Below are 72,089 nucleotides of genomic sequence, written 5' to 3'. Positions count from 1 at the left end.
CATCCCTCAGCCCTGAGTCCTCATCTCCCAGTCCTCACCTACCCTGCTTTTCAATTGTGTGATGATGCCCCCTTTTCAATTATGTGATGATATTTCGGTTTGTTTTCATCCCACAACCCAGGGGAGATGTTGGGTCTAGTGAAAAGGCCTGGTAAGGCCTTAAACCTGGATCTCAGGAATGAGCAGACCTTGCTGCTTTTCAGAGCATGAACTCTCAGTGGGAAGCTGCCCCTACACCTGGGACATATAAATACACCACCATTGGCAGCATAGATTTGTCTCTCCTCTCTGAAGGGAAGTGGGGCTGTGTAGCTGCCCTCCAGTGAAACAAACCTGAGCAGTTTTTGGCCAACTTGTGAGGTAAACAATGGAATCACTTCCCCTGCTTTTTTGGGCACTTTGTGTTGTATAAGTAAAAAAAGCAGTCTTTTTCTGAAAAAAAACTATGTGGAATTTAAGGGGCTCCAATTCCCAAAACTATCTAGAAAAAGAATAATGAAGTTGGAAGACTCACATATATGGATTTTAAATCTTTTCCCACAGCTACCATAATCAAAATGGCATAGTACAGGCATTGGGACAGACATATAGACCAATGGATTTGAATTTGAGAGTTCAGAAATAAACCCTCACATCTATGGCCAGTTGATTTTGAAAATGGTGCCAAGTCCACTCAATTGGTAAAGAATAATCTCTTCAACAGATGGTGCTAGGACAACTGCTTGTTAATATGCAAAGAATGGAGGTTGATCCTTACCTCACACCATATGCAAAATTGAACTCAAAATAGACCAAATAACTAAATATAAGAAGCAAACTATAAAATTCCCTGAAGAAAATATAGGGAAGCTTCTTCATCACCTTGTGTTAGGTAATGGTTTCTTAAACTTTTTCACCAAAAGTATAAGCAATAAAAGAAAAATAAATGGTACTTCTTCAAAATTAAATTTTTTTGTGCATCATAGGTCCTTATACTGAAATTAAAGGAAAACCTACAGAAAGGATGAAAATATTTGGAAAACACATATCCAATTAAGGTTTAATATCCAGAATATATAAAGAAATCCTACAACTCCCCAACAAAATGACAGACAGCCAAATTAAAAGAATTAAGCAAAGTACTTCAATAGATATTTCTCCGAAGTAGATACAGCAGTGAAAGCATCAAACATTGCCCATGCTCCAACAGTGTTGTAGAAGGTAAAGATGGGCTGATAAAATCCTGTAATCAAGACTTAAGGGAGACTAAATGTGACATGAATGGACCTGATCACAGGAGGCTACTGACTGACAAAATCATGTTGGCAGATGAAGTAAAGACCAAGTTTAACAAGTTACACTTCAGTGGAGGACAAAGAATTACTGAGGATTAGAAATTTCCATCCTACAACAAATCTTTGTGCTTCCCTTCACCTTAATTTACAATACCATTGTGGAGAAAAAATGGAAATAGAATACTGTAGGTCTGAACATTTAACTAAAGAGAGTAATAAAAAACAAGATGTAATTGTATAACCTGAAGTGAGGAGTTCAATTTTTCTACTGATTAGCAGTTATAGTGACTTGAGTGCTGTGTTAATTTTAATCAGGCATACATTTTAGATACATTTTTATGGATTTGAGTTATTGAAATTAACTGTGTAGATACTCTAGTATCAGAATATTATCAGAAAATAAATGTACAACAATGGATGAATGGCTAAATTAATTTACACATATACATACAATGAAATGTTATGCAATAATTGAAACCATGTTTTAAAAAAAGGTATTTTTTAACAAATCATGCTAGAATAATTGGACACATCTATGCAAACAACTGAACCTCAAAATTCACCTCGTACTGCATATGAAAATTAAGTCAAAATGCATCATATACCTAAAAGTACTGGGGAAGATTTGAGCACCACTATCAACCTAACCTAAAAGACAGTTTCAAAATGCTGTACTTCAAAACAGCAGGATACACATTATTTTCATGTACTCATGGAGTATTCAGCAAGATAGATCATGTGGCCAACCATAAAACAAATATTACATTTTTAAAGACTGAAATCTTACAAGTTATATTCTGTGACCACAAGACAACTAAATTAGAAGATAGTAACAATAAAATACCTAAAATGTACCCTAAATATTTGGAAATCAAACATCACACATTTATGTCTTTATGTGTCAGTAACTCCGTGGATCAAAGAAGTCACAAGAAAAATATAAAATATTTTGAACTAAATAATAATGAAAACATGATGTATCAAAATTTATGCAACTATAAACAGTGCAACAGAAGAATTCAAATGCCTATATTTGAAAAGAAGATGTAAAGTAAACAAACTTTGTTTTAAACATAAAAAGCCAGGAAAAGAAAAAAAAATTAAAGCCAAAGTAAATAAAAAGAAAAGTGTAATCAGAATCAATAAAATAGAATGTATACAAGTAATGCAGGCAAATTAACAAAGTTCCAAGTTGGTTTCTTAGAAATATCAACTACAGTGATCAACTCCCAGCAAGACTGAAAAAAGAGACAAAAATTATTTCAAGAATGATAGAGGTGAAATAACTGCAGATCCAATGGAAAGGAAACTGCAGGAACATTATGAAAACCTTTATGACAGCAAAAGTAAAAATTTACATGGCATGGAAAAATCCTTGAAAACCAAAATAAAGATGGCATAAGACAAAATAGAAAATATGACACCAAAACCAAAAACTATCCAGGAAGAAAACACAGGTTATATCTAAAATAAATAATATAAGTGAATAAGTTACAAAGCAAAGGCTATTGACGGTAAGGAAATGAAAGGTAGTGAAGTATGTACATCCTTGGCACCGGATAAATAAAAACCAATGGTGTCAGGGAAAGATGTGAAAAATTACTCTGGCGTTAATTTTAAAATGTTAAAATAGACAGTTTATTTTACTTAATCCCCTTAGTTCTCACTGTAGGATTTTCAATAAAATATGTCTGGACTAGGCAGTTCACTTTATTTTTTTAGTTCAATTTTATTCAGATAGTTTCATATACCATACCGTCATCCACAGTGTACAATCAATTGTTCCCAGTACCATTTTGCAGTTTTGCTTTCATCACCACAATCAATTTTTGAAAATTTTCCTTTTTTATTTTAAAATTACTTCATTTATCAAGTAAAAAAAAACTTTTCCAAATAAAACAAAGAAAAGCAATGGGGAAAACAAATATCCTGAAATAACTTCATTCCTTCCTATATATTCTTCTTAATGAACATTTCCATTACCATACACACAAAAGAATAAAAATAAAAGTTGAAGTAAAAAAGAACACCCAGCAGTCTGGACTCCTGAAGACAATTATATAATAATGTAGATTACAAGGGGTGATAGTGTGATTGTGAAGACCTTGTGGATCACACCCCCTTTATCTAGTGTATGGATGAGTAGAAAAATGGGGATAAAAACTAAAGGACAAATGGGGTGGGATGGGGGGATGATTTGGGTGTTCTTTTTTCACTTTTATTTTTTATTCTTGTTCTGGTTCTTTCTGATGTAAGGAAAATGTTCAGAGATGGATTGTGGTGATGAACGCATAACTATGTTATCATACTGTGGACAGTGGATTGTATACCATGGATGATTGTATGGTGTGTGAATGTATTTCAATAAAACTGAATTTAATTAAAAAAAAAAAAAGAACACCCAAAACATCCCATACCCACATTCGTCCCTATTATTCATTTACTTTTTGTCCCCATTGTTTTATTCTCCTATCCATACACTATATAAAGGGAGTGACAGCCACCAAGTTTTCACAATCATGTGGTCGCACAGTGCAAGCTATATAGTTATATAATCATTTTCAAGAATAAAGGCTACTGGGTTGTAGTTCAACAGTTTCAAGTATTTCATTCTAACTATTCCAATGCACTAAGAACTAAAAAGGGATATCTATATAACACATAAGGGTAACCTTCAAAATGAACTCTCAAATCAATTTGAGATCTCTCAGCCTCTGAAGCTTTATTTTGTTTCATTTCTCCTACCCTTTTGGTCCAAGAAGGCTTTCTCAATCCCACAATGCCAGGGCCAAGCTCATCCATGAGTCATCTCCCAAATTGCCAGGGAGATTTACACCCTGGGAGTCATGTCCCTTGTAGCAGAGAGATGGCATTGAGTTTACCTGCCAAGTTGGCTTAGAGAGAGAGGCCACTTCACAGCAACAAAATAGGCTTTCTGGGGGTGACGCCTAAGTAACATTTTAAGTAAGCTTAGCCTCCCCTTTGTGATAACAAACTTCATAAGGGCAAGTTCCAAGAGGGTAAGGCCTTCTAAATTGTTAGCCACCAATGCTTGTGAGAATATCATTAATTCCTCAGGTGGGGAAATCTAATATTTCTATGTTTCCCCCCAGTCCCTCAAGGGGGCTTTGCAAATACACTTTTATTCTCTGCCTAAATTACTCTGGAATGTATTGGGGCTTCATACAATCCTGTAAAATCCAAAAAGCTTTCCCTCCCTATTCAACATTCCATGTAATTAAGTTGTTTGAATAAATTGATCATACAAGTTAAATTTTATAGTGGGTTACAAAAAATATAGATTTTGCACCTAATAAACATCTCTTCCTTTGGTCTCACACTGAAGTTGAAGTTTCAAAAACATAATCAATATTGTCCTTTTTCCTTTAGTCTGATTTACTTTAGTCCTAACCAAGTCCATTTTGTTCATATCTCTAATTGAAGTCTGATCTCTTTTTTCAGGCTCTTTAACATTTGCTGTATGTGGTAATGCTGACATTCATAGCTGCTGGACTCTTGCTCTGAGTCTTAGGTGTCACCCAGATACTCAAAGTTCCAGGGACTGACCAGGTTAAAGACATAGAGCTCAGCATCTCAGAATTTAGAAATAACCTTTACAAATCAGGACTGGATGTAACTGCTGTAAGAGCTTACAATCTAGGAACTTTACATTAAGACTTCCCCTGATAACCTATGCTCTTAAACTCAATTCTAAGGTTTTTAGAGTTAGTCCATGTTAGTGAGGCATTATAATGTTTTTCTTTCCATTTCTCGTTTATTTCACTCAACATACTGTCCTCAATGTCCATTCACCTCACAACTTCACTACTTTTGGAAGCTCAGTATTCTGTTGTATGTATATACCAAAGTTCACCATTCTGTTCATTAGCTGATGTACCCTTATGCCACCTCCAGCCACTGAAAATTGTAAATAATGGCACCATAAAACTCACCATGCAACTGTCCATTCATGTCCCTATTTTCAGTTCTTCCAAGTATGCACCCAATAACAGTTGCGGAACCATACGGCAACCCCATTCTTAGCTTCCTGTGGAACCACCACACTGCTCTCTACATGGGATGCACCCTTCTACTACCCCATGAATGGTGATTAGGTACATTGATTGTATTTTTTCCCAATACCACACCATATTTAACACTTTGCATATTTGACATTCATTTGTTCTTTCTTATGTAAAAATATGTTTGTACATTTTATCACAATCATTCACCACAATAGGTTTTACTAAGTAATACAGTCCAAGTATTTATCTTCTATCTTTCCTTCTGGTGGCCCACATGCCCCTAAGCTTCCTCTTTCAACCATACTCACAGCCATCTTTGTTCAGTGTGCTTACATTATTGTGATACCATCACCCAATATTGTGCTCCAAACCTCTCTTTCCTGTCTTTTTCTATCTGTCTTTAGTGCTACTTTTGGTATTTCCTGTAGAGCAGGTAACTTGTTCACAAACTCTCTCAGTTTCTGTTTATCTGAGATGTTTGTGACGGTTAGGTTCATGTGTCAACTTGGCCAGGTGATGGTACCCAGGTGCCTGGTCAAGCAAGCACTTGCCTAACCATTAGTGCAAGGATCTTTTTGGCTGGTTAATAAACAAGAATGCTGTTTTATTAAATCATCAGTCAATTGGCTGCAACTGTGACTGACTACATCAAAGGAGGGTGTGTCTTCCACAGTGAGAGAATTCAATCAGCTGGATTTAATCCAATCAGTTGAAGAATTTCAAGCAAGACGGATAGAGGACCTTCACTTCTTCTTCAGCTGTGCAGTGAAGCATTTCCTAAGGAGTTCATCAAAGTTGCCAGTTCATTGCCTGAGGAGTTCATCAAACACATTCATCAGAGTTGCCAGTTTGCTGCCTAAGGAACTCATCAAACATCTTCATTGGACTTGCCAGTCTGCTGCCTGCCCTACAGAATTTGGTCTCATGCATACCCACAGTTGCATGAAACACTTTTATAAATCTTATATTTATAGATATCTCTTGTTGATTCTGTTTCCCTAGAGAACCCTAACTAATACACTCACCCTCACTTTTGAAGGACAGTTTTGCCAGATATAGAATTCTTGGTTGGCAGATTTTCTCTTTCAGTATCTTAAATATATCATACCACTTCCTTCTTGCCTGCGTGATTTCTACTGAGAAATCCACACAGAGTATTTTCAAGCTTCCCCTTTATGTGATGTATCACTTTTCTCTTGCTGATTTTGGAATTCTCTATTTGTCTTCAATATTTGATAATCTGATTATTAAGTGTCTTGGCATAGGTCTATTTGGATCTATTCTGTTTGGGGTATGCTGTGCTTCTTGGATGTGTAATTTTACGTCTTTCGTATGAGATAGAAAATTTTCAGTGATCATATCCTCCATTATTGTTTCTGCCCCTTTTCTCTCCTCTTCTCCTTCTGGGACACCCATGACATGTACATTCATGTGCTTCATGTTGTCATTCGTTTCCCTGTGACACTACTCATATTTTTCCATTCTTTCTCTTTGTGTTCTTTTCTGTGTAGGATTTCAAATGTCCTATCAACCAGGTCCTGAATCTCTTCTTCTGCCTCTTCAAATCTGCTGTTGTATGTCTCCAATTTGTTTTCCATCTCATGTAGTTTGCCTTTCATTCCCATAAGTTCTGCCAATTGTTTTATCAAACTTTTGAGTTCTTCCTTCTGTTCACCCAATGTCTTCTTTATATCCTTCATCTCTTTTCACATATCTTCCCTCAACTCATTGATTTGATTTTTGAATTGATTTATGATATTTATTTGGTTAATAATTAGTTGTTTCAATTTCAGTATCTCAATTGAAGTGTAAGTTTGTTCCTTTGACTTGGCCATATCTTCATTTTTCCTAGTGTGATTTGTAACTTTTGTTGTCTAGGGATCTGGTTTCCTGGATTATCCCAATCAGATTTTCTGAGACCAGATGGGCCCAGGTCTCAGGAGGAGGCTGTATTCAGTATCAGGTTTCCCTGAGTTTGAGACCCAGCAGGTTGTGAGGCTTTCCTGTGAGGTCTGTAGACTCTGTGTTTTCCTTATACTGCCTAGCAGGTGGTGCTTGTCAGCCTGCAGCTCCCCAGTGGCATAAAGAAGTGCATCCCTTTCAATTGTCAGCCATCTCTGTCCTGGCCAGGGGCCAAGGGTGTCAGAAGCCAAGCTTAATTTGTTTCTGTTTTCTTTTCTCAGGCTATGGGGTCTGAATTCTATGAGGAAAGACAGCCACTTGGGCTGGACCCTGCACCCCTTTTCACAGGGAAGATACATCCTTTTCATATCCCTATGAAAACGGGTATTCTCCTACACTTGAATTCCTCATTTTTCTCTGATTCCACTAACTCCACCCTTGCCTGGGGCAGTGCTGACAATCAAAAATGCTTGAGGCTTTCTCTAATAAGCTACTTAGAATGAGAGAAAAAAAGGGAAAAGAGAGAAAGCCCCTTTTCAGAGCCAGTCCCCAGTCCCCCAGTTTCACCAGTTTACCAGTGTTGGTAGCTGGTTCTCTCTGCCCCTTTTCCTGGGAAACAGCCATTTTCCAATATTCTGACCCCTGCTATCTCCAGAATTCCCTGTTTTTAATTATTTATGTAATTATTTTTCCATCAGCCCTGTCTCATCTCTGCCAGGGGGAAACTCATGTTCCTTTCCTGTTTGCTCTGAGTTTATCTGTGCTTGTAGCTTGTATTCTGTAGTCCAAAATTGTTAATTAAAACCTCAACTGTAGCTTGGTTGAGTTACTTTTCCTCACTCCAGGTAACCTGCTTCTTTTTCCCACAGGGAATATTTCATCTCAGCCTGCCATGCCAGTGGTGGAGGGGCACCAGCTACACAGTTTTGGGAGCTTTACTTGCAGTTCAGCTCTTCCACCCATTCCAGGCAAGTGTATGATGTGTGTTCAGTCATGGATGTCCCCCAACTGTTGTTCCAGGCAGTTTATTAGTTTTTACTGGCTTTTCACTAGTGGCTCTAGAGGACTAACTAAACTCCACACCTCTCTATGCTGCCATCTTTCCCTGCCTCTATCTCATTTCTTTTTTTTTTTTAATTTTTGTTGGGATTTTTCAGATACCATACAATTATCCAAAGATCCAAAGCGTACAATCATTTGCCCCTGGTACCCTCATACAGCTGTGCATTCATCACCGCACTTAATTTTTGTTCAATTTTTAGAAATTTTCATTACTCCAGACAAGAAATAAAGTGAAAGATGAAGAAAAAGAAAAAAAAAAAGGAAAGGAAACTCAAATCCTCCCATATCCCTAACCAACCCCCCTCAATTGTTGACTTGTAGTGTTGGTATAGTACATTTGTTACTGTTTATGAAAGAATGTTGAAATACTACTAACTACAGTATATAGTTTGCAGTAGGTATATATTTCTTCCCTATATGTCCCTCTATTATTAACTTCTAGTTGTATTGTCATACATTTGTTCTGGTTCATGGTAGAGTTTTCTAATATTTGTACAGTTAATCATGGACATTGTCCACCATAGGATTCAGTTTTATACATTCCCATCTTTTGACCTCCAACTTTCCTTCTGATGACATATATGACTCTGAGCTTCCCCTTTCCACCTCATTCATGCACCATTCAGCACTGTTAGTTATTCTCACATCTTGCTACCGACACGTCTGTTCATTTCCAAACATCTAAGTTCATCCTAGTTGAACATTCTGCTCATACTAAGCAACTGCTCTCTATTCTTAAGCCTCATCGTATATCTTGGTACCTTATTTTTCATGTCTATAAGTTTACATATTATAATTAGTTCTTATCAGTGAGACCCTGCAATAATTGTCCTTATGTGTCTGGCTTATTTCACTCAGTATATTGCCCTTGAGGTTTTGTCATCAACCCATTTTTTAAGATGGTTTTTTCACACACCATACATTCCATCCTAAGTAAACAATTGATGGTTCTCTGTATGGTCACATATTTATGTGTTCACCACCTTCAGCACTATGTATATAAGGGCATCTATGTTTCTTCCACAAGGCAGGAGGGAGAGTCAGAGAAGGTAGAAAGGCAAAAGAAAGCGGAAAAAAATGACAGCTAGGAAGAAGGAAAAGAAAAAGTAACTTTAAATCAAAGTAGAGTAAAGAATCAGACAACACCACCAATGTCAAGTGTCTAACATGTCTCCCCTATCCCCCCTCTTATCTGCATTTACCTTGGCATATCACCTTTGTTAAACTAAAGGAAACATAATACAATCATTCTGTTAGTTACAGTCTCTAGTTTACATTGATTGCATCCCTTCCCCAATGCCTCCCCATTTTTAGCACCTTGCAAGGTTGACATTTGCTTGTTCTCCCTCATAAAAGAACATATTTGTTCATTTCATCACAATTGTTGAACACTCTAAATTTCACCAAGTTACACAGTCCCATTCTTTATCTTTCCTCCTTTCTTCTGGTATCTCACATTGCTCCCAACCTTCCTCTCTCAACCTTATTCATAGTTATCTTTGTTCAGTGTACTTACATTGCTGTGCTACTATCTTCCAAAATTGTGTTCCAAACCATGCACCCCTGTCTTCTCCTATCACTCTGTCGTGCTCCCTTTAGTATTTCCTGTAAGGTGGATGTCTTGTTCACAAAGTCTCTCATTGTCTGTTTGTCAGAAAATATTTTGAGCTCTCCCTCATATTTGAAGGACAGCTTTGCTGGATATAGGATTCTTGGTAGGCAGTTTTCTCTTTCATTATCTTAAATATATCACACCACTTCCTTCTTGCCTCCATGGTTTCTGCTGAGAGATCCACACATAGTCTTATTAAGCTTCCTTTGTATGTGATGGATTGCTTTTCTCTTGCTGCTTTCAGGATTCTCTCTTTGTCTTTGACATTTGATAATCTGATTAAGTGTCTTGGCATAGACCTGTTCAGATCTATTCTGTTTGGAGTATGCTGTGTTTCTTGGATCTGTAATTTTATGTCTTTCATAAGAGATGGGAAATTTACATTGATTATTTCCTCTATTATTGCCTCTGCCCCCTTTCTGTTCTCTTCTCCTTCTGGGACACCAATGATACATATATTCTTGTACTTTGTTTCATCTTTAAGTTCTTGGAGATGTTGCTCTTATTTTTTCATTCTTTTCTCCATCTGCTCCTTTGCGTGTAGGGTTTCAGGTGTTTTATTCTCCAGTTCTTGAGTGTTTTCTTCTGCCTCTTGAGAACTGTTGTTTTATGTTTCCATTGTGTCTTTTGTCTCGTGTTGTGCCTTTTATTTCCATAGATTCTACTACTTGTTTTTTTGAACTTTCAATTTCTGCCTTATGTATGCCCAGTGTTTTCTTTACAACCTCTTTCTCTTTTGCAAAATATTCTCTAAACTTTTTAAATTGATTTAGCATTAGTTGTTTAAATTCCTGTATCTCAGTTGAAGTGTACATTTGTTCCTTTGACTGGGCCATATCTTTGTTTTTCTTAGTGTAGATTGTAGTTTTCTCTTCTCTAGGCATCTGACCTCCTAGGCCACCCCAATCACGTTTTCCCAGACAAGAAGAGGCTCACAGAAGGAGGAAATATTCAGTATTTGGTTTCTCTGATTGTTTTTCTTAGACAATTGAGAGACCTGTGATTTTCTGCCTGGCAGGTGCACCTGTCAGCCTGTCACTGGCAGGTGTAAGAGGGTATGGTCTGTGGCTCTCCTCCCCCAGGCTTTGCGGTCTGTTTCTGGAAAGGTGGGCAGTAGAGCTGGGCCCCTCCGTTTCCTCTTGGGAAGCTATTCCCCCTCCAGTGAGGTCATTTGTATATCAGTAAGTTCTTTGTTTCTCTGACTCTGCTGATCAAAGTGTTTTGATTTTAAAATGGCTGAGGCTGTCTTTACTGCAAAGTGCTGTGGGCTGAAAATGGCTGAGGTTTTCTCCACAGAGAGAGAAAAGGACAGAAAAGCTCCCAGGTTCACCCATCAGCCAGAGATAGCACCTGATCCTGTGGGCTCCCTGTCCTGAGACAGATATGCCCCCTGACTCTCCCAAGGTCAGTTGTCACCAAAAGCCTCTGTCTGCTTGTTGAGGATTCACTGTCTGTGTTGAGCAGTTAACATTAAAACCCCAGTTGGAGCTGGCCTAAGAGAGTGCTGTTCCCTAGCACCATGAGACTTCCATGAGGGAGGGGCTCTCGGCTCTCAGCTCTCAGCATGGATCTGCAGTTATACTTACAGATTTTATGCCGTGATCTTGGGCATTGCTCCCAATTCAGGTTGGTGGATGAGGAGTGGACAGTCATGTTTGTCTCCCTGCAGTTATTCCAGGCTATTTACTAGTTTTTTGGTCATTTATGTATTGTTCCGGGGGGGCTAACAGTCTTCCACTCCTCTTTATGCTGCCATCTTAGCTCCTTTCACTTTCTCTTTACTCCTCTGAATTTCAGTAAACTGTGTAAATGTCCACATGACAGTAAAACCAAATTTGCATTTATTCATTTAAATTTGGTGAGAGATATCTCATATTTTTATGATTTTGTTCTTAACAAAAAGTTGAAAATTACTGTTTATTTTCAATTCATCATTAGGTGCTGAGGACTACAATGCAAGGGCTCTTTGGAGGATTTTCATTTACTGATGTCAGTCAAAAGCATTTCAAAATAGAAATCAATAAAATATGTGGGGAAAGTATGTGAAAATGAAATTTGGCAAAATAAAAATTCTCACTGTCTCAGTAAAATTTATGAAAACTTTCAGAAACATGAACTATATTGCCAAATAGGAGATTTGATATTTTTATTACTGGAGTATAATATAAAATATGAATGTGAAATAAATAACTGAGAAAATATGCCAAAGAGGAAACAATTGTCGTAAGACAAGAAGCTAAACCAGGAATTCCAAACACCAAAGTTCTCTTATACAGAGACTTTGAGATATTGTATGTTTCATCAAACAATCTTATATTCCTGTTCTCTGAAATCTGGTTGAGAGAAGTCATATTTTGAATTGGACCTGTGACTCCATTACTGTTTTTAATGTCAGCAATGACCATTGCTTTTCAGACTTTGCTTATTTGACCTCTCTGACATCTAACTATGGTGATTTCTTGATACTTTTCTCATTTATCTTTGAATTATCAATGCCATAGCATTTCCTGGTTCTCTTATTATGCATCCTCTCCTTCTTATTTATCATAGATCATTATAAGTGGTCAACTGGGGCTTGCAATAAAGGATAGATGGTTAGAGACCCAGGAGAGAGTGCTGACAAAGTGTCCAGGTTCAAAGAGCAAAAGGGTAGGGGAAGAGAAAGGGAGAATTGCAAGAGTGATCAACTCCCAGGAAAGTTAAACTTGTTTAATGTAAACACGTTTAAAAATTTTAAATTTAAACAAAATTAAAATTATATTTGCTTCCAAAATAAATGTTCAAATTAAGTTTCACTCCACTTTTGTTAGAAATATTTACAATTTCATGTAACTTTTGATTCACCTTTATGTGTTCTACAAATCATTCTTTTTGTTAAAACCTGATGCTTCTCTGTAGTGACTTCCTTAAAGACAAGGAAAAAATAGAGAAACTTTGCTGTCATATCATGTTTAAAGTACAATTGAGAATACCAATTTCAATGGTACCCACTAAGAGTGATTAGGGAAAAGAGAGTCCAGTTGCCTACAACAGGAAACAGAAAAAAGAAATGACTGCAGTTTGGGCCATTGGTAATGGGGACCCAGAGAATTCTTGTGTCAAAAGAATTTTCAAGAGACTTTTTCCAATATTTGCAAGAAATTCCCTATCCCCTGCCCATATGGTTCCCAACTGCCATTTGTAGCATTTCTCAGTCTCAGTGCCTTGAATCACACATGTATATTAATCTAGTATGAAGTATGTCATAAATTATTTGACACTAACAGTAAAATAATTGAATTATTACTTATATCAATATACAAAATAAAAAATGCAAACAATTTGACTTTCAAATAAATTAAGCAGTTTCCAGGTTACCTCTATAATAATGTTATTCTCACTAACTTGCATTCTGATATTCTTCCATGAATGGAAAAGAAACAAGTAGAGTCATGGCTGGCTAGCAAGTCAGGAGTTTTGCATTATCCCTGTGTACCCATAGTAGGATGTTTTTAATATTTATGGATATCTGTCTTGCCTCTCATACCAGACAAGATTTTGGGAAACCATAAACTACAGAGTTTTCTCTATGCCTTATTTGTCAACTTTTGACCTCTGTTATTTGGTGGGAGCCTATTAGTCAGGCCTGACTTTTGAAAGTAATCATGTAAAGAAAACCAAAGCAATCTGCTTATTAATACATTTAGAAAGACAGACACATAGACTCATGCAATGAAGGAGTCACATAATTAAGGGAATATATCACTTTATTCTGAAATAATGTTTAAAATAAAACAAATATAATATGTATGCTTAAGACATAGAACATTTATCAAATTCTCAGATTTTTTTTACCTATTAAACTCACTGTTTATGCCTAAAATCCTTTCCAAATGACCTGGACAGTCTCCTGAAGAATTCCTTCCTGTGCACATATAGCAATGTATATATGCCTCCATTGGTTCTGAAATCCTTAATCTGTGTCTTTAATGAAAATATGATTTATCCTACTTCCAAGATTTTAGAAAAAGTATTATTACAGTTTTGAGATTTTGCATTATTACAAGTCTATCTTTTTATTTTCTTCAGTTATAGTGTGTAATAATGTAAACTGGGTGATAAATAATTGGAGGAACTATAAAAAATATCCAAGGAACAAAAATCTTTAGTTGGTAAAATGACTACTTTGAGTTTCATAGAAAAGCCCCACATTTACAAAAACTAAAAAAAAAAAAAAAAAAATTAAAAAACAGAATGGATGCTATGAACAATTCATTATATAATTATAGATGGATAGCAAATATATTATAAAAATAAAGTATGAATTACTTTATAAGTATATATGTAGCTGCAGTAAAAAAATAAAAGTTCTACTTACTTACAATGGGTTTGCACCCACAAGAATGGATTAAATTTAAAATCATGTTTTTTCTCAGGTACATCACTCCAAACAATCATATTCTTTTATAATTTGAAAAATCCCTTCATTTTTTCCAGAAAATATATAACATTTTCAATTATCCTCCTCTTTTTCTGCAATGCGATAGGTGGAGATGCATGTAAAACAATGGATGTTTGTCAAAATTTTGAAAAATCCTGCCCTCTTCCTCTTCCTTCTCCTTCTTTACCAGCAATCCTTGAATAGAAGTCTGTGTACCACCACTTGTTATGATGTTAGTCATAGTCAGTTAAGATAAACAATTAGAAAGATATGTCAGAAGTTGTATGTGGGATTTTTTCTAAAATGAATATAATATTATTTTCCTTGAAGGAAAGTAATATAAATATAGAATAGAAAAATATGACTATCAGAAAAATATGAATGGAGTTCATATAAACTTCAGTATCACCACACAGATACAACCACCATTATATTCTGGTGTGTGAATTTCCAGAATTTATTCTTTAAACATACACACAATAACAACACCAAGTAGATCATACTATATATATATATACACACACTATGTTTTAACCAGTTTTGATCACTTGATGATATATTGTGGACATCTATTGATGAAAAAATTTGTTGATATCATTTTAATGATATTTTAATGTGTAGGTAGTCCTACTAGATGATTGCTCCATCATTTATTTAAACAATCCTCTTTTGATGATCATTTTGATTGGCTCCAGATGTCAATACAAGTAATGTGTTACAAACTTTTTATCTATATCACCTTTCTTAAAATGAAACCTTGTACAGAATCCCAATATTCAATACACATAATCATTGAGATGCTGTACTTGTAGCAAGATATGGAACCCTGAGCTCCACTTACTCAAACTATTCCTCCATTCAGCTGCATCCCATGGGTAATGGCTCTGGAAGGGGCTTCGTGGAACCACACAGAGACTGTGAAGCCCTGGAGCATCAAGAGTCTTTTAAACCACAGTTACAAACCAGGCCATACTCACTCTCTTTGTGCATATATCTATATACACTTGCCTAACTGTTTTCATGAGATAAAATGCCTAAATTAAACTTGCTGCATTGATGAATATTCAGTTTACATTTTGATAAAATTTTCCATATGGCTTCTAAAATGGTGTACCAATTTCCAATTTCAATTAATTCATGACATAACTTGCATTTCTTTGGTTATTTTTGAGGTTGAAAATCTATTCTTATTTATATTGGACATTTGCACCTAGCATATAGTAGATAACCACTAAATTTTTATGGAATGAATTAATTGGTAGATTGTCCTCTGTTAATTGCTCCACTCATTATAATACTGGCCCTTTCATCCTCTTTTATTTAAATATAAAAATTGTTTTTTGTAGCAAGGATATTAATCCCTCTCTAGCTTAAACTTGCATTTTTTTCCATTTTTCTGATTGACTTAACATTATGGTTCCAAGGAGTTCAAGGAGAATAAAAAATAAGAAAACACTCCACAGTCACACCTCATCCACTGTCATGGCATGGCAAGCAGAAAATCATTGGTGATGGCTGAATGCAGTAAAAATATGATCATCAATGAGTTTAACAGTGGTTATGGTGAGAACAGCTTAAGAGGAATTAGAAAATATAGGTATTTGGTAAAAAAAAAAAAGAAAATCAATTGACATGGGACCATAAGGTAATACAAAGAAAGGGATAAAAAATGTCTTTGTATTTCTTTGTTCCCTAAATGGATTCCTGTGTAAATCTGGAAGCCAAAGAGAAGGGGAAAGGAGGCCCATTGAGAGACTTAATATGTCATGGGGGGGGGTATAATGAAAGCACGATTCTTCAGAAATCAATAAAAGATGGGGTCTGAGTATGAAGGATATGATAGAGATAAAGTTTTTCCAACTTTTTCCTTCTCTTGCTATTATCCTTTATTAATAATTGGTTGCAGTTCATAGAGTCTTTACATACAACCAAACAGTATAGGGAGAAATTATGAGGCAAGTCCACTGACTACTTTGTAGGCCTATGCTAACTTCTAAAGACAAGAGAATATTCTACATATTTCCAAAAACTCAAAGGATTTACTTTCAATTTCACCTTTTCTAACTCTGGAGAAATATTAATAAAATTCTCCAGGTTAATGAATTGGAAGAATCAAGAAAATCAGCACCGGCCTGTAGATTTAGAGCACTGGAAAATTCTAGATTTATTTTCATAAATGGCACATTTTTTGGAAAGCTGAAATAGAAAATAAAGTAGGTCAAAGAATTAAAATTGGAAATAGGCTTAATCTAATTAATTACTACTTTATTATAGATTGTAAGTACTTGATTTGAATATCTCATCTATGACAATGGCTAGTGTAAGAAAAGGAGGTTAATAAAATGATTTTTGAATTTATCATCATTGTTTTCTTGACATTTCAAATGTTACTGAAACATTTATTCTTTGCTGCTCTTACAGAGTCACAATAGATTATGCCTATGAGAACTTTCAGGGGGAATACATCCTTGTTCAAAAATCTTCAGGAAGCCCCATAAACTAGAGGTTTAAGTGATGCTGAATTACAAACCTGAAGAAAGTTAGAGATGAAAGATGATGTACAGTGGAGGTTTTCTTTTAATTTCTTTCAGCTTTCAACATAATCACAGGTTCTAAGACTGTCTAAACAGTTTCCTAAATGATAATATTTCTTTAATTGTATAATCATTTTAGTTTATCCTGTCTCAATGAGATAAAGCCCAATTGCCATAGAATATTATCCCCTACTCCATTCAATAAACTCTATGAACACTACTCCAGGAAATAAATGAATGAGATTATAGTTCTAGATCACAGTAGTTCACTATTGACATTTAGATTTAGCTATTACTTTATAGCAGACAAAAACCTGAGCCTGTAATAATCTACGAACAGTGGAAAGTTTATATTGAGGTGAAGATAGATATTTTAAGCTTCAGAAAGGATTTTTGTTTTGCTGAAGGAAACAAAAATTAGTTATAATTTTCACCAGGACAAATTGATCAAGTAGGTAAATCATAGTGGAAAGATTGTCATAAAAACAGACACCAGGTATCTTACACTCTTTCAACCTTAAAATCATATCTATTTATATAGATTACAGTCTTCCACAGTGAATCCACATGAGATTGGGAAAAACAACTTGTGAAATGGAGCAAAAGCCTTGCTCTAGTAGGCAGTTAATAGATGTGAAACACCAAAGAATTAGTATGCCCATTTTAAAAGGGAATTCAGAAAAAAACTTAAACATAAACAAGAATGTTATTTAAAACACAGTTATTTTCCAAGGATAATATTAATACTATATGAAAAAGAACACATGTGTGGTACAAATATAGCTCAAATAAATACACAATTTCTCATTGTAAATTGTTTCTCTCATAGGCCATGTAATAAATTATCAAAATTTGCTTGAGTAATTGAGTACTACATGAAATTAAATGTAATAAATTTGGGTAAATAGACAAAAACTTACAAATATCACAAACAACTGCTGATAGACAATAATTATGAAGAGTGAATTAGCTAAAAGTAAACAACATTTAAATAAAATCTCACTTTCTTTGTAACAGAATCTTATCTGCTACCAAGAGTTGTACTTTGGGAGTGGGAAATACTTGGTAAGGTGAATGAAATGCCCAGGAGATATTTTTGAGGAGCTATGGATAGTGTGGATAAGCTCTATTCTAAGAGTGGATGGAATTGCTAACTAGTAGCTGTTAGTTTTTTCTCATTCAGTTTTATTGAGATATATTCACATACCATACGATCATCCACAATGTACAATCAACTGTTCACAGTACCATTTTATAGTTGTGCATTCATCACCACAATCTATTTTTGAACATTTTCTTTACACCAGAAAGAATCAGAATCAGAAAAAAATAAATAAAAACAAAAAAGAACACCCAAATCAACCCCCATCCCACCCTATTTTTCATTTAGGTTTTGTCCCCATTTTTCTACTCATCCATCCATACACTGGATAAAGGGAGTGTGATCCATAGGGTTTTCACAACCACACTGTCACCCATTGTAAGCTACACTGTTATACCATCCTTTTCAAGAGTCAAGGCTACTGGGTTGGAGTTTGGTAGTTTCAGGTATTTACTTCTAGCTAGTACAGTATATTAAAACCTAAAAAGTGTTATCTATATAGTATGAAGGAATGTCCAACAGAGTGACCTCTTGACTCCATTTGAAAACTCTCAGCCACTGAAGCTTTATTTCATTTCATTTTGCATCCCCCTTTTGGTCAAGAAGATGTTCTCAATCCCATGATGCCAGGTCCAGTTTCATCCCCAGGAGTCATATCCTGCATAAGCAGGGAGACTTATATCCCTGGGAGTCAGGTACCACATAGGGGGGAAGGCAGTTAGATCACCCACTAAGGTGGCTTAGTTTCAGAGAGAGGGCCACATCTGAGCAAAAAAGGGGCACGCAGGGGGAGACTCTTAGGCACAATTATAAACAGGCTTAGCCTCTCCTTGCAGCAACAAGCTTCATAGGGACCAGCCCCAAAACAGAGGGCTCAGCACATTAAGCCATCAGTACTAAATATTTGTGAGAACATCAGCAAAAATCCAGGTGAGGAAGTCCAACACCCCTGCATTCTCTCCCAGCTCTTCAGGGGGACCATGAATATATATTTTTATTCTCCACCCAAATTACTTTAAGGTGTGTTGCTATTTCATTCTAATCTATACAGACCTACCATAGCTCACTTCCTATTCAAAGTTCCACATAATTGTAGCATTTGAATAAACTGAATGTAGAAGTTATATTGTTTAGAAAATATAGATCCTACACCAAATAAACAACTCTTCCCTTGGTCTCACATGGGAGTTGAAGTTTGAACATAGTCAGTTTCAACATTTGCCCTTTGATCTGATTTGCTCTAGTCTTAACCAGATCTGCTTCATTCATACCTCTAATAGAAGTCTGGGGTCTATTTCAGCTTTTTTTTTCTTTAACAGTTGCTGTATGTGTTAATACTGATATTCATATCTGCTCAGCTCTAGCTCTGAGTTTCAGGTGTCACACAGATACCCAATGTTCCAGACATCAATCAGGTTATACATTATGGAATGAAGATCTCAGAATTGGAGATAGACATTACAGCTCAGGAATACATTTGACTGCTGTAAGAGCTTACAATCTAGGGACCATTACAGTAATCATTTCCCTGTTAGGCTGTGCTCTAAGATTCAATTCTGAGTTTACACATTGTAGTTAGTCCATATTGGTGAGGCATTATAGTGCTTGTCTTGGTTTCTGGCATACTTCACTCAACATGCTGTCTACAGGATCCATTCACATCATTGTGTGTCTCCTCATAGTTGCTCAATATTCCATTGTATGCATACATCACAGTTCACCATTCTGTTCCTCAGTGTACCCTTAGGCCACCTCCAGCACTGCAAATCATAAATACTGTGTCCATAAACACCAGTGTGTAAATGCCCATTCATCTCTCTGCTCTTGGATCTTCCATATACGTACCCCATAATGAGGTTGTAGGACCTATGGCCCCACATACTTAGCTTCGGGTGGAGCCACCACAGCGACCTCCAGAAAGGCTACACCACTGTGCTTCCTCATGAACAGGAAATAGGCACACCCCTCTCTCCATGTTTTCTCCAGCACTTTTACCTCTATTTATATTTTTCCTACAACCTTATAGATATATTCACATAACATACAACCATCCACAGTGTACAATCAGTTGTTCCTGGCATCATCACATTGTTGTACATTTATCACCACATTCAGCACTTGAACATATGGATTATTATGAGAAAGTGCTTTCAGCAAGTAATAAAAAAGATAATAAAAAGAAAAATAAATATGTCATGCAATACAGTATAATAATAAGGACAAAAAACAATACCACTACCAATAATCCCATATCCCTCTCTCATATCCCCCTCTCATACACATTTAATTTTGGTATATTACCTTTGTTAAATTTAGTGGAAGCATATTGGAAAGTTACTGCTGATAATAGACTCCAGTTTGCTTTGATTATGTTTTTTCCCCAAATACCATCCCTTCTTCAACACTCTGCACTGTTGACATTCATTTGATCTCCCACATGTGAGAATATTTCTGTATTTGTACATTTAACAACAGTCATTGGTCACTCCACTTTTTGCCAAGGTATACAGTCTCAGTCTTCATCATCTATATTTACCTCTGGTGTCATACATTCCCCTATCCCACCTCTTTCAGCTTTACTCACAGACACCTTTGATCCATGTACTTACAGTATTGTGCTACCACTACACACTATTATGCTATCTGTTTCTGGATGTATAAAATCAATCCTGTGGAACATTTCTGTAGTCCTCAAGCATCAAATGCCTGATCTGTAACCTCTTTCTATCTCCTGATAGCCTGCATTATCAGTTTCAACTCTCAAAGTTTGCTCATTAATGTTATTTCATATCAGTGAGACCACAGAGTATTTGTCCTTTTGTTTCTGGCTAACTTATCTCAACATAATATCCTCAAGGTTCATCCATGTTATTATATGTACCATGTCTTTGTTCTGTCTTACAGCTGCATAATGTTCCATCATGTTTGTACACCACAGTTGGTTTATCCACTCATCCACTGATGGACATTTGGGCTGCATCCATCTCTTGGCAATTGTGAATAACGCTGCAATAAACATCAGTTTACAAATGTCCATTTGTGTCTTAGCTTTCAGTTCCTTTGAGGATAAACCAGCAATGGAATAGCTGGGTCATAAGGAAAATGTATATTTAGCTACCTGAGGAACTACCACACTGTCTTCCAGAGTGGCTGCACCATTCTATATTCCCACCAGCAATGAATAAGTGTGCCTCTTTCTCCACATCCTCTCCAGCACAGGTAAATTTCTGTTTTGTGAATAATGGCTATTCTGGTAGGTGTGAGATGGTATCTCATTGTGGTTTTGATTTCCATTTCCCTAATAGTGAAGTTGAGCATTTTTTTGTATATTTTTGATCCATTTGTATTTCCTCTTCAGAAAAGTGTCTGTCCATGTCTTTTGCCCATTTTTTAATTGGGTTGTCTTTCTGTTGTTGAGTTGTAGGATTGCTGTATATATTTGAGATATTAAACCCTTATCTGATATGTGGCTTCCAAATTTGTCTCCCATTGTGTAGGATGCCTTTTTACTATTCTAACAAAGTCCTTTGTTGTACAAAGGGGTTTGAGTTTGAGGAGATCCCATTTGTCTATTTGTTCTTTGGTTGCTAGCACTTTGGGTGTAAAGTCTAGGAAACCACCTCCTATCACAAGATCTTTAAGATAGTGCCATATGTTTTCTTCTAAGTGTCTTATGCTCTTGCACTTATGTTTAGGTCTTTGATCCAATTGGAGTTAATTTTTGTATAAGGTGTGGGGTAGGAGTCTTGGTTGGCAGTTCTTCTGCTTCAGTATGTTATATATATATCACCACTGTCTTCTTCCCTCCATGGTTTCTGTAGAGAAATCTGTGCCTAGTCCTATCAAGCTTCCCTTGTATGTGATGGATTTCTTTTCTCTTGCTGCTTTCAGATTTCTCTCTGTCTTTGATATTGGACAATCTGATTGGTAAGTGTCTTGGAGTACATCTATTTGGGTCTGTTCTCTTTGGGGTGTGCTGTACTTCTTGAATCTCTAATATTCTGTCTTTAATAAGAGTTGGAAATTTTCAGTGATTATTTCTTCTATTATTCTTTCTGCCCCTTTCCCTTTCTCTTCTCCCTCTGGGAAACCCATAACATGCATGTGTATGCATTTCATGTTGTCACTCAACTCCCTAAGTCCCTGCTCATATTTTTCCATTCTTTTCACCATCTGTTCTTTCATGTGTGTGAATTCAGATGTTTGGTCTTCTAATTCAATGATCCCTTCTTCTGCCTGTTCAAATCTACTCTTGTATCCCTCCATTGTCTTCTTCATCTCCTCCATTATGCCCTTCATTCCCATAAGTTCTGTCATTTGTTTTTTCAAGTTTATGAAATCTTCCTTATGGTCATCCAGTGTTCTTCTTATATCCTTCATCTGTTTTGCTATATCTTCCCTCAGTTCATTGACTTGATTTTTGAAATGATTTAGATTTCTTTGAAAATCTCCAATTAGTTCTTCCTTCAGCTCACTGAATTGATTTAGGTATAATTGCTTCAACTCCTGTATCTCAGTTGAACTATTAGTTTGCTCCTTTGGCTGGTCCATATTTTTGTGTTCCCTAGTATGGCTCATTATCTTAAGCTGTCTAGGCATCCGAATTTCTTTATTAGTTTATTCTGGAGCTTGTTTTCCCTCTTTTACCTAGGATTTTCTTGTTGGTTGGCTTTGTTCGCTAACCTTTGGTGTTTAGTTCAGCTTATTCTAGACCTTTAACTTAGATTCTTTTTAGTTGATCAATTTTTCACCTCTTGTTATTCTGTTTCTTTCCCTGCTTCTCTGTAGCCTTTTGTGTGGTGATCTCCTCAGATATTGTCAGCCCCAGTCTCTATTCCTAAACCAGAGAGGCCCAGTTCTCAGGATTAGGGTATGGAGTTTCCTTGAAAATGAGACCCTCCTGTGAGGCCTTTAGACGCTGTGCTTCTCCTATGCTGTCCAGCAGGTGGCACTTGCCAGCCTGCAGTTCCCCCACCAGTGTAAAGACACAGGGAGCCTTTAGTACTCCAAGAGACCCTAACTCAGTCTGGGATGTGGCTGACTGAAGCTCATTAATTAATTCCAAATCCTGATATCTGTGTTCCCAACAGGGCTGGGAAGTTATGGTGTTTAGGGAATTTTCTCTGCCACTAGACTTATTGATTTGTCTCTCAGAGCTATCTTATCTCTGCTCTTGCCTGGGCCCAAATTGCAAGCCTTTTAGGCTTTTTTTAGTAGGCTTCTCAGAGTAATTGTTTTTTTGTGTGTGTGGTTTTTTTTTAAACCTTCATTTTATTGAGATATATTCACATACCACAGTCATACAAAACAAATCGTACATTCAATTGTTCACAGTACCATTACATAATTGTACATTCATCACCTAAACAAATCTCTGACACCTTCATTAGCACACACACAAAAATAACAAGAATAATAATTAAAGTGAAAAAGAGCAATTAAAGTAAAAAAGAACACTGGGTGCTTTTGTCTGTTTGTTTGTTTGTTTCCTTCCCCTATTTTTCTACTCATCCATCCATAAACTAAACAAAGGGGAGTGTGGTCCTTATGGCTTCCCAATCCCATTGTCACCCCTCCTAAGCTACATTTATATTCAATTGCCTTCGAGATTCATGGGTTCTGGGTTGTAGTTTGATAGTTTCAGGTATCTACCACCAGCTACCCCAATTCATTAGAACCTAAAAAGGGTTGTCTAAATTGTGCATAAGAGTGCCCACCAGAGTGACCTCTCGGCTCGTTTTGGAATCTCTCTGCCACTGAAGCTTATTTCATTTCCTTTCACATCTCCCTTTTGGTCAAAAAGGTGTTCTCCATCCCACGATGCTGGGTCTACATTCCTACCTGGGAGTCATATCCCACAATGCCAGGGAGATTCACTCCCCTGGGTGTCTGATCCCATGTAGGGGGGAGGGCAGTGATTTCACCTTTCAAGTTGGCTTAGATAGAGAGAGAGGGCCACATCTGAGCAACAAAGAGGCATTCAGGAGGAGGCTCTTAGGCACAATTATAGGGAGGCTTAGCCTCTCCTTGGCAGCAACAGTCTTCCCAAGTGTAAATCCTGTGGTAGAGGGCTCAAACCATCAAACCACCAGTCCCCTATGTCTGTGGTCATGGTAGCAACCATTGAGGTGGGGTAGGCCAATGCCCCTGCATTCTCCACAGGCTCCTCAAGGGGGCTCTACATATATTTAAACTTGTTTTTTTTTAACTTTTTTTTTAATCAACTGTATGAAAAATAAAAAAATGAACAATAATAATTTTAAAAAAACATACAATAAAAGAACATTTCAAAAAGACCATAACAAGGTAGTAAGAAAAAGACAACTAACCTAAGATAAATATTTTACTTCCAACATGTTCCTACTCTACCCCAAGAAAGTTACTTAATATAGCAACATTTCTGTGAACTTGTTCCTACTATACCCATCAGAAATTAACAGACCATAGTCATTCCTGGGCATTCCCGGAACATTAAATTTACCCACGATAGCTTATCTGTTCTTCTTGGATTATTGTTCCCCCTTCCTTAATTGCTCCCTATTGATAGTTCCCCTACATTCTACATTATAAACCATTTGTTTTACATTTTTCAAAGTTCACATTAGTGGTAGCATATAATATTTCTCTTTTTGTGCCTGGCTTATTTAAGTCAGCATTATGTCTTCAAGGTTCATCCATTTTGTCATATGTTTCACGAGATCGTTCCTTCTTACTGCCGTGTAGTATAGCATCGTGTGTATATACCACATTTTATTTATCCACTCATCTGTTGAAGGACATTTGGGTTGTTTCCATCTCTTGGCAATTGTGAATAATGCTGCTATGAACATTGGTGTGCAGATATCTGTTCATGTCACTGCTTTCCGATCTTCCGGGTATATACTGAGAAGTGCAATCGCTGGATCGAACGGTAACTCTATATCTAGTTTCCTAAGGAATTGCCAGACTGACTTCCAGAGTGGCTGAACCATTATACAGTCCCATCAACAATGAATAAGAGTTCCAATTTCTCCACATCCCCTCCAGCATTTGTAGTTTCCTGTTCGTTTAATGGCAGCCATTCTAATCAGTGTGAGATGGTATCTCATTGTGGTCTTAATTTGCATCTCTCTAATAGCTAGTGAAGCTGAGCATTTTTTCATGTATTTCTTGGCCATTTGTATTTCCTCTTCAGGGAAGTGTCTTTTCATATCTTTTGCCCATTTTATAATTGGGCTGTCTGTACTATTGTCATTGAGTTTTAGGATTTCTTTATATATGCAAGATATCAGTCTTTTGACAGATACATGGTTTCCAAAAATTTTTTCCCATTGAGTTGTCTGCCTCTTTACCTTTTTGACAAATTCCTTTGAGTACAGAAACTTCTAAGCTTGAAGAGTTCCCATTTATCTTTTTTTTTCTTTTGTTGCTTGTGCTTTGGGTGTAAAGTCTAGGAAGTGTCCACCTAATACAAGGTTTGAAGATGTTTCCCGAAATTATCTTCTAGGAGTTTTATGGTACTTTCTTTTATATTGAGATCTTTGGTCCATTTGAGTTAATTTTTGTGTAGGGTGTGAGGTAGGGGTCCTCTTTCATTCTTTTGGATATGGATATCCAACTCTCCCAGCCCCATTTGTTGAACAGACCATTATGACCCAGTTCAGTGACTTTGGAGGCCTTATCAAAGATCAGTCGGCCATAGATCTGGGGGTCTATCTCCGAATTCTCAATTTGATTCCATTGATCTATATGTCTATCTTTGTGCCAGTACCATGCTGTTTTGACAACTGTGGCTTTATAATAAGCTTCAAAGTCAGGGAGTGTAAGTCCTCCCACTTCATTTTTCTTTTTTAGAGTGTCTTTAGCAATTCAAGGCATCTTCCCTTTCCAAATAAATTTGATTACTAGCTTTTCCAAGTCTGCAAAGTAGGTTGTTGGAATTTTGATTGGGATTGCATTGAATCCGTTGATGAGTTTGGGTAGAATTGACATCTCAGTGACATTTAGCCTTCCTATCCATGAACATGGACTATTTTTCCATCTTTTAAGGTCCCCTTCTATTTCTTTTAGTAGAGTTATGTAGTTTTGTTTGTATAGGTCTTTTACATCTTTGGTTAAGTTTATTCCTAGGTACTTGATTTTTTTAGTTGCTATTGAAAATGGTATCTTTTTCTTGAGTGTCTCTTCAGTTTGTTCATTTCTAGCATATAGAAACATTACTGACTTATGTGCATTAATCTTGTATCCCGCTACTTTGCTAAATTTGTTTATTAGCTCTAGTAGCTGTATCGTCGATTTCTCAGGGTTTTCCAGATATAAGATCATATCATCTGCAAACAATGACAGTTTTACTTCGTCTTTTCCAATCTGGATGCCTTTTATTTCTTTGTCTTGCTGGATTTCCCTGGCTAGCACTTCCAGCACAATGTTGAATAGCAGTAGTGTTAGCGGGCATCCTTGTGTTGTTCCTGATCTTAGAGGGAAGGCTTTCAGTCTCTCAACATTGAGTACTATGCTGCCTGTGGGTTTTTCATATATGCTCTTTATCACATTGAGCAAGTTTCCTTCAATTCCTACCTTTTGAAGTGTTTTTATCAAAAACGGATGTTGGAATTTTTCAAATGCTTTTTTAGCATCTATTGAGATGATCATTTGATTTTTCCCTTTCAAATAGTTAATGTGTTGTAATACATTGATTGTTTTTCTTATGTTGAACCATCCTTGCACACCTGGAATGAACCCCACTTGGTCATGGTGTATGACTTTTTTAATGTATCTTTGGATTCGATTTGAAAGTATTTTGTTGAGGATTTTTGCATCTATATTCATTAGGGAATTTGGCCGGTAGTTTTCCTTTCTTGTAACATTTTTGCCTGGTTTTGGTATTAGATTAATGTTAGCTTCATAAAATGAGTTAGGTTGTGTTCCATTATCTTCAATGTTTTGAAAGAGTTTAAGTAAGATTGGTGTCAGTTCTTTTTGGACAGTTTGGTAGAATTCCCCTCTGAAGCCATCTGGCCCTGTGCATTTATTTGCGGGAAGCTTTTTGATGACTGATTGGATCTCTTTGCTTGTGATTGGTCCATTGAGGTCTTCTATTTCTTCTCTGGTCAGTCTAGGTTGTTCATATGTTTCCAGGAAACTGTCCATTTCCTCTACATTATCCAGTTTGTTGCCATACAGTTGTTCATAGTATCCTCTTATAATTGTTTTTAATTTCTTCGGGATCTGCAGTTATGTCACCTTTTCATTCATTATTTTGTTTATATGGGTCTTCTCTCTTTTTGATTTTGTCAGTCTAGCTAGGGGCTTGTCAATCTTGTTGATCTTCTCAAAGAACCAACTTTTGGTGATATTTATCCTCTCTATTGGTTTTTTGTTCTCTATATCATTTATTTCTGCTTTAACCCTTGTTATTTCTTTTCTTCTACTTGGTTTAGGACTGGTTTGCTGTTCATTTTCTAGCTGCTTCAGCTGATCTATTATTTCTTTGATTTTGGCTCTTTCTTCCTTTTTAATATAAGCATTTAGTGCTATAAATCTCCCCCTCAGTACCACTTTTGCTGCATCCCATAGGTTTTGGTATGTTGTGTTCTCATTTTCATTCGTTTCTATATATTTAGCAATTTCTCTTGCTATTCCTTCTTTAACCCACTGATTGTTTAGAAGTGTGTTGTTTACCCTCCAGGTATTTGTGAATTTTCTGAGTCTCTGATGGTTCTTGCCTTCTAATTGTATTCCATTGTGGTCAGAGGATGTGCTTTGAATAATTTCAAACTTTTCAAATTTATGGAGCCTTGTTTTATGTCCCAGCATATGATCTATTCTGGAGAAAGTTCCGTGAGACTAGAGATGTATGTGTATCCTAGTGATTTGGGATTTAATATTCTATGTATGTCTGTTAAATCTAATTCATTTATCAGATTGTTTAGGTTTTCAATTTCCTTATTGGTCTTTTGTGTGGTTGATCTATCTATAGGAGAGAGTGATGTGTTCAAGTCTCCCACAATTATTGTGGAAACATCAATTTCTTCTTTTAGTTTTGCCAGTGTTTGTCTCATGTATTTTGTGGCACCTTGATTGGGTGCATAAACATTTATGATTGTTATTTCTTCTTGTTGAATTGCCCCTTTTATTAGTATGTAGTGGCCTTCTTTGTCTCTCAAAACATCCCTGCATTTAAAGTCTATTTTATCTGAGATTAATATTGCTATACCTGCTTTCTTTTGGCTGTAGCTTGCATGAAATATTTTTTTCCATCTTTTCACTTTCAATTTCTTTGTGTCCCTGTGTCTAAGACGAGTCTCTTGTATGCAAAATATTGATGGTTCATTTTTTTTAATCCATTCTGTGAATCTGTATCTTTTAATTGGGGAGTTTAATCCATTTACATTCAACGTTATAACCTTGAAGGCATTTCTTGAATCAGCCATCTTATCCTTTGGTTTATGTTTGTCATATATATATTTTCCCCTCTCTGTATTAATATCCTTTAATGTACCCATACCAAATCTCTTTAGCACTGAACCTTTCTCCAAGTCTCTCTGTCCTTTCTTTGTTTCTCTGTCTGTAGGGCTCCCTTTAATATCTCCAGTAGGGCAGGTCTCTTGTTAGCAAATTCTCTCAGTATTTGTTTGTCTGTGAAAAATTTAAGCTCTCCCTCAAATTTGAAGGAAAGCTTTGCTGGATAAAGTATTCTTGGTTGGAAATTTTTCTCACTCAGAATTTTAAATATGTCATGCCACTGCCTTCTCACCTCCATGGTGGCTGCTGTGTAGTCACTACTTAGTCTTATGCTGTTTCCTTTGTACGTGGTGAATTGCTTTTCTCTTGCTGCTTTGAGAACTTGCTCCTTCTCTTCCGTGTTTGACAGTGTGATCAGAATATGTCTTGGAGTGGGTTTATTTAGATTTATTCTATTTCGAGTTCACTGGGCATTTATGATTTGTGTATTTATGGTGTTTAGAAGATTTGGGAAGTTTTCCCCAACAATTTCTTTGAATACTCTTCCTAGACCTTTACCCTTTTCTTCCCCTTCTGGAACACCAAAGAGTCTTACATTTAGACGTTTTATATCATCTATCATATCCCTGAGGTCCATTTTGATTTTTTCAATTTTTTCCCCATTCTTTCTTTTGTGCTTTCATTTTCCATTCTGTCGTCTTCCAGGTCACTGATTCATTATTCAACTTCCTCTAGTCTTGTACTATGAGTATCCAGAATCTTTTTAATTTTGTCAACAGTTTCTTTAATTTCCACAAGATCATCTATTTTTTTCTTTAGTCTTGCAATGTCTTTATGCTCTTCTAGGGTCTTCTTGATGTCCTTTATATCCTGTGCCATGCTCTTCTTCATGTCCTTTATATCCCGTGCCATGGTCTCGTCGTTCATCTTTAGTTCTTTGGTTAGTTGCTCTTGGTATTGTATCTCTTCTGATCTTTTGATTTGGGTGCTTGGGCTTGGGTTATCCATATCGTCTACTTTTTTCATGTGCTTTAAAATTTTCTGTTGTTTTTGGCCTCTTGGCATTTGGTTAACTTGATAGGGTGTTTTTAGCATTTGTAGACAAATTGAAATCCTTATCTCTAATTTGTCTGATTTACAGGTTCGTGGAGTACACTTTCTCTAACCAGCAGGTGGCATCCATGAGCCACCTGTTCCCCTCAAGCCAGTTCTCCCCTGCTTTGTCTTTGTGGTGAATGGGGTAGTGAGTCTTGTGGGGTCTAATTGGTGTACCAAGCTTCCGTGTGTAGTTGGTATTGCCCACCCTGTATTTGGGGTGTGTTTCTGGGTGGTCAGGGAGGGGGGTTGGCTCTAACAATCAAATCTCCCTGGTGTTCCTAGAGTTTTAAAGCTGCTGCAATTGTCTAATCTTTCAGTTCAGTCCTGCTGCAGTTTATCTTTGCCACTGACCCACAAGTCCCTGGTATGGCCCCTGAGACTTGCGAGTGGGTCCCTCTTCCAGGCTGTGCACCCCCTGGTCCTCTGTTGAGGGATGACTGTGCTATGTCACATGTGAGTGCCATACCCCCAGGGTGGTTCTGGGCTACATGACTGTGTAGGGAGGCTCCCAGTCTGCTGAGTGGGCACCTCCTTTTCCTTGGGAAGTTGTGGTGTTTAGTGAATTTTCTCAGCCACTGGATTATTGCCTTTTGTCTCAGAGCTCTCTTAGTTCTGCTCTTGTCTTGACCTGCCCAAATTGCAAGTCTTTGAGGCTTTCTGTATTGGGCTTCTTAGAGAAATTTTTTTAGAAACAGAAAAAAAAAAAAAGATTAAAAAAAAGGCCCTCCTTGCAGATCTAATGGGCTATTGAAATGCTAAGAGACAAAGCAATGAGGAACATTATGGAAAAATCCCAGGAGCAGAGAGATCAGTTTTTCTTTGGGATTTACATATGAGCCTCAAAATGAGCTCTGCCTTTCTCCTTTCTATGCTCACCAGAACTCCAAAAAGCCTCTGCTTTTATTTTGGAGTTTTTCTTACTGTTTTTTGCTATGCCTATCTCCTCTTTGCTGGGCTGGCTGCTCTCAGATTCTCTGGTGTCTGGTCTCAGTCTATCTATGATTGGATTTTGGATCAGTAGAATGAGTTTCCGATAAGAGCTGCCACTGCAGTTCTCCCTTCTTGTTCCCAGTGCTGATGGCCCCTCCTCCCATGGGACTGAGCCTGGCAGGGAAGGGCACAGGTCCCCTGGCTGCAAAAACTTACAGATTTCACTGATCTCAGCAGTTTGATGTGTTCATGAGTGTTGTATGAAGTATGCCCAAAGTCAGATTGCTCTGTGGTGTCCAGTCCACGCAGTTCCTGGCTTTCTACCTACTTTCCTGGAGGAGTAACTAAAACATACAGCTCACCAATCCACCATCTGGCCTCTCTATTTGTTTTTGAGAAAGAGAAAAATATTAAAGAAAGGAAGGGCCCAGTATGGGCCATTTACAATCTTTGCATATCTAACAGGCTACCGAAATGCTAAAAGACCAGGAGTTGAGGGCAATTATGGAGCAATAGAGAAAGCAGAGAAGCCGGCTTTTCAGACAAGGGCTCTCTGTCCCTGGATTTGCATATTGGTCTGATTCCTTTTGAGCCCTGCCCATCTCCATATTTTGTTCACCTGACTATAAAAAGTCTCTCTTTTTATTGTGTTCTCTATTTTTATGCTCTTTTGCTAACCCAATCTCCTCTCCACTGGGCTGACTGCTCCCAGATTTTTCAGTGTCTGTGCTCAGTTTATCTATGGTTGCAGCTTCCATTCTTTGTCCTGTTTCCCAGCATACATAGGCTCCTTCTTCCTTGGGATTGTACCAGGCAGTGAGAGATGCAGGCCCCCTGGCGATGAGAAGTTACAGATTTCTCTGAACTCAAGCATTCCACATGTTTGTGAGTCTTATATAAAGATTGTCCAGTCTCAAATTCCTCTGTAGGGTACATTACACACAGTTCCTGGCTTTCTACTACTGCCTGGAAGAGTAACTACAATCTAGACCTCACCACTCCTCCATCTTGTTGACCTCAGGAGCTGTTATTTTTTAATCAGATATGCAATCAGAGGGCCATTTCTGAGTTGCTTAAGGAAACAGTGGATTTAGAGATGAGTTGGAAAAGAGGAAATGAAATGAAGTTAACATATTTTACAGAACTTCAGGAAAAATAATAGAGGCATCTTATGAGAATTTTAATAAAGTTATGTTGCATGGTATATGATATAACCTATGCTTCCATCTAATATATCTTTAGTAAAAATAATTTCTAATATATTATAGAGTGAGGTCATTTGCTTTTGTGAGACAGTGGGTTATTGGGTATAGTTAGAGGATGAGAATGGAATGAGATTAATGGTGTCACACACAAGGACACAGTTACAGCTGAATTATATACATGGACTTGTGCCTTTAGCAGATGTAGAGAGGGGTGAGAGGTGTGTATTTCATGGTGTTTCATGGTGTTTTATCATTTATGTCTCTTCTCAATGAAAGTTTCATTTATTTTGTCTTATGCTCATTTTTAATTTAACTTGTTTGAGGTATATGCGAACATATGCTTCCATTTCTGTTGGCTAAATGTCTAGAAGTAGAATGACTGGATCTTAGGGAAGATGGATTCTTTAATTTATAATGAACTGTCAAATTGTTTTTCAAAGTGGTTGTGCCTTTTTATTTACCTGCAGAAGTGTATATGGATTCAAGTTGCTCCACAATAGGATCAACTTTAAACTCAGGCCTTTACTGGGAAATGATTACAACCAAAGAATAAAACTATCATGTATTCACACAAGAGTAAACAATATACTTAGCAGAGAAACACTGATTAAAGACAGAAAATAAACACACAGAGAGCATATAGTTTAGAAAGTAAAAGTTAATTCAAAGTTAAGTAAATAGGCAATACACAATTGTTTTGAAGACAGATGTGGAGTAAGGAATAAGGGAAACCAGTACCATTATATCTATGATAAGCAGCATGTTATAGGTACAAAAATTCATGCTAGGAGACTAGGCTACCTGAATATGTATTTTAGCTCTGCCACTTCCTGTGGGCAAGTTGCTTAACATCTCTCTGTATCAATTTCTCATCTCTAAAATGGGAATATTAATAGCATCTATCTCATAGGATAATAATAGTAATAATCAGTTGGTGTGTGGTTCAAATTATTTTAATTAAGTTAATTTATGCAAAGCACTTACAAGAGTGCTTGGCATATGAAAGGGTTCAAACTTCTAGGTAAAGAGAAGAAAGTACTTTTATTCATGTTTTGACATTCTAAATTACATTTCCCAGGAAGACAACAAACTCAAAACCAAGTGTTGTGAAAGAACATTTGATTTTCAAAATATATTTTATATTTCAAGAGCAAACTATGGAGAACTCAAATAATATCTTTTCTCCACAAACTATAAAAGATATATCCTGGATGAAGAACTAGGCCAGGGGACTTTCTATCCTAATGTGTTAGTCAGGGTTCTCCAGAGAAGCAGACATTTATGTAAGTATTATGAGACCTATTATAGGAATTTACTCACACCATTGGCTCACATGGGGGTGGACAAGCAGGCATTTCTCAGGTTAGTCTGCAAATTGGTAACACCAATGAAGTGTTTGATGAAATACCCAGGAGAAGCTGGCTGGCTGAAGTAGAGATATAATTTCTTTCTGACTGCAGAAATAATCAGTTTTCCTTTATGTCATTCAAGTGATTGGATGAGACATCTCTCATTGCTAAAGGCAATCTACTTTGTATACTGTAGATGTACCCAACAACAGATGCAATTAACTAACAATTTATATCCATGAAAAACACTCACATTGTCAATTAAGTCAGTTCTTGCTTGACCAAACAACTGGACACCATAACCTAGCCCAGTTGACACATGACCTTAGCCATCACACCTAGTGCAGAGGGATATTACTTAGAGGGTATAAAGGACCCAAAATCTGCTCCTTCTAGTTCTTAGTGATTGTGGAGGGAAGAGAGTGGGATGTAGGATACCCTGAGGAACCTGTGGGACACCATCAAGCATGCCAATATAAGCATTGTTGGAGTCCAAGAAGGAGAAGAAAGAGAAACGGATACAATACTCAAGGAAATAATGGCAGAAAACTTCACAAATTTATTGAAAGACATGAATATACACATCAAGATGCTCAACAAACTAAAAAAGAGTTAAAACCAAATAGGCCCACAATGTGACATATAATCTAAATGTCAAATATCAAAAATAAAGAGAGAATTTAGAAAACTGCAAGTGACAAGCAATGCAATGCATACAAGAGAACCTCAATAAGATTAAGTGTCAATTTCTTATCAGAATCCATGAAGGAAAGAAGGCAGTGAGATGACATATTTAAAGTGCTGTAAAAAATGCTGGCAACCAAGAATACTAATCTAGCAATGACTTTCAAAAATGAGGGAGAGAGAGTGACATCATCAATATGGTGACATAGGGCACTACTGAAAACCTCTCCCCAGAGATTCAGTGAAAAAAGGGCAGTTCTCACTTGTTCAGAACTCTGGAGGGAGGTACAGACTGGTGAAGGATCCCACAAATGCTGAACTGAAGAAAGAGAAAAAATAAGGTAGGAAACTTCAATCCAGGCCCAGCTGGTCTTCCCACCTCCCCCTCACTTGGTCCAACCCAGCTTGGGAAGTTCCCAGAAGTAGCAGCAGAGATTCTCCCACCTACCTCTGAGGACACAGCCTATACAATCTCTCACAGCAGTGAGATAGGTCAACATCTATGTCCATACATAGTGACCATATCCCACACTGTCCATGGCATGACTTAAGCTGCAGGGGAGGGCAGAGTACAAAAAGGCAGTAAGGAAGAGCTTCCAAAAGGGAGGATCAAGAGGGAACAAAAATACTACCCTAAAAGCAGCAACTAGACAAGCAGAAACTACCCAAATCAACTGTTTGGGGATGCAGGGGACATGGGAGGACACTTCAACACCCAGGTCAGTGAGGAACAAAGCATCTGAGAAAACATAGACAGAGACCATGTTTCCAGCCTTGAATCCTGATGTCCATTCCCCACCCATGGGGGAAACAGAAGTTGGAGGCCCAATCCCTGCATGGGGGATTGCTGCAGACTGAAGCAGCCAGGGGAATCCTCTGGTACAAGTAAAATGGGGGACACATCCCTTCATTGAGCCAGATTTTGGCTGGAGAATTGAGGGCACAGAAATCCTGCATTTCAGCCCCATGCAATCAGACACAGCCTGGGCTCAGGTAATTAAAACAGCTTCTGAGGATGATTAAGTCACCAAATGCACCATCTTCTGGGCAGGAAGGAAAGTGCAGGGAAACTCCAGGTCTTTTCAGAGCCTCTCCAAACCCTATCCCATGGTCATTGGAACTGGTGTAAACTCCCTGCATGTATATGTGGCCCTGTTTTGGCTGAGAAATATGGACAACCCAACTGTGACAGCAGTGTCCTAATACAAACCCAGACAACAATTAAACCCTAGAAAAGACAGATAAATCTGCCTTAAGAATAGACCCATCAAGATAATCAGATGACCAGATATCATCAGAAAGTCATGACATATTAAATTCAAGAAGAAATGGCCAAGCTTAAGGAACAGATCAAAATTTGGAGGAGATGCAGAATCTGGAACAACTAATCAAAGATGTGCAAACAAATCCTCTGACTTAATTCAAAGAAATGAAGGAAAAATTATATAAAGAGATAAAGTGTATTAAGAAGACACAAGAATAACATAAAGAAGAATTTGAAATAACACACTGAAAAAATAACCATTATGGAAATAAAGACATTGTAGATGAAATTCAACATATACTTGAGACACAACAGCAGATTTGAAAAGCAGAAGAATTAGTAAGCAAGAAGACAGTACAATTTAATTTGAACAGAGAAATGAAAAAATGGAGAAAAAATGGAAATAATTAACAAAACAAAGTGCAAAACATATGCATCATAGGTATCCCAAAGGACAAGAGAAGTGAAAAGGACCAAGAAGTATATCCAAAGAAATAATGGCTGAAAATTTCCCAATCATTATAAAGGAATAAATATACAAATCCAAGAAGACCAATGAACTCCAAACATAATAAATCATAATAGACCCACTCCAAGAAACATGGTAATCAGACAGTGAAATGCAGAAGAAAAAGAGAAAATTACAAAAGCAGCAAGAGTAAAGCAATTCATCACATACAAGGGAAGCCAAATAAGACTAAGTGCTGATTTCTCATCAGACACCATGGAGGCAAGAAGTTAGTGGTATGATATATTTAAGGTACTGAAATAGAAAAACTTGCCAGCCAAGGATTTTCAATCCAGCCAGTCTGTGCTTCAAAATGAGGGAGAGTTTAAAATATTCACAAATAAACAGAAAATTCAGAAATAAATTCAGAAATAAAACAGAAAATTCAGAAAATTCAGAAATAAACAGAAACTGCGAAATTGCATTAATAAGAGGCCAATCCAAAGGGATTCCTGCTGAATGAAAAGAAGACAGGAGAGAGAGGTCGGGAGGAGAGTAAAGAATTGAAGATTATTGGAAGGGTAACTTAAAGGAGAAAAAGAGAGAAAAAATGATCTGACAAATAAAAACCAAAGGATGAGATGAACTGACTATAAAGTAATAACTTTGAATGTTAATGGATTAAACTCCCCAATAAAAAGACAGAGATTGACAGTATGAATTTTAAAATGTGACCCTGTTATATGCTGTTTAAAAAAGAGTCATCTTAGATGCAAAAATGCAAATAGGATTAAAGTGAAAAGATGGAAAATGGTATTCTATGCACGTAGTAACCAAAAGAAAGCTGGGGTAACTATACTAATATCTTACAAACTTACTTTAAATGCAAAAAATATTATAAGTAAAGAAGGACAATATATAGTAGTAAAAAGGGAAATTTAACAATATGAAATTAGAATCATAAATATCTATACTCCTAATAAAGGTGCCACAAATTGCATGAGGCAAACACTGGAAAAACAGAATGGAGAAATAGATGACTCTACAACAATCATGGGGGACTTCAACACACCACTCTCTCTAATAGATAAAACTAAATGGAGGATCATTAAAGAATGAGAGAATTTAAATAATATGATAAGTGAACTAGACTTAGCACACATATATAGAACACTACATCCCAAAACAACAGGGTCAAGATTTTTCTCAAGTGCTTATGGAACATACTCCCAGATAAACCATATGCTGGGGGCACAAAACAGGTCTTAAAAAAAAAAATAAAAAGATTGAAATCATACAAAATGCTTTCTCTGATCATAATGCAATGAGACAGGAAATCAATAACAAAGAGCAGGAAAATACACAAATTTACAGAGTTAAAAAAGCTATTAAACAATCATTAGGTAGAGAAGAAATTGCAAGAGAAATCATTAAATATATTGGGAAAAATGAAAATAATAAAAAAAATGTATCAAAAATAATGGGATGCAATGAAAGCATTCATGAGAGAGAAATTTATACCCCTAAGCACTTATATCAAAAAGGAGGAAAGTGCTAAAATCAGTGACATAACTGAACAAATGGAGAAACTGGAGAAAGAACAGCAAACTAATCCAAAAGCAAGCAAAAGGAAATGAATAACAAAGTCTAGAGCAGAAATGAATTAAATGGAGAATTAAAAAAATAGAGCAAATCAATAAAACCAAGATTGGCTCTTTGAGAAGTTCAATAAAATCAATAAATCCTTAACTAGACTCACAAAGACAAAAAGAAGATGAAAATAAGAAAATTGGAAATGAGAAGGGAGCATTAACACAGACCTGAAGAAATAAAAAAATATCATAAATGGTTATGATGAATGCCAACAAGCTAGGCAACTTAGATGGAAAGGGCAACTTCCTACAAGCACTTGAACGTCTTACACTGGCTTGAGAAGAAACAGAAGACCTAAACAAACCAATCACAAGAAAAGAGAACAAATCTCTTCCAAAATCTACCAACAAAGGAAAGCCCAAGACTGGGTGGTTTCACAGGCGAGTTTTACCAAGCATTCTGAGAAGAATTAGTACAATTCCTGCTCAAATTCTTCCAAAAATTGAAGAAGAGGGAATGATGCCTGATTCTATTAAGCCAGCATTATCCTAATACCAAAGTCAGATAAAGATCCTACAAGGAAACTTCAGTCCAATCTCTCTAATGAGCATAAATTCAAAAATTCTAAGCAAAATACTTACAAATAAAATCCAGAAGCATATTAAAAGAATTATACACCAGGACGAAGTGGGTTTTATCCCAGGTATGCAAAGGTGGTTCAACACAAGAAAATCCATTAAGGTAATACACCACATTGAAAAATTAAAAGGGAAAACCATATGAAAGTCTCAAATGATGCAGAAAAGGCATTTGACAAAATTCAGCATGCTTTCATGATAAAACCATGTCAAATTTAGGAATAGAAGAAAACTTCCACAGTATGTTAGAGGGCATATATGAAAAACCTGCAGCTAACATCATACTCAGTGGTGAGAGACTGAAAGTTTTCTCCCTAACATCAGGAACAAGACAAGAATGCCCACTGTCACCACTGCTATTCAAGATTATTCTAGAAGTTCTAGCTAGGGAAATTATGCAAGACAATCATAAGAGGAATCCAAATTGGAAAGGAAGAAGTAAAACTGTCATTGCAGATGTCATGACCCTATATTTAGAAAATCCAGATAAAAATGACAACAAAGTTACTTGAGCTAATAAATGAGTTCACCTAAGTGGCAGGATACAAGGTCAACCTGCAAAAATCAATGGTGTTTCTATATATTTTTAATGAGCTATCCAGGGAGATAATCAAGAAAAATTCCATCTTCAATAGCACATAAAAGAATCACATTTCTCAGAATAAACCTAAACAAAGATATAAAGAACTTGTACATAGAAAACTACAAAACATTAATAAAATAAACCAAAGACCTGAATAAATGGAAAGATATTCCACATTCATGGATTGATAAACTAAATGTTAAGATGTCGGTTATACCCAAATTGATCTACAGATTCAATGCAATACCTATCAAAATACCAACAGACTATTTTGCAGAAATCTAAAAGTGAATTATCAATTTTATTTGGAAGAGGAAAAGGCCTCTAATATCCCAAAATCACTTGAAACATAATGAAGTGGAAATATCATGTTTCCTGATTTTAAAGCATATTGTATAGTCACAATGGTCAAAGAAGAAAGGTAATGGCATAAAGATAGAAAAGATCAAAGGAATCAAATTGAGAGTTTTGAAATAGACCATCAGATTTATGGTCAATTGATTTGGTTATGCAATTTCATTGAGATATATTGGCATACAAGATAATCATCCAAAAGTACAATCAATGGTTCATGGTATCATCATATAGTTATGCACTCATCACCACAATCAATATTTGAAGATTTTTATTACTCCAAAAAAATAAGAATAAGGGTTAAAATAAAAAAGAACAACAAAAGCATTCCATAGCCCTTATTTCCCCTTTTTATTTATTTATTTTTTTCCTTATTTTCTTTCTCATCTCTCCATACACTGGATATAGGGAGTGTCAGTCACAAGGTTTTCACAATTACACAATCACACCATAAAAGCTACATAGTTACATAATTGCCTTCAGGAAACAAGGTTACTGGATTGCAGTTCATTTCAGATATTTCCTTCTAGCTATTCTAATACAATAAAAACTAAAAAGGGATATCTATATAATGGATAAGAACAACATCCAGACTGACCTCCTGACTCTATTTGAAATCTGTCAGCCACTACAACTTTATTCTGTTTCTTTTCTCCCTCACTTTTTTTTTCAAGAAATCTTTTTAAATCCCACAATTCCAGGACCAGGCATCATGTCCCACATTGCTTGGGAGATTGTCACCACTGGAGTCATATTCTCCCTGAAGGGGTGAGGGGAGTGAGTTTTTAACTGCAGAGTTGGCTTAGAGAGAAAAGCCACATTTGAGCAACAAAAGAAGTTCTCTGGGGATGAGTCTTAGGCATAATTATAAGTAGGACTAGTTTCTCCATTTCCAGAATAAGTTTCATAAGGGCAAGCCCCAAGGTGGAGGATTTGGCTTATTAAAGTTTTAGTAGAAAATGCTTGTTAGAATATCGGGAATTCCTCAGGTGGAGAAGTTTAATATTTCCACATTTCCCCAAGTCCCTCAAGGGGGGTTTGCAGATACTTTTTTATTCTTTGCCCAAATTATTCTGCAATGTATCAGGGCATTACACTAACCTGTACAAAGCAAGACCTCTCTCTCTATTCAAGGTGCCATGTAATTAGGGTGTTCAAATAAACTGACTGTACAAGTTAAAATTAGATAGGTTGCTACAGAAAATATAAATTTTTCACCAAATAAACATCTCTTCCTTTTGTCTCACACAGAAGTTGAAGTTTAAAACCATCAACAATATAGTCCCTTTACATTTTAGTCTGATTTGCCTTAGATCAAACCAGATCAATTTCATTCATATCTTTATTCAAAGTCTGACTTCTTTTACAGGTTTTAAACAGTTGCTGTATGGAGTAATGCTGACTTCATAGCTTCAGAACTCTAGCTCTGAGTCTCGGGTGTCACACATGTACCCTAAGTTCCAGGGAATGACCAGGTTATACACAAAGAGCTCAGCATCTAATAATTTAGAAATAACTATTAAAAATCAGCAAAAGATGTGACTGATACAAGAGCCTACAATCTAGGAAGATTTACAACAAGCCTTCCCCTGATGACCTGTGCTCTCAAACTCAATTCCCAGAGCTTGCACATTATAGTTGGCGCATATAAGTGAGGTATTATGATATTCATCTTTTCATTTCTAGCTTTTTCAACTCAACACACTGTCCTCAATGTTCATTCACCTAGTTGCATGCCTCACAAATTCATTCCTTATTGCAGCCACTCATAGTTTCACTGTAAGTACACACCACAGTTCACAGTACTGTTCATCGGTCAATGTACCCTTAAGCCACCTATATCCATTGCAAACCATGAATACTGCCACCATAAACACCAGTGTGTAAATGTTCATTTGTGTCCCTGTTTTAAGTTCTTCCAAGCATATACCTAATAATGGTGTTGCAGGATAATATGGCAACCCTACACACAGCCTTGTTTGGAGCCATCACACTGCCCTCCAGATGGATTGCACCATTCTAGCTCCCTACCAGCAGTGAATAGTTACATACCTTGGTACACATATTCTCCAGCACTGGAATTTTCTGTTTATTTTTTAAAACAGTTGTATTCACACACCATTCAATCCATCCTATGTAAACAATGAATGTTTCCTGGTATAATCACATTGTTATGCATTCACCCCAATTTATTTGATTACATTACAGTTTCTTCCACAAATAAAACAGAAGAGAGAAACAATGAAAATTAAAAAATAAATAAAATTAAAAGAGGAAAGAAACAAAACAAAACAAAACAAAAAACACACCAAGAATATCCCAACACTTTCCCCCTCCCTTTTGTCCCTCTTATTGACATTTTCCTATTCTATATTGCCTTTGTTACATTTCATGGAAATACATTACAATGTTACTGTTAACCATAGACTCTAACTTTCATTGATTGTACTTTTCCATATACCATCCCATTTTCAACACCTTGAAATGTTGACTTTCATTTGTTCTCCTTCATGGAAAAATATGCTTATATTTGAACATTTAATCACCGTCATTGTCCAACTAGGTTTCTCTAAGTTATGTAGTCCCAGTCTTTATTTTCTATCATTCCTTCTTGTGTCATACATGCCCCTAGCCTCCTTCTTTCAAGTATACACTCAGCTTTGTTCAATGTACTTACAATATTGTGCTAACATCAGATGAAATTGTGCTATCAATTTCTGGGTCTTTACAATAAATCCTATTGAACATTTTCTACTCCTTCAGCATCAAATGCCCTATTTCTACCTTCTCTCTATCTTCTGATAACCTGTGTTCTCAATTCTAACTCTAAAAATTCTCTCTCTTTTTACCCTTACTGATAGTATTAATTTCTACACTCATCTCCAAAGCTCTCTCTCCTGTGGTGTTTCCTATCTGCCTGTAGTGATCCCTTTATTATTTCTTGTAGACCAGGTCTCTTGTTCACAGCTCTCTCAGTGTCTGTTTGTCTGAAAATATATTAAACTCTCCCTCATTTTTGAAGGACTGTTTTGACAGGTATGGATTTATTATTTGGCTGAATTTCTCTTTCAGTATCTTAAATATATCATACCTCTACCTTCTTGCTTCCATGGTTTCTGCTGACAAATACACACATAGTCTTATCAAGCATCCCTTGTATGTGACAGATTGCTTTTCTCTTGGTGCTTTCAAAATTCTCTCTTTGTATTTGACATCTGACAATCTGATTAATACATGTCTTGGCATAGGTCTATTTGGACCTATTCTATTTTGTAAATTGCATTTCTTGGATTTTTAATTTTATGACTTTCATAAGAGATGGGAAATTTTCAGTTATTATTTCCTCCATTATTTTTTCTGCCCTGTTTCCCTTATATTCTCCTTCTGGGACACCCATGACATGTATATTCACAAGATTCATGTTGTCATTAAACTCTGCTCATATTTTTCCATTCTTTTCCCTGTCTTTTCTTTTGTGTGTAAGATTTCAGAGCATCTGTCCACTAATTCACCAATCCTTTCTTCTGCCTCTTCAAATCTGCTGTTGTAAGTCTCCATTGTGTTTTTTATGTAATGTTATTAAAATATATCCACATACCATACAATCATACAAAGTGTACAACCATTGTTCACAGTTTCATCATATAGTTGTGCATTCAACACCACAATTGTTGAACATTTTCATTACTCCAAATATAAAAATAAGAGTAACAATAACCCCATATCCCCCTCCTCCATATTACTCATTTACTTTTTTTTTAACTTTTGGAATGCTTTAATCAACAGAATGGAAGTATACAAATGAATTTTCAAATAGGATCAACATATCAATGAGTAAGATCTAACACAAAAATGCACACACTTCACAATGAGAACAGTCAGATGGAGGAAGGCAAAAGTCTAAATCAGAGTGTGGAGGTGGGATGCATGTAAGGGAGGAAGAGCTCTGAGACTTATTTTTCAAGACAAGCCAAACTGATATCTTCAACTTCCAGATTCCCTGGGCCCTAGACAGTGGTTTGAAACAAATAATGGTATTTGATCACAAAGAGCAACAGTAGGTATCTGCTGTGTCTGGAATGGGGAAGGAGCTCAGAATTTTGTGAAGATTGGAAATGCACAATGCTATGTTATGAGGTGTAGGCTATGAGGATGTGAGAGTCCTAAGCTCATTTGTGCCAGGCGCCAATCACATCACAGAGCAAGGTACCATGAAAAATTACTCAAGTTACTAGTTTAGTGGAAGAACTGGAGTAACTACAAGAAGGACTTCCAAGGAAAAGGTCCAGCTTATAGAGAAAACACATTCAAGCACTGGAATAACTAAGGTGCCACACTCAGAGTAGGTAGAAGAAAGGAGGCCTTTATGGTTGACTTGTAGAAGTTAATCTTTCCTCACAGAGAGGACCAAAGCATTCAGTTCTCTATACAGTTCTATTGGTCTTGACCTTGCCCTGTTTAGCCTTGTATTTTGAAGCATCTCTGGGTTCTCTGCTAGGATTGCTCCAATCATCAGCTTCAGGTATGGTCTTGTAATGGTGCCATGCTGATTTATTAAAGACTGGAAGTCTCTCAAATGATTTGCTTGAAAGAGCCTTCAAATAAATTACTGCATCAGTACCCACTCCTTCCATGGAATAAAGTTTCAGGTCTCCTTGAAAATATCTATCATACAGATGAGAAATTGGCAAACCATAACAAAATCCAGCCAAAGGGGCAGATCTTGTAGGCTCCAGGCTGGTCTAGGAACAGTTGAATACGTATAGTTAAAAAGATGATTTCCCAAAGTGGGACACCATCACTTTGGTCACTTACCTTACTGGGTAAGTTTTCTTTGCCCAAAGTAACAAGGGCCTTAACAGCTTGGTAGTCCTCTTTTCTATCTTCATATAATTCTACTGTTGCTCTCATTGATACTGTTCACACAGCATCTTGTCTATTTCATATGCATCTTTCACTATTTTGGCTATGCTACAAGTGGGGTCAATACTTCCTATGTGTTTAGGATGAGCAGAATTAGGGTCACCACCTAAAAGAAGTGTGTGCTGGTTAATAAGCATGTGGAAAGTGATGCAGTTGGTATAAAACTGATACAAAAAAAAAAAACTGGATGTTACTGCTAATGAGAGGATCAAATCCATACTTTCCCTTGTACTCAATCACTCCCTGGGCCATTGTAAGAACCACATCATTGTGTTATTTTGGACTTTAATCAGTACTGGAAAGTTATCCAAAACCTGCTGATCCTCGGGGCTCCTACTTTCATATTCTAAAAGCTCAAGAAAGCTCTGCATATACCAATTTTGAACCTATACTATCAAAGGTCGGTTAAGCAAGTTATCTGGAAGAAGATTCACTTCTCTCATTGTGTTAGCCAGTCGCACAAGAAGCTCCTTTCCTAGAAACATACACAATGTTTTGTCTCATGCATTGTCTCTCCCGAAGTCCAGGAACTGCTTGATGGAGAGCGGCAACAGCGAGAAGCCGGAGTAGTGCTCGATCTGCTTTGGCACTGGCTGCTTCAGCAGCCAATGGAACAGCCGTATCCTCACTGGGGCAGCTCCCAGACCCACCTACACGTCCAGGCTGCTGCAAGTGTCAAGGCAGCCTAACGCCTAGCGGCGCGGGTTAGGCACGTTCACCCGGTGTGCAGCCCCGTTTGAACCATGGCCTCAGCCTGGTCCTGGGCTCATCGGCTCCTCCAGTACAGCCACCACACCAGCTCCATGGCCCCCGCTGGACGCCGGCGGCTTCCCCAGGCCCAGCCCTTATTCATTTACTTTTTGTCCCCATTTTTTCTACTCATTTGTCCATACACTGGGTAAAGGGAGTGTGAGCCATGAGGTTTTCACAATCACACGGTCACATCATATAAGCTGTAAAGCTATACGATCGCCTTCAAGAATCAAGGATACTGGATTGCAATTCAACAATTTCAGATATTTCCTTCTAACTATTCTAATAAACTAAAAATTAAAAAAAGGGATATCTATATGATGCATAAGAATTACCTCCAGAATGACCTCTGGACTCCATTTGAAATTGCTTAGCCATTGAATCTTAATTTGTTTCAATTCTCCTCTCCCATTTGGTCCAAAAGGGTTTCTCAATCACATGATGCAGGGTCCAGGCTCATTCCTGGGAGTTACATTCCATATTGCCAGGGGGATTTATACCCCTGGGAGTAATGTCCCACATAGAGGGGTTGGCTTAGAGAGACCACACATCTAAGCATGAAAAGAGGCCCTCTGGGGGTGACTCCTAGGCAAAATTATAAGTGAGATTAGCTTCTCATTTGCAGTATCAAATTTTGTATAGGCAAGCCCCAAGATCGAGGGCTCGGCCTACTAAGCTGGTGGTCCCCAATGCTTGCAAGAATATCAGGAATTCCCCAGCTTGGGAAGTTTAATATTTCCACATTTTTCTACAGTCCCTCAAGGGGGATTTGCAAATACTTTTTATTCTCTACTCAAATTACTCTGGGTTGTATCAAGACTTCATGCTAACCTGTACAAACTCATCTCACTTCCTGGTCAAGATTCCATAAAACCATGGCATTTGAGTAAACTGACCATACAAGTTAAATTATATAGTATGCTACAGAAAATATGTGTGCCATATAACCATCTTTTCCTTTGCTCCCATGCAGAAGTCAAAGTTTTAAAACACCGTTAGTATTGTCTTGTACCGTTTAGTTGGCTCTACCCTAATCTCAACCAAGTCCATATCATTTATATCTGCAATTGAAGTCTGATCTCCTTTTAAGCCTCTTTAGCAGTGATTCATGGGGCAATGCCAACAATCACAGCCCCTGAGTTCTAGCTTTGAGCCCTGGTGCCATGCAGACACCCAGTGCTCCAAGGACTGACCATGTCACACACATCTCTTCTATTGTGCCTTTCATTCTCATAATTTCTGCCATTGTTTTTTCAATCTTTCAAGTTCTTCCTTATTTTCACCCAATATCTTATTTATATCCTTTATTTCTTTGATTTGATTTTTAATTGTTTTAGCATGTTAGTTGGAAAATCTTTGAATAGTTGTTTCAACTCCTGTATCTCCTTTGAAGTGTTGGATTGTTCCTTTGGCTGGTCCATATCTTCATTTTTCCTAGGGTGACTTGTAATTTTTTGTTAGTGTCTAGGTATCTGATTTCCTTGATTAGTTTATTCTAGAGGTCATTTTCCCTCTTTTACTTTGGGGTTACTTGTTCACTGGTTGTGTTCTCTCTCTGTTCTTTGGCATTCAGTTCAACTCATTCTAGACCTCTATCATAGCTTCTGTTTAATTGTTCAGATTTTTTTAGTTCTTGCTATTCTGGTTCTCCCATGTCTATATGGAACCCTTTTATTGAAGAGGGTATACCCAGCTATGAATGACCCCAATATGATTTTCCTAGGAATGAGAAGATTAGGAATAAGGAGGAAGGTGTAATCAGCATCATGTTTCCCTGAGGATTACACCCAAAATGTTGTCAGACATTCCTGTGTGGCCTCTAGATTGTGTGCCTTTCCTGTTCTGACCAGGAAGTGGCAGTTATCAGCCCCCAGCTCCCCATTATCATGGGGGTGAGGTGCCTTTGATTCTCAGTACACCCTGTCCCTTCCAAGGGCATGGTTGTGACAGAGGTTGGGGAAAATGGAGGGATTAAACTGTCTCTGCCCTCCAGCCCAAGGGGTCTAAATTCCCTGAAGGAGGGTTGCCACTTGAACCAGGCCTGCAACCAGTTGCTTGGGGGAGGGTATGCACTTTAGGGAATTATTTCCTTCACTTGACCCCTTACTTTGTCTCTCAGACCTATCTTAACTCCACCTTTGCCTGGGTCAGCACTAATTGAAAATGCCTAAGGCTTTCTCGAATGTGGTACTTAGAATAATTTACAAAAGAAAAAAATAAATAAATCCCCTTTTCAGAGACAGTCCCCATCCCCCAATATTCACCAGTGAAGAGCTGGAGTCAGTACCTGGCTTCACATGCCCTTTTTTGTGACATAGCACTTTTCCAGTATTCTGAGCTTGGCCAACTCCAAAAGCCTCTGTTTTTATTTATTTGTTTATTTATTCATCATTATTTTTTCCACCAACCCCACTTCCTCTCTGCTGGGAGAGACCTCTTGGTTCCTTTCCTGCTTTCTCTGGGTTTATCTGTGCTCACAGCTTGTATTCAGTAGTCCAAATTTGTTAGTTAAAATTGCAATTGTACCTTGTTGAACTACCTTTCCTTGTCCCGTTACAGACTGCTTCTTTTTCCAAAAATGAACTGTTCCAAATCTGCATGCAATTCCATGGGGAAAGGGCAGCAGCCTCACAGTTTGGGAGCATTATGTACAGTTCAATGCTGTGGTCTTGGCCATTCCACCCACTTCAGACTGGTGTACAATGTGGGTCTGATCATGGATATCCCCCAAATATTTGTTACAGACAGTCCCAGGGTATTTACTAGCTGCTCTAGAGGACTACCTAAATTCTAAACCTCCCAACATTGCCATATTGCCCTACCTCCCCAATTGATTTTTTTAGTTTTTTTTTTTAATTCAGTTTTATTGAGATATATTCACATATCATACAATCATACATGGTGGACAATCAAGTGTTCACAGTACCATCATATAGCTGTGCATTCATCACCCCAATCTATTTTTGAACATTTTCCTTACACCAGAAAGAATCAGAATAAGAATAAAAAATAAAAATAAAAAAAGAACACCCAAATCACCCCCCACCCTATTTTCCATTTAGGTTTTTGTCCCTATTTTTCTACTCATCCATCCATACACTGAATAAAGGGAGAGTGATCCACAAAGCTTTCACAATCACACTGTCACCTCTTGTACACTACATTGTTATACAACCATCTTCAAGAGTCTAGGCTACTGGGTTGCAGTTTGATAGTTTCAGACATTTACTTCTAGCTATTCCAATGCATTAAAACCTAAAAACAGTTATCTTTATACTGTGTAAGAATGTCCACCAGAGTGACCTCTTGACTCCATTTGGAATCTCTCAGCCACTGAAATTTATTTTGTTTCATTGCACATCCCCCTTTTGGTAAAGAAGGAGTTCTCAATCCCACAATGGTAAGTCAAGATTCAACCTTGGGAGTCAGATCCTGCATTGCCAGGGAGATTTACACCCCTGGGAGTCAAATCCCACAAAGGGGGAAGGGCAATGAGTTCACCTAGTGTGTTGGCTTAGCTAGACAGAGAGGGCCACATCTGAGCAACAAAGAGATACTCAGGGGGAGACTCAGGAAAAATTATGAGCAGGTTTAGCCTCTCCTTTGCAGTGATGAGCTTCATAAAGGCAAGTCCCCAGATAGAGGGCTCAGAACACCGAACCACCAGTCCTCAATGCTTGTGACAACATCGGCAACAATCGAGGTGAGGAAGACCAACACTTCTGCATTTCCCCCCAGCTCCTCAGGGAGTTCCTGCATATATATTTTTATTCTCTGTCCAAATTACTTTGGGATGTGTCACTATTTCACTCTAAACTGTACAAACCTACCAGGTCTCACTTCCTATTAAAAGTTCAAGGTAATTATGGTATTTGAACAAACTGTACCAGTTAAATTGTTTAGGGAACATAGACTCTGCACCAACTAAACATCTCTTCCCTTGATCTCACATGGAATTTGAAGTTCTAAAACACAGTCAGTATCATTATTTATCCTTTGGCCTGATTTAACCTAGTCCTAATCAGATCTGCTTCATTCATATCTATAATTGAAGTCCGGACTCTTTTCAGCTTTTCTAATAGTTGCTATATGTGCAAATACTGACATTCATATCTTCTGAGTTCTAGCTCTGAGTTTCAGTTGTCACACAGATACCCAAAGTTCCAAGGATCAATCATGTTATACACAAAGGGATCAGAATCTTGGAATCTGGAGATAGCCATTACAACTCAAGAATCAATGTGACTGCTGTAAGAGCTTGCAATCTAGGGACCATTAAAATAAGCATTCCCCTTATAATCTGTGGTCTAAGATGCAATTCTGAGTTTACATATTGTAGTTAGCCCTTATTGGTAAGGCATTATAGTGTTTGCCTTTGTTTTTGGCATACTTCACTCAAAATGCTGTCTACAGTATCCATTAACCTCCTTGTATGTCTCACAGCTTCATTCCTTCTTGCAGTTGCTCAATATTCCATTGCATACACACACAAGAGTTCACCATTCTATTCCTCAATCAATGTACCCTCAGGCCACCACCACCCATTGCAAATCATGCATACTTTCTCCATAAACACCAGTGTGCAAATGTCCATTCATGTTCCTGCTCTCAGATCCTCCAAGTATATGCCCCCTAATGAGGTGGAAGGACTTTATGGCACCCACATACTTAGCTTCTTGTGGAACCACCCCAATGTCCTCCAGAAAGGCTACACCATTCTTCCTCCTAACCAACAGTAAATATGTACATCCCTTTCTCTATGTTTTCTCCAGCACTATTATCCCTGTTTATATTTTTCTATACAATTTTATAGAGCTATATTCACATATCACATAATTACCCACAGTATACAATCAGTTGTTCACAGTATCATCATACAGGTGTGCATTTATCATCACAATTGATTTTTTATAAGGCTTCCAAGTCCACTCAACAGGGACAGAACAGTGTCTTCAATAAATGGGGTATGGAGAACTTAATAACTGTAACCAAAAGAATGAAAGAGGACCCAAATCCACACCCTATTCAAAAATTAATTCAAAATGGATCAAATATCTAAATATAAGAACTAGTACCATAAAATTCTTACCAGAAAAATGGGGAAACATTCTTCAAGATTTAGTGATAGGAGGTGATTTCTTAGACTATACAGCCAAAGGACAAGGAAATTAAGAAAATACAAATAAAATTGAATACTTCAGTTCTTCAAAGGACTTTGTCAAAAGGATGAAAAGGCAACAGACTAAATGGGAGAAGTGTTTGGCAAAAATAGTTTGATATCCAGCAAATATAAAAAAATCCTACAACTCAACAATAAAAGGACAAACAACTCAATTATAAAATGGACAAAGCTGAAATCCAGAGGTACCAGTCTTTCCAAGAACAAACAGCAATTGCATTCCTCTACCCATATGGTCAAAAATCATTTCCAACACAAAAATTTAAAATGGTCCTTGCTCAGATATCCCTGAAGATTGAGAGAATGATGGAATAAGAAGGAAGAGGTGTAACTGAGAAATTAGTATTTGACAAATGATTATGACTGCTGACTAAATATACTGATATTTCCTCTTAGTTTCTAATGTATCATAATAGCCAGAAGGAAATACCTGAAATTATTGAACTGTAATCTAGTAGACTTAATCTTTAATGATTGTATAAGTATTTAGCTTTAATCATGTGACTATGTGATTGTAAACTTGTGACTGACACTCCCTTTATCCAGTGTATGAGTATACGAGTATTAAAATAAATGCATGCATGAAAAAATAATAACAAGTTAGGAATATGAGGTAAAGATACCCTTATGTAAATGATGGACAATAGTAATAGTACTACTTTAATAATCTATATTCAATTTGTAACAAATGTAACTACTACTAAAAATAGTAGAGCCAAGATGGTAGCATAGGGAGGTGTGGAATTTAGTTAGTCCTCTGAATCAACTAGCATCTAGCCAGGAACAGCTAGTAAATAATTTGGAACAACTTTTGGAGGCATCTGTGACTTAACTCATACTATAAACCCATATGAAATTGGTGGAAAGTCTGAGACTTCAGCATAAGAACTGCAAATAAAGCTCCCCAAACTGCAGGGCTGGCACACCCCCCCCCCAGTGCAGCAGGATGAGCTGAAACACTTCCCTGTAGGAAAAAGAAGCAGTCTACTAGGAGGAAGCAAAGAGAGTTCTATCAAGATCAAACTGTGGTTTTAGTTAATGAATTTGGACTACCAAATACAAGCTATGAGCACAGAAAAACCCAGAGCAAGCAGGAAAGGAAACCAAAGGTTGCTCCTGGAAGAGGCGGTGGGGCTGACAGAAAAGAAAAATAAAACACAAATAAATAAACAGAGGTTTCTGGAGTTGGCTGAGCTCAGAATACTGAAAAAGTGCCATGTGCCAAGAAAAGGAGTTCTTAGAACCAGGCACCAACTCTGGTTCTTCACTGGTAATTTGAGGTCTGGGGACTGGTTCTAAAAGAGAATTCCTTTCTTTTTTTTCCTTTTATTCTCAGTATAAGTAGCTCATTTGAGAAAGCCTCAGGCATTTTCAATTTTCAGTGATGACCCAGGCAAGGGTGGAGTTATGATAGAGAGACAAAGGAAGAAGTCACATGTAGGAGAAAAATCCCTAAAGGCTTATCATCCCTAAGAAAAGGGGGAGGCAGAGCCCATCTCAAGTGGCTGCCATCCCACAGAGAACTCAGACCCCAGGGCCTGGAAAAAAATAACAGAAACAGCTTAAGCTTGACTTCTGACACTCTCAGGCCCTGGCAGGGCCAGAGTGTACTGAGAATTAAAGGTAATGCACCTCTTTATGCCAGTGGGGAACTGTGGGCTGACAAACACTACCTACTGGGCAGGATAGGAAAAGCACAGTGTATAGAGGCCTCAAAGGAAAGACTGACAACTTTCTGGGTCTCATCCACAGGGAAACTTGATACTGATTATACCCTTTTCCTGAGACCATGGCCCATCTGGTGAGGGAAAATATGATTGGAGGAATCAAGGAAACCAGATGCCAGATAGCAAAAATATTATGATTCACAATAGAAAAAAATGAAGATATGACCCAGTCAAAGGAACAAACTTACATTTCAAATGAGATACAGGAGTTGAAACAACTAATTAAATATCTTCATAAAAGTATGCTAGATCAATTCAAAAATCAAATAAACAAGTTGAGGGAAAATATGGCAAAAGTGATGAAGGATGTAAAGAAGACACTGAGTGAACATAAGGAAGAATTGAAAGTTCTTAAAAACAACTGGCAGTACTTAAGAAAATGAAAGGCACAATAGAAGAGATGAAAAACACAATAGAGACATACAACAGCAGATTTGAAGAGGCAGAAGGATTCAGGAACTAGGGGACAAGGCATCTGAAATCATACACAAAAAAGGAAGAGATAGGGAAAAGAATGGAGAAATATTAGCATGAATATACATGTCACATGCATCCCAGAAGGAGACGACAAAAGAAGAGGGGCAGAAACAATAATGGAGGAAATAATCACTGAAAATTTCCCATATCTTATGAAAGATGTAAAACTGCAGATCCAAGAACCACAGCATACCCCAAACATAAAAGATATCAATAGACTTACTCCAAGGCAATTAATAATCAGATTATCAAATGTCAAAGATAAAGAGAGAATTATGAAAACTGCAAGAGAAAAGTGACCCATCACATAAAAGGAAGCTCAATAAGACTATGTGCAGATTGCTCATTAGAAAATCTGGAGGCTAGAAGGCAGTGTTATGATATATTTAAGACACTGAAAGAGATAAACTGACAACCAAGAATTCTATATCTAGCAAAACTGTCCTTAAAAAATGAGGAAGAGTTTAAAATATTTTCAGACAAACATACACTGAGAAAGTTTGAGAAGAAGAGACCTGCTCTACAAGAAATAGTAGAGAGCACTACAAGCAAATATGAAATGACAGGAGAGAGTTCTGGAGAAGATAGTAGAAATGAAGACTATCAGTGAGAGTGAAATGAAAGAGGGAAAATACAATAAAATAAAATAAGATATGACATATAAATTCCAAATTTTAAAATGGTAGACAGTAGACATTACATTGAGTGAAATTAGCCAGAAGCAAAAGGACAGCTACTCTGTGGACTCACTAATATGAACTAACATTGATGAGCAAAATTTGAGAGTTAAAGTTGAAAACACAGGTTATCAGGAAACAGAAAGAGGTTAGAAATTGGGCAATTAATGCTGAAGGAGTACATAAGGGTAAACAGGATTGATTGTATAGTTTTAGAAATGGATAGTATAATACATTGTGATGGTAGCACAATATTGTAAGTAATCTGAAAAAAAAATGAGTGTAAGCAGAGTAAAAAAAAGGAAGTAAAAAAAAGGTAATGTATGACACCAGAAGGAAATACAGAAGATAAAGACTGAGATTGTATAGCTTGGTGAAACCTAGATTGGTCAATGATGGTGATTAAACATACAAATATAAAAATATTTGTAAAAGAGTTAGAAAAAATGAATGTCAACATTGCAAGGTGTTGAAAATTGGACAGTACAAGGGAAGAAAATGCAATTAATGCAAACTAGAGACTATAGTTAATGAAAACATTGAAATATGTTTCTATTAATTGTAACAAAGGCAATATACCAAAGCTAAATGTCTATAAGAGAGGGTTATAGGGTAAGGATATGGAATTCTTGGTGGTGGTGGTGTTGTCTGACCTTTTCATTGTATTTTATTTTATTTCTATTTTTCTTCTATATTTTATATTTTATTCTTCATTTTTTCTCTTCCTTTTTCTTTGTGGATGAAAAAGAAATCACATACAGGTTGTGGAGGGGAATTCATAACTATACCAGGAATCATTGACTGTTTACTTAGACTGGATTTTATGTTGAATGAATAAAACTGTTTAAAAAATAAACAGAGGGATACAAGTGCTGGATAAAATGTGGAGAGAAGAATGTACCTATTCACTGCTGGTAGGGAAGTAGAATGGTGCAGGCCATCTGGTGGGCAGTGTGGTGGCTCCACAGGAAGCTAACTATGGAATTGCCACAAGGTTCTGCAACCACGTTATTGGGTATATACTTGGAAGAACTTAGAGCAAGGACATGAATAGACATTGCATGCTGGTGTTTATGGTGGCAGTATTCATGATTCACAATGGATGGCAGTGAACTAATGGTGCATCAACCAATAAAAGGAATAGTGAACTGTGGTGTATACATTCAATGGAATATTGAGAGAAACAAGAAGTAAAGAAGTTGTGAGGTATGCAACAAAGTGACTGGAACTTGAGGACAGTTTGTTGAGTGGAATAAACCAGAATCAAAAGGGTAAGCATTATAGTCTTCTTGCCTAAAAGGGGGAAGAGTAGAAAAACAAAATAATGTTTCAGTGGCTGAGATATTTCAAATGGAGTTGAGAGGTCATTCTGGAGGTTATTCTTATGCATTTTATAGATATCCCTTTTTTGTTATCAGTGTATTAGAATACCTAGAAGGAAATACCTGAAACCGTTGAACTGCAATCCAGTATCCTTGATTCTTCAATATGATTGTATAACTATACAACTTATACAGTTGACTGTATGATTGTGAAATCATTGTGGCTTACACTCCCTGAATCCAGTGTATGGACAGATGAATAAAAGAAATGGGGACTAAAAGTAAATGAATAATAGGGGTGGGTGGGAAGGAGCATGAGATATTTTGGCACTTCTTTGGTAGTTTTACTTTTAATTTTATTCTTATTTTCATCTTTATGTACTGGAGTAATAAAAGTGTTCAAAAAATTTGTGAATGAATGCACAACTATATGATGATACTGTGAACAATTGATTGTACACTTTGGATGATTGCATTGCTTGTGTATATATTCAATAAAATTGCATTAAAATTGTGGAATTACAAAATTACAAAAAAAAGTGTTATCATCAGTCGTAAATAATTTTCCACACCAATGCAAGTGTTGGTGGTGGGTGGTCAATGGGAATCCTGCATTTTTTGCATGATTATTTGTAAACCCAAATCTGCTCTAATTGAAAAAAATATATATAAGAAAAGGTAAGGTCCTTTAGTAACAGCTAATGTAGTACTATGTCTTAAAATATTAACAATCATATCTTAACATCATTATACATCCAGTCTTTTGTTCTCTATGAGCACTCACCACTTTTTAATTATATATATTTTGTTCTGTTTCACTTACTCAATTAACTGAAACTAATTTAAGGAACGGTTTTATATGATAATCATCCTTGTGAATAAATGTATTTTGAAGAAATGAAAAAACAATGGGCAAAGGACATGAATAGACATTTTTCCAAAAAGGGAATACAGATGGCTCTAAGAAACATGAAAAGATGCTTAGCTTTCTAGCTGTTAGAGAAATGCAAATCAAAACCACAATGATTTATCATCTCACACCTACTAGAATGGCTGTTATTAAACAAGCAGGCAACCACAAGTGTTGGAGAGGATGTGGAGAAAATTTAACACTTATACACTGCTGGTGGGAATGTAAAATGGTACAACTGCTGTGGAGGATGGTTTGCTGGTTCCTCAGGAAGCTAAGTAAAGGGTTGCCTTATGACCCAGAAATCCCACTACTCAAGATATACAAAGAGGACCTGAAAGCAGGGGCATGAACAGACATTTGCACACTGATGTTCATAGTGGTGTTGTTCACAATTGCCAAAAGATTTTATCAACCCAAATGTCCATCAACTGATGAATGGATGAACAAAATGTAGTATATACATAAAATGGAATATTATTCAGCAGTAAGAAGAATGAAGTCCTGAAGTATGCAACAACAAAGAAGAATCTTAAGGACATTAAATTAAGTGAAATAAGTCAGAGACAAAAGGACAATTATTTCATGATCTCACTGATATGAACTAATCATAATATGTAAACTCATAAAACATAGAACATAGGCTAACAGCATATAAAATGAGGCTAAAGAATTGGGAGAAGTTGTTTAATATGTGCAGAATGTTTAACTAGGGTGAAAAACATTTGGAAATGGACAGAGGTGACTGTAGCATGTTATTGTGAGAAGAATTCACAATGCTGAATGGTGTGTGGGTGTGGTGAAAAGGGGAAGTTTAGAGTCATGTATTTCAACAGAAGGAATGTTGGAGGTTAAAACATGGGAACAGATAACACAGTGAATCTTGTGGTGGAAAATGCCTGTGATTAACTGTACAAACAAAAAAAAAAGATCTTTCATGAACTAGAGCAGATGTATAATACTATTATAAGGAGTTAATCATAAACTGATTCCTGGAAAAGATATACCTTCTGCAAACTATGGACTATAGTTAACTGTAATATTTTAATACATTTTCATCAACAGTAACAAATGTTCCACATCAATACTATTAGTCAATAATGTTGGGGGATAATGAGCATGGGAGGATTAGGGTTTTGCTTTTTATTTTTATTTCTTTTCTGGAGTAATGAAAATGGCATATATTTGATCATGTGACTGTATGCACAACTATGTGATGATACTGCAAGCCAGTGATTGTATACTTCAGATGGTTTCTATGCTGTGTGAATATATGCCAATGAAATTGCATTAAAAATAAGGGAGATCTTAAGTCATTGCCAGATAAACAAAACCTGAGGGAGTTTGTCACCACTAGACTGGCCCTGCAACAGATGATAAAGACCGTTCCATAGTCTGAAAAGAAATGACAATATAAACAGATCAAAGCTGCATGAAGAAATAAAGATCTCCAGTATGGGTAATAACATGGATAAATATAAATGCCAGTACTATTATATTTTTGGTCCATAACTCCACTTTTTACTTCTTTTGGTATCTAAAATGCAAATGCATAAAATGCAATGATAATCAGTGGTTTTGGACTCAATGTATAAAGATACAATTTGTGACAAAAACTATGTAAATGTGGGGGACAGGGGGCTATAGGAATGTAGGTTTTGTGTACAGTTGAAGTTAAATTAGTATCAAAATAAACAAGATTGTCATTGATTTAATATACTAAATGTAATCCCCAATGTAACTACCAAAAATGTATCAAGGAATATGCAAACTCACAGACACAGAAAGTAGAGTATAGATTGCCAGGTGTAGAGACATAAGAATGGGGAGTTAATGCAAAATGGATGTAGGGTTTCTGTTTGGGGAAATTGGGAAGTTTTAGTAATAGAATGTGGTGAGGATACAGTAACATTGTGAATTTAATTGATCCCACTGAATGGTTTGCTTGGGAGTGGTTGAAATGGGAAAGTTTATGCTGTGTATTTGTTCCCAGAATTTAAGTAAAATAAAGAACAACTAAAGAGACAAGGACAATTAAATGCAATATGTGATCCTGGATGGGATCTAATACAGGAGGAGAAAAGAATCAAAGGTCATTGTTTGGATATATGAAAAACCTGGAATATGGAATGTGAGCTAAATATCATTGTTAAATTTCTTGAACTTGATAATTGTACTTAAGGCAGTTATGTAAGTGAATATTCTTGTTCTTAAGGAATATACATGGCAATATTAAGTGTAAAAGAAGCATGATGTGTATAACCTACTCTCAAGTGTTTAGAAAGTGGATTGATAGAGAGATAGATAGATGGATGGGTGGATAGATGAATAGATAGATAAAATATGACAAATGTGATAATTGTTAAAATTGGTGTTTCTGTCTCTTTGCAGGGATAGGGGCATGATGGAGTTGTCTATATGGAGCTTGTATTACTTTTGTAAGTGTCCTGCATGTTTGAAACTATTTCAAAATAAAAAGTTAAAAAATGTGTCTTGAAAAGTCAGTTGTAGAAAAGGAACCTTCATGTAATATTTGAGCAAGTGCATATGCAAAATATTTCATCTCAATGATAATGAAACTAATGCACTTTTACAAATAGTATTAAAAGTCCAGAAGATGTACTTTTTCTTCCACCCAAGATGAAGTTACAGGAATCAGATTCATCAACCCACTCAAAGAAATCAACTAAAAAAAGTATATATGAAACAATGATTTTTGTTTATATATTTAAATATATATTTATATATATATACACATAATTGAGATTGTTCACATACCATACAATTATCCAAATATCCAAAGTGTACAATCAATTGCCCATGATGCCATCATACAGTGGTGCATCCATGACCACAATTAATTTTTTTCAATTTTTAGAACATTTTCATTACTCCAGAAAAGAAATAAAGGCAAAAAAAGGAGACTCAAATCCTCCCATATGCCTAACCACCCCCCCATTATTTATTCATAGTTTTGTTATAGTACATTTGTTACTGTTGATGAAAGAATGTTAAAATGCTACTAACTGTACTGTATAGTTTGTGATAGGTATATATTTTTCCTATATTCCTCTCTATTATTAACTTCTAGTTATAGTGTCATACATTTGTTCTAGTTTGTGAGAGAGATTTCTAATATTGCATAGTTAATCATGGACATTGTTCACCACAAGATTCACTGTTTTATACATTCCCATCTTTTAACCTCCAGCTTTCCTTCTGGTGACATATGTGACTCTGAGTTTATGCTTTCCACCACCTTCACACACCTTTCAGCATTGTTAGTTATTCTCACAACATACTACCATCACCCATGTCAATTTTCAAATGTTTAAGTTCAACCTAGTTGAACATTCTGCTAATAATAAGCAAAGAATTTCCCTTCTTTAGACTCATTCTATATCCTGGTATCTTACATTTCACGTGTATGAGTTTACATATTATAATTATTTCTTATCAGTGAGATCCTGAAATATTTGCCTTTTTGTGTCTGTCTTATTTCACTCAATATAGTGCCCTCAAGATTTCTTCATCAACCCCTTTCTTTTAAGATGGTTTTGTTCACACACCATATGTGCCATCCTAAGTAAACTTTCATTGGTTCCCTGTATAGTCATGTATTTATGTATTCAGCACCATCACTGCTATCTATATAAGAACACCTCCATTTCTTCCCCAAAGAGGAGAAAGAGTCAAAGAAGGCAGAGACACAAAAGAAAAAGAAAAAAGAGTGAGAGAAATAAAAGAGCAACAGCAACAAAAGAAACATGACAGCTAGAAAGCAACAAAAGGAAAGATAGCATTAACCTTAAGTAGGATAAAGAGTCAGACAACCTCACCAATGCCAGGAGTCCCATATCCTTCCCCTATCCCCCCCATATGCATTTAGCTTTGTTATATTGTCTTTGTTATATTAAAGGAAGCATAATACAATGTTTATGCTAATTAGAGTCTCTAGTTTGCATTGATCGTATTTTCCCCCAAATCCCACCCTATTTTTAACACCTTGCAATGTTGACATTCATTTGTTCTACCTCATGTAAAAACATATTTGTACTTTGTATTACAATTGTTGAACACCCTAGTTTTCCCTGAGTTACCCATTCCCAGTCTTTATCCTTCATCTTTTGTTCTGGTGTCCCACATGAACCCAAACTTCCTCTTTCAACCATACTCACAGTCATCTTAGTTCAGTGTACTTACACTGCTGTGCTACTATCCCCCAAAATTGTTTTCCAAACCTCTCACTCCTGTCTTTTCCTTTGTCTGCAGTGCTTCCTTTAGTGTTTCCTGTACAGCAGATATCTTGCTCACTAACTCTGTTACTGTCTGTTTATGTGAGAATATTTTAAACTCTCCCTCATATTTGAAGGACAGTTTTGCCAGATATAGGATTCTGGGTTGGTAGTTTTTCTCTTTCAGTATCTTAAATGTATCACCCCTCTTCCTTCTTGCCTCCATGGTTTCCACTGAGAAATCCACACGTAGTCTTATCAAACTTCCTTTGTACGTGATGGATTGCTTTCCTCTTGCTGCATTCAGGATTCTCTCTTTATCTTTGATGTTTGACAATCTGATTATTAAGTGTCTTGGCATGGAAATATTCAGATTTATTCTGTTGGGGTATGCTGCACTTCTCGGATCCCTAATTTTATGTCTTTCATAATAGATGGGAAATTTTCATTGATTAATTTCTCTATTATTTCTTCTGCCCCTTTTCCCTTCTCTTCTCCTTCAGAGACACCAAAGACACATACATTCTGGATATTTGTTTTTTCCTTAAATTCCCAGGGACGTTGCTTGTATTTTTCCTTTCTTTTCTCTGTCTGTTCTTTTGTGTGTGGGCTTTCAGCTGCCTTGTTCTCCATTTCCTGAGAGTTTTCTTCTGCCTCTTGAGATCTGCTGTTGTATGTTTCCATTGTGTATTTCATCTCTTGTGTTGTTCCTTTCATTTCCATAGATTCTGCCAGTTGTTTTTTCAAAACAATGGTTTTCATGGCACTGGAAACAGACAACAAAGGACAGTTATACCTGAGATATGGAAAACAAATGAACAAATGAGGCCAGTCCTAATGATTTTTCCTGTCTAAGGCCCTGAGAGATTTTCTAAGCCATGGCACAAAGAGAGAAATCCAAGTGGAGCCAGAAAGACTCCCTGAGTTGAGGAGATGAAGCTGAATGTAAGGGGAGAGCTAGGTTTCTAGAGTTCACAGAGATGAGTACCAAATAGGAAAGACCTTCACTGAGAGAAAACATAAGTGATCAGCAGTGTGTCCCCCCTAGAATGGAATGTATAGTCTGAAGGCCAAGGAAATAAACATTTGAAAGGTTGAGAGAGAACAGTTTCCAGAATTAATGTAGGGCCTTGAATAATGCCTATTCCCACAAGCCAGTCTGGAAAACTTCATGATTTGTGAGAAATTGGGCAGTCTCCAGGAAGGTCTTGCCTCAGTAGTGAGGAATTAGCTCAGAACTAGCAATTCTCTATAACTCTCTAATAAGTCTTCAAAGCAGGACCCCAAAACAACAATCTTTTCAAAGTAAGCTAGCTTATTGCGTGTGTGTGTGTGTGTGTGTGTGTGTGTGTTTGAAAGTGTGTTTACTTGATTCTTGAATGCTATATTTAAAGATATTGGAGGTACTTCTAGGCTATTTTTATGAGGTAAATTTTTGTCAAGGTGTGCTATATATATTATGATTAAATGAGAAAGACACACTTTGGGAGACAACTCGTTTGTCCAGGTCATGGTTTCTAGTAACCATACACACACACACACACACATACACACACACATACAAGTGTATGCAGTGATTCTGTGTTGTTATTTTGATCTGAGTAAAGAATAAAGTCAACAATGCTTAAGCTCAAAGTGTCATTGTTCCTTTTTCCCATAGAATCTGTACTGAGAAAAATGATTGTTCAGCTAACCTCCAAGTTGATTTATAAGTAGAATGCTTATAACTTATTCAAAATTTAATTGTCCTCCCATAACCATGGTGATTTTTTAAGTAACAATATAATGTAGAAGAATATAAAAACAGAAAGATTTAGCTAAAACATTTTATTGCATTTTTAAAGCATGCTGAACAGATAAATTTTCAAGCAATTTTTTTCAGTAAAACAGGACATTACAAAACCTTATGCATGCCACCTTCTCATTTTTGTGTATTCATGCACACCAAAATCATGCACAGAGAAAGATATGTCTTATTTACTTATGTGGTACGCAAATGTAAAAGCTTTGATAAAAGACAAAACAACCATGACTATGTTCTCATAAATGTTCTTAATATATGCTTCATGATAGCAACAATTTTTTTTTATTTTTATCAAAGCTTTAAATACCAATAAGTACAGAAGTATAGGCCCTGGTATACTTATGTAATGTAATTTATAGGCCATGCAGAAGCTTGTTCCTATACTACAAATTTTTAAGCAACAGAAACAACAACAAATGCAAAACATTGCTACCGCCACATTTCCCTCACTCTATCCCCCATTCTAAAATATGTTCATTTAACATAGTTCTACTGTCTGCCATTCCACCAGCAAGTTATTCTTAGAGATGAAAATTCATGTCAGTTTAAAAAGGAAAATGATTACTAGAAGTGGTATATGTCATTAAAACCATTGCACTGTATAGTTTAATCCATCTGATTACATCTATTGAAACATTTACTAAGTCCCCACTATATGCCAGACACTATGCTAGGTCTAGAGATAGAAGAATAAACAAGATGCATTCTTTGCTCACAAAGTTTATTGTGGGAGAAAGGAAAAAATAGAGAAATTCTAATAAATGGAATTATGCAGCTGTTATGGGAATGCACAGGAAGGTGTCTACCCCAGATTGCATGATTCTGTGTGTGTGTATGCATCTGTGTTTGTGTGTGTGTGGCAAAGGAGGCAGTTCAGAGTTGAGAATATTGCCAGAGAAGGCATCCTAAATGAGATTGCTCTAGAAGTTACTCCAGAGTGATAGTTAGGAGTTGATGATACAAAAAGGGAAGGAGGGTGTTCACAGTAAACATAACAGCTCATTTAGAGGCCCAAGAGAACCTGGCACATTCAGGAACCTGCAAATATTTGACTATGGCTGCAAAGTGAAAGCAAGATGTAATTGAATGTAGTGTAAAAGGATGCATAGGGTTATGGTCATTAAGGGTCTTGTATCATGTGTCAAGGAGTTAAGACCTCATTCTCATCACAATGTTCTTTTATTAATAATACTTAGCTAAGAATAGTTACTAAGAAAATGAAGACATATGGAGAAGAACAAGATTAGCACTAAAATATAATTTCAGCATAAGACTGATGGTAATAAAGAGTCTAACTCCATTTTTTATATGTGACTGTGGCAGCATTTATGTCTCACTCTTTTTTCCCCACCAACATATATCTGTCACTACAGATAAGGAAGGCTGCATACCTCCCGAGATCTTGACTCCTGTGGGAATTTGAACCCAGTAGCTCTAGCTGGTGAGTTTGAATCCCTCTCAAGACTTACTCTCTATCCATTAAAGAAGCCAAATCTTTGAGCTTGTGAGTTCAGACCAGCTTGTGTCTATCCTACTCTCCCCAGAAGTTACTTGTGTGAACAGTAAACATTCTTTTAAATTTTCAAGGTGTGTGGAATCATCAGACTTGACAACTGGTCTATTAATTGGGAAGGGGTTTATCCTGCTTTGTAGGGGTGATCACAAAATATTGAGATGTTTTAAAGATTTCTCATACTTAATCTTATTTAATTATCAGAGCAACCATCTGAGGTTACTCTTACTCTTTCTATCTTTTCAGTGAAGGGAACTAACCTCCAGAGAGTTTGCTTAATCTGTCCAAGGCTAAAAAGCTAATACATAGCAGTAACAGCACTTGAAACTGGTACTGCCAAAATCTAAAGTCCTTGCAGAAAAAGGAAGGCCTGAGTAGGGAATGGAGGCTCATGACTGTGCGTCAACATTGGCAGTATTTTCCTTATCCAGAAGTGTGGAAAGAAAGGTGCAAGACATTCAAAGAGAGATTATGCCTACATTGGAATAAATTGTAATATCTTTCCCTCATTCTTTAGCTTTGGGATTCTCTTTCCACATCTATATTTGACTTTTTAGTCATTCAGAGCCATTTTCAGTCAATTAATATGACTTATTATACTTAAATAAGATTAACATAGAGCCAACAAAATCATTATAATGCCTTAGTTTTATATTTACATACCATCTCTTCAAAGACAGGTTGCAAATATTTTTTTTTTCTTTTAAATTTGTTTGATTTGATTTAACCAGAAATTTAATAAAACAATCATCAAAATGTGGCAACACATTGAGTATTTTTGGAACTAATTCATTCTATAAAACAAACATTTTTAAGGACTTAAATTTTGCCAGTGTCACATAATAATACAGAAAGCACATACAAAATAAATAATTTAGTAAAAACCACTCATATGCATATGGCTGTAATACATAGGAAAAATATAGTGATATGGATTTATCCTGGCTATAAAGTTTTCTACAATTGGCATGACAATTAATGGGAAGTATCAGTGACTAAAGTTATTACAGAGGCTTCTGTTATAGAAATGGCAAATATTCCTTCTTTTATGGCCTTTAATTTCTCTGTTATTTCTTACATAGGTAAACTGCCAAGTAGTCACTTCTGACTCGGGGAAAGGATAGCATGTATTTTTTAAAATCCATCCATACACAAAAGTCATCATTTGCTGGTGACTTCCATATTAGAAGTATAAGAACAGAAAGGAAATGAAATTGATTCATATTATTTTATATATCAAAAATACCAAATATGAGTTAAAATTATGTTTCAATTATTTAATGCTAGATAAATCTCACAGAAATAAATTAATAGAAAATAGAAGCAAGTTATAAAATAGAAATGCTTGTAATGCATCCTCATTTATTAGAGAAAAATGCTATTTTATTATTATCGGATAAATTATATATATGTATATATGAGAATCTGCTAGTGTAATATGTTACAAGTGGGACTTTATTTTATTTTATGCTCAATTTCAAAGTATGCCATTAGAGTGTGCTAAAACATTTCCTTAAATTACAAAACTTTTTCTGAAATTGATACTGTTTTATAAGCTGCTCTAAGCAAAAAGTTCCATTTACTGCTGGCTTAAAATTGGAAGATATATTTGAGAATATTAATATATTAATAATTTGCAAGTCTTCTATTATATACCTTAGATGTTTAACACTAATTTGGTATGTCTATATGCTTCCAGATTATGAAAGTTGTTAGAAACACAAATAATAGCTATTATAATTATTTAGTGCAGCAAGAAATAAAGCACAATGTTTCACATTATCTGTTCCATCAGAGGAAACCATGTGGGCAATTGGTATTAGGGCCCAAACATCAAGGAAAATCAATAAATCAGTAGAAAATATAGTATAGTGGCAATGTGAGGTACAATAGAACAGCAAAACCTTTGGAATCAGGCAAATCTGTTGTTGAAATGGAAAATATTTGAATGTTTGTTATTACAGTTTCATTCAGAATATTGGTGAAGTGTAGAAGCAGATTTACATGGATGATATAAATATACATGATTAGTGTAAAATATTTTTGGAGGGAGGGTACAGAATAAGAGAAATAGAAGATTTTTTCATAGCCAAACTGTTCTTTATGAAAACATCTTGCATGACCTAAGGAAAGTCCTGTCAGAAGTCAGTTAAATGCAAGGAGAGCAGAACAAGACCCCTAGAAACTGGGATATCTTTTATTGTCATATCACAATCCCCCCCGCCAGTGAAATACTCCATAAGATTCTGGAAAAAAGAAAAAAACTTTAACTCCCATCTATGTCTTTCTTCAAGTTCACAAAAATTTAAAGAAATACCAAGGAAGACATGAGTGTGTGCAGTTGTTGATGTATAGGGGAGGGAGGCATATGTTGCCAGCATCTCCTACCATTATATGTTCACCAGAACTTTTAGCTGGCCATCCAAATCCAAGCTTACCACCAAGACAGGCATGTAGCCTGAGAATGTCCCTCTTGATAGATCACTGAACTGCAAAATTAGGAATTGAAGAGAGGCAATAACCACAGATATAGTTGCTGACTTAAAATATCTAGGAAAAAATTTAGACTGGTAGATTTTACATTTTTAGAAAGTGAATTGTATGTGCCTAAGAGCCTCCTCCTGAATGCCTCTTTGTTGATCAGATGTGGCCCTCTCTCTCTAGCTAAGCCAAATTGGCAGGTGAAATCACTGCCCTCCCCCTACATGGGATCAGACACCCAGGGGAGTGAATCTCCCTGGCAATGTGGAATATGACTCCTGGGGAGGAATGTAGACCTGGCATCATGGGATGCAGAACATCTACTTGACCAAAATGGGGAATTGAAAGGAAATGAAATAAGCTTCAGTGGCAGAGAGATTCCAAAAGGAGCCGAGAGGTCACTCTGGAGGGCACTCATATGCACAATATAGACAACCTTTTTCAGGTTCTAATGAATTGAGGTAGCTGGTGATAGATACCTGAAACTATTAAACTACAACCCAGAACCCATGAATCTTGAAGATGATTGTATAAAAATGTAGCTTATGAGGGGTGACAATGAGATTGGGAAAGCCATATGGACCACACTCCCCTTTGTCTAGTTTATGGATGGATGTGTTAAAAAATGGGGGAAGGAAAAAACAAACAAAGGCACACAGTATTCTTTTTTATTTTAATTGCCCTTTTTCACTTTAATTATTATTCTTGTTATTTTTGTGTATGTGGTAATGAATGTGTCAGGGATTGATTTGGGAGATAAATGCACAACTATGTAATGGCACTGTGAACAATCAAATGTACACTTTGTTTTGTATGACTGCATGGTATGTGAATATATCTCAATAAAATGAATTTAAAAAAAGAAAGTGAACTGTAGAGGAATCTTTAATTATCAAAATTGCCTCAAACAGAATGATGAACTGTGGTGTATGCATACAATAGAATATTGAGTGAAGGAATGAATTTGTGAGACATGCAACTAGGTGAATGGACCTTGAAGACAGCATTTTGAGTGAAATAAGCCAGAAAAGAAAGGACAAACATTATAACACCTCACTAATATGGACTAACTATAATGTGCAAACTCTGTTATTTGAAACTTAGAGCATGCTTATAGTAAAGGTCCCTAGATTGTAAGCTCTTACAGCAGTCACATCTATTCCTAAATTTTAATGGTTATCTCTAAATTCTGAGATGCTGAGCTCTTTGTGCATAACCTGGTTAGTCTCTGGAACTTTGAGTATCTGTGTGATACTGAGACTGAGAGCCAGAATTCGGCAGCTATGAATGTCAGTAGTAACCCATTATTACAGCAACTGTTAAAAAAGCTGAAAAAGGGTTCAGACTTCAATTAGAGATATGAATGAAGTGGATCTGGTTAGGACCAAGGCAAATTAGAGTAAAGGATAAAGGACTATATTGATGTTGTTTTAAAACTTCAACTTCTGTGTGAGACCAATGGAAGAGATATCTATTTGATATAAAATCTATATGGAGAGATGAGTAGAACAATGGGGACAAAAATTAAATGAATAATATGGGGAATGGGGGATGGGATGTTTTGGGTGTTCTTTTTTCTTATATTTTTATTTTTATTTTTATTTATTTTTGGAGTAAAGAAAATGTTCAAAAACTGATTTTGGAGATGAATGCACAAGTATATAATGGTACTTTGAACAATTGATTGTACACTGTGGATGACTGTATCATGTGTGAATATATATCAATAAAACTGAACTTAAAATAGGCAGAAATAACCACAGAAGAAATTGTAAAATCTTGTCAAAAAATATTCCCCCAAAATGCATCAGATGAATTTATAGGTAAGTTACCTAAAAATATCAGGGCACAGATGATTCACATATCATTTAAATTCTTCAAGAAGATAAAGGATGAAAAATCCCATTTCAATTTATGAAGCAAATATAACTTTGATACAAAAACTTGAAAGAGAAAATGCAATAATGAAACCTAAAAGAACACACTCATTTAAGTATGTAGACACAATAACCTTAAATGTTAAGTAATGAACATTGATGGACTCACACACCATAATCAACAGTGATTTTTCCATAAATGTGAAGATGGTTCAAAACCAATAAATCTATTATTAGAATGTATACCTTAATAGATCATATAATTAAATACACAGAGATACACACAGGTACTGCATATAACAACATCTTCTTCTAAATGCTGAAATTGTATTTGATGAAATGAACAATGATTTCTGATAAAAGCTCATAATAAAATTGGAATGGAAGCATATTATTTGTGTATGATAAAAAAAATCTGTCTCAAACAGCCACAATCATGACTCACTGGGCTCTTATTAATGTAAAGAACAAGATATGGATGAATACCATTTATTACTTAAAATATTCTGGAAATTCTTGCATTTGTATAAAGCATGGAAAATAAATAAGATATTCAAGTTTGAGAAGTGAGGAACCCATTTGTTTGTGGCAGATAATCAGATTATCCACAAATAAATTCAAGACAATCATCTGAAAAATTGAACTTAATAATTGGAAGAAACATGATAATTCTCATAATTTTATGGGATGGATCCTAAGATAATTGCCATTTTACATGTGAGAAAACAAAATCATAGAGAGATTCAGTAATTTGCTCAAGATTAAATATTTATTATATGACAGAGCCAGGATATGATTATTTTTTCTGGTTCAAATAGCAAGGCAGAAATTATAATTTAATAATTAAGATCCCAGTTAATTTTCAATAAAAATCACAGTGACATAAATGTAACATGAAATGACAGGCCTTCTATTAAGAAATGATTAGACTTTACTGAAATAATAAGACAAAAGCAAAAAGTTGCAAATCTAACACCAAATATAATTCAATTTCAATCAACATCATAATGGAGTTCATTTTTTAAAATTGATCACATTTAAAATCCATCATGTATAATGGCAAGAATACTCAAACTTATTTTGATAAAGAAGAACAATAAGGAGAGAATGGCAAACCTCTTGTTAAAATGTGCTTTAAATATATAAAAATGAAATTGTGGTATTGGCAAAGAATTGGTAAGCAGATAGAATAACTGGTAATAATTTTTGATCATTAATTCTATGTCAAGCACTGCTTTAAATAGTTTACTCAAATTACCTCATTTAAACCACTTTAAACTTATATGATTTAATTCTTCCATAAACCTAAGACAGATGCTATTGTTATCCTAATTTTAAAACTGGGGAAATTGAAACACCAAAATTTAAGTAACTTTCTAAAAGTCACACAGCTAATAAGTGGTGGTCTGTGTGACTCCAGAGGCTGCAATCAGAATCACTACACGGTGCAATGAAACATGAAACTCACAAACTGAAGAATACGTAAATGCTTAACATATGACAGTGATGGTGATGACATTGCCAATCAGTATGAAAATGTTAGGTGATTTGGCTGAATACTAGGGTGATGGTAGTGTTGGTGGGAGGACTTGCATCATGTTTCACATGAAAACAAATATTTTTGTGGATTAGAGCTAAATTTCCAAAAATAAAAGAAAATATTTTGCAGGAAAACAAGTGTAAATATTCATATGATTTGGGGGACTAAAAAGGCTTTTTCTAAGAACAAAAGAAAAGCCATAAAGAAAATGGTTGATTTGATATCATAAAAATTAAAATATTTTTAATGTAAAAAAGGAAAGATATGAACAAAATCAAAACTAAAATGGCTAATGGAAAAATACAAGGTTTGAAATAGAAAAATACAACATAATTAATGTAAAGAGTTTTCTAAGAAAATAATATGGAAGAAACATTCCAATAGAAAATTAGGCCAAGGACAGGAAAAGTTGTATCACAGAGAAAATTAAATGGCCATGGACATGTAAAATATATTAATGTTAGTAGTGTTCAATGAAAAATAAAATAGTGATGAGATACAATTTTGATTAGTGATTATTTTAATTATATTTGTGATTTTTTAAATATAATGCCCAATTTTGACAAATGTATATTAAAATATTATTCATGAAATTATAATTAACCCTGCCTTTATATAAGTCTGTTCTGTTAATACATTAAGAAGATTACAAATATCCACATTAAGGCTCATTAACTAAAGTAAGTTTTTTAATAGGATAAAATACTATGTCAGACTTCCAGGAAGATGGTGGACTAGGAGAGGAAGGGCAAACTTCCCCTCTGTGAAAAGATTGGGAAAAGGGCAGAAAGTGCTCCAGAAAGGCAATTCCAGGGTGCCACTGCTGAACAGGTACCTCTACACTACATAGTGGGGACTTAGATGAGGTGACAGAGGGACTGCAATTGAAAGGACAGGGTGAGTTTGTTGGTCTGGGACCACCACTGGGGACTGGTAGCTGGAGCTGGCTACTGAACATGAGAGGGATAAATTTTTCATGCCCCATGCACCGATTTCAGCAGTTGGCTAGGGAGATAAACCTTCACAGACCCACAGCCAAGAGCTCCCATGAGGGAACTTGGAATTTGGTGGACTTGTGGTGACCACACTCACTCTTCCTTCACAGAAGCCTGGGGAGTACACAGCTGAGAGGTAAGTGCACCACACTGAAGTGCCAGGAGACCCTCTTCAACCCCAGAGAATCATGGGTGTACAGGAGACAGGCACTGTTGTGCATTTGAGCTGGTTGGTGAGATGCACCACCCCACAGCCCCAGAGTGGTCCACTTGTAGCCCCAGGAACTTCTGGGCCCACTGTGCACAAGAGCAGACTCTCTGCCAAAGTGCATGGGGCCTGCCACCCACACACAAGGCTGCCAGTCCCCAGTGCACATGGAGAACTGGTGCACTGATTGGATTTCAGCCCAGTTATGACCCTGCCTAGTGCACAGATGAAGTTGGGGGAGAGCTGGCTTGAGAGTAAAAGGTGGCTCAAAAGTGCCATCTGCTGGTAGGGCAGGGAAAGTGCACTCTAACAAGCCATAGCTCTGCCAAATTGTAGACAAATGTTCAAATAATCCTACATATCCCAAAATAAACTTATCAAGATAAGAAAATGTCCCAAGGCCAATAACAGAAAACCATAAAGCACATAAAGAAACTAGAAGACATGAAAAAGCCAAATGAGCAAATTAAAAAGTTGGAAGATAAACAAAATTTGGAGAACTTAATCAAAGAAGTGCACACAAATCTCCAAAACAACTTCAATGAGTTCGCTATGGACATAAAGGGTATCAAGAAGACTCTAGAAGAGAATAAAGAAGAATTTGAAAGAATAAATAATAGCAGATCTTATGGAAATAAAAGATACTGTTGATCAAATTTAAAAAAAAAATAGAGACAAACTGTTATGCTACAAGTCTTCTGGGGGACAGACAGAAGGATGATCACTCTAACGATGAAAATGAAGATTTTGTTTGTGCCAGATCTCAATGACAGTTCATAGCCAGTGTAATGTGGAGAGAGGCCTGGCCCTGAGAGGGAGCATAAGGCATCACCATGCCCACATCCTGTCCTCCCCTGGCAACGAAGCTTGAGTCTACTTGGTGAGCACCACACTGGCAGGTTCACACAGTGCCCTTCAGCTTCACCACTTCCTCATGCTGCCATCCCCTTCTCGTTAGCTCCCCTAAGCCTCCACCTTTGCTTCCCACATCCCTTGGTATTGGGCTTTATTGGGGCAATGTGCAGAAAGTGTTGGAAGGTGTTGGCCATGGCCTTTTTGCCCCTGCCTTCCTCACTGCCTTCAAACTGTCAGGTGTTAAATGCTGCTGGGTTGCCAGGCCCTTACCCCTGGCCAGGTGTATCCCTCTGTTCCAAAGTCACATGCAGAAACTTCCAGCAAAGACATATGGCATCCAGGAGCAAGATGTCTTGACCTTCTCCAGATAATGAAAAACATTGCAAAGCAAGCATAAAGTCTATCACAGTGGATGAAAATAGGAAAATATTTGCAATCATCTTGTATTCAGATTCTCTAGAAAGGAAAGTACCCCTTAAAAGACTGCAAGAAGGGCATTGCCAGCAGCCAGGGGGCAAAAGATGGACACTCTGCAACTACCAGTCTGAGACCTGCAGTGCCTTAGAGTCATGACTTTACCCTCCCTGGGTTCAAAAACAATTATCACATCTCAGTTTCAGTTCTGCCAGGATGTTCCAAGAAGCCACAACATAGCAGGCCATAAGAACCTCTGAAGATGTCATTAATAAACTTAAGTATTTGGAAAAACTCCTTTGGACCATAATTTTGAGAGGCATTGAAGCTGCTTATACACTGCAAAAACTTGTAAATTGATAATCATACAATGAAATATTGTACAACAATGTAAATGAATGAGTATGGCTGCATGCATCAACAATTTTCATAAAGGAAGCAAGTTCCAGGACAGTTTCAGGGTTAATGTTACTACCTGGAAAGATGATGGGAAGGGGTCTAAAAAAATGTTCTTAACATAATCAATGAGAATGACTTCCCTGTAAATAATGGTGTAACCTGAATAAGCTGTCAGACTTGGATAGCGAAGGATGAAAATAAGGAAATTTTGGAGTAAAAAGGATATTTGGCAATTGTCTGTGTAAGGATTTTAGTTCTTGAGTGGCCTAGGACACCTGGTTCCAGTTTGCAACTAGTTGTCATTCAGGAAGAAGTAGTAGATATTGATAGACAACAAGCTCAACAAAAGAATGTGACTGTTCTAGTTTGCTAATGCTGCCAGAATGCAAAACACCAGAGATGGATTGGCTTTTATAAAAGGGGGTTTATTTGGAAACACAGTTACAGTCTTAAGGCCATAAAGTGTTCAAGGTAACATATCCGCAATCAGGTACCTTCAGTGGATGTTGGCCAACAGTGTCCAGAAAACCTCTGTTAGCTGGAAAGGCACATGGCTGGCATCTGCTCCAAAGTTCTGGTTTCAAAATGGCTTTCTCCCAGGATGTTCCTCTCTATGCTGCAGTTCCTGAAAAATGTTACTCTTATTTGCACTTGAGGTATTTGTCCTCTCTTAGCTTCTCTGGAGCAAGAGTCTGCTTCCAATGGCCATCTTCAAAATCTCTCTCATCTGCAGCTCTTGTGCTTTCTTCAAAGTGTACCTCTTGGCTGTAGCTCCTCTTCCGAAGTTCACTCTCAGCTGCACTGAGTTCCCTCTGTCCATCAGCTAACTTATATGGCTCCAGTGACTCAAATTAGACCCACCCCGAGTGGGCAGAGCAACACCTCCGTGGAAATTCTCCAGAGTCATCACCCACAGTTGGGTGTGGCGCATCTCCAAAGAAACACTCAAAGAATTACAATCTAATCAACACTGATAACATCTGCCCACACAAGATTACATCAAAGATAATGGCATTTGGGGGACAAAATATATTCAAACTGGCACATTCCACCCCCTGGACCCCAAAATGACATTATCTTTCCATATACAAAGTAATTCATCCCACAACAATATCACAGAAACTTAAATCATTTCAGTAACAATAGTTAAGTACAAAATTCTATCAAAACCAATTATAGGCATGGTCAGTCCTAAGGCATAATTATCCTTTAGCTGTGGAACTATAATCTTAGAACAAGTTATGTACTTCCAATTTACAAACTAGGGACATTCATAGGAT

The 72,089-nt window shown here is 36.5% G+C and overlaps 2 pseudogenes; one reads left to right on the top strand and one right to left on the bottom strand.

The window, feature by feature from the left end:
• Window positions 1-42,721: 42,721 nt before the first annotated feature.
• On the bottom strand, window positions 42,722-43,901 carry LOC119523499 (annotated as a pseudogene).
• Window positions 43,902-70,240: 26,339 nt separating this feature from the next.
• LOC119522274 overlaps window positions 70,241-72,089 on the top strand; it is a 5,630-nt pseudogene continuing 3,781 nt past the window's right edge.

Source organism: Choloepus didactylus, chromosome X (genome assembly GCF_015220235.1).
Source record: "Choloepus didactylus isolate mChoDid1 chromosome X, mChoDid1.pri, whole genome shotgun sequence".
Classification (NCBI taxonomy): domain Eukaryota; kingdom Metazoa; phylum Chordata; class Mammalia; order Pilosa; family Megalonychidae; genus Choloepus; species Choloepus didactylus.
This window is presented reverse-complemented; position numbering and strand designations above follow the sequence as displayed.